General features: G+C 32.6%; 2 protein-coding genes across 3 annotated transcripts; one reads left to right on the top strand and one right to left on the bottom strand.

The window, feature by feature from the left end:
• The first annotated feature begins 25,720 nt into the window (after positions 1-25,720).
• Positions 25,721-28,683, top strand: LOC108450330 (protein SULFUR DEFICIENCY-INDUCED 2-like). 2 transcript variants are annotated; one of them, XM_017747895.2, is made up of 4 exons: positions 25,721-26,018; positions 26,350-26,562; positions 27,292-27,450; positions 27,588-28,683. In XM_017747895.2, exons 1-4 carry the CDS (start codon positions 25,911-25,913, stop codon positions 27,996-27,998), a joined length of 891 nt encoding a protein of 296 aa, XP_017603384.1. In that variant the 5' UTR covers positions 25,721-25,910; the 3' UTR covers positions 27,999-28,683. The 2 variants fall into 2 exon arrangements, with proteins under 2 accessions (XP_017603384.1, XP_017603385.1); XM_017747896.2 differs by having other exon boundaries at positions 25,724-26,018; positions 27,295-27,450.
• Positions 28,684-53,184: 24,501 nt separating this feature from the next.
• LOC108489978 (putative vesicle-associated membrane protein 726) lies at positions 53,185-56,205 on the bottom strand. Its single transcript, XM_017794754.2, has 6 exons — positions 56,083-56,205; positions 55,536-55,742; positions 54,264-54,405; positions 54,066-54,186; positions 53,847-53,909; positions 53,185-53,657 (listed from the first exon to the last, which is right to left on the bottom strand). The coding sequence occupies exons 2-6, from the start codon at positions 55,723-55,725 to the stop codon at positions 53,514-53,516; spliced, it is 660 nt and encodes a 219-aa protein (XP_017650243.1). The 5' UTR covers positions 55,726-55,742; positions 56,083-56,205; the 3' UTR covers positions 53,185-53,513.
• Positions 56,206-72,089: the final 15,884 nt, after the last annotated feature.

Below are 72,089 nucleotides of genomic sequence, written 5' to 3'. Positions count from 1 at the left end.
GTCGGAGGCATCGATCACACTATCATTTGAAGCACTTGGTATAATTAGTTCTTAAATTTTGATTATGGCATGTATAGGACTCTTTGATTTTGTTTTAGTGTCACATTGTTTTGGGGCCAAATGTGTTGGTTGCTTCAATATTTGACTCATTTTTGTATAAGGCCATGAAAAATGGCTAACGTTGAAAGTTATTATATGAATGCAAAGTAGTCTTTCATGAATGTGAAATTATTGGTATGGTTGAGTACATGAATTGTATATAGGCCTTAGCTATGTTGTTTGGTTGTGAAATCATATTAATATAGACTTGGATGTGTTGGTTGGTGTTAAATTGTGTCTCAGTGTGGCAAAGGCTTGGTAGATAGCCTTATATTGTCCACATGGGTAGATACACGAGCATGTGTCTAGGCCGTGTGATACACACAGCCAGCCCCATGGGCATATTGTCCAGCTGTTTATCCCCTGCACATAAAAATTACAAGTCAGTATGCATGGTAGTAAACACACGGGCAGAGACACGGCCGTCTGTCTCAACCGTGTGGAGGACACGGCCTCTGGCCACGAGCGTGTGCCTTGGCCTTGTGCCCCTTATTGGATGCTAATGTCAAAAACAGAATGTCAAGGCTTTTAAACACAGGCTAGGACACGGGCATGTCATGGCTGTGTGAGGGACACGGGCGTGTGTCAGGCCATGTGAAAACCCCTGTAGATTCAAATTTGGAATTTAATTCACACGAGTATGGGACACGAGCGTGTCTCTAGATGCTTAAGTTGTAACACCCCGTACCCGAGACCGTTTCCGGAGTCGAACACGAGGTGCTAACCGACTTAATTCATTTACTCTCACAGTCTATTTAAAAATTTTCCAGACGACTGGCTGACTGCATCACTGTCACCTTAAAAATCATAACTTGAGTTCCACAACTCAAAAATCAGTTTCGAAATTTTTTCCCGAAACTTGACTCATATATCCATCTACAGATTTTTTTCTAAAATTTTTGGTCGGGCCAATTAGTACAGTTTATTAGTTAAAGCCTCCCCTATTACAGGGTGCGACTACACTGACCTTCATGCATTACAATTTGGATATCTCCCTGTACAGGGCTTCAATACTGATGCCGTTTGTTTCTATAGAAACTAGACTCAAAAAGGAATCTATACATATATGGCATGACTTCTAAATGTCTCTGGTTAATTTATAATGAATTTCCAAAGTCAGATCAGGGGATCTAGAAACCGTTCTGGCCCTATCTCACGAAAACTTTAACATCTCATAATATACTGTTCATATGAATGTTTCGTTACTTTCCTATGAAAATAGATTCATCAAGGTTCGATTACATAATTTATTCGCTATTTAATTCCATTCCTACTATTTTTAGAGATTTTTCACATCCACATTACTGCTGCTGCCAGCATCTATTTTTAAGGTAAACTTTACCTATTTCATGATCCTCCATGGATCAACTAGAGTTTGTCATACATATACCAAAAGTGATCATGAATAACCATTCCCATGACTAACCGTTACCAACATTTCCATACCTCTCGACGGACGACATACAAAACGATTATAATGCTATGATCAAAGTATACTTAAGCCATTTTCGCATGGCTATCCAAATTTACACAAAACCGAAAGGTACATGACCTACAACAAAAGGGTAGTCCTATACATTAACCAAAATATCCTCTCACTACTAGTCTATTCTATACATGCCATAAGATATTCCAAAACGTAGCAGTACCAAACGGTGGATGGTGATAATGTGACTAGTTGCTGACGATCCCCGAGCCTGCAGCTTCCAAATGAGATCTATAAAGTAGAGGAAACAAAGTACACAGAGTAAGCATTACAATGCTTAGTAAGTTTTAAGCAGTGTCAACAGATAACAATCAAATTATAACATAGTTGTTCGTATTTTTATTTCACTCTTCCTTCGGGCATACCATCCCCTTTTCCGAATATGCACGTCTCATCATATGTAATAAGCAGATAAATTCTCACTTGATGGTGACCTCTTATGATCATAGGTACATTACATATTTTTACCTAACTTTCCACATTGACCAAATGCACAATAATAATAGAGCAGTCTTATTGCTTTACTCACATGTGCATCACATAATGACCTTGTGATTTAGTCTAAATCAAACTTAAATATAATCTCAAAATACATACCTGACCAACTTAACGCATTGAACGTATTTATTACTAATTGTCACTGTGAAGTCGCATAATCTTACGCTTTACTTGAATCTTCAGCAAAACCTTTAGTTCGGGGCTTACCCGGACAAAATCTCCACACGTAGTCATCGGGTCATTAGAGCTCGGATATAGTACGAGCACGAAGCCTCGGTCATTAATCGATGATAATATTCTCGCATAAAGCTGCGGGGTTTTAACCGGATATAATCTTGACACAAATGCCCTTCGGGACTTATCACATTTATACACTTCCACATCCATCACGTTGGCCACTCGGCCTTATCACATATATACACTTTCACATTCATCACATTGGCCATTAGGCCTTATCACATATATATACACCTTCACATTCATCACATCGGCCATTAGGCCTTATCACATATATACACTTTCACATTCATCACATCGGCCATTAGGCCTTATCACATATATATATACACCTTCACATTCATCACATCGGCCATTAGGCCTTATCACATATATACACTTTCACGTTCATCACATCGGCCATTAGGCCTTATCACGTATATATACACTTTCACAAATTTTAATAGCAAAGATCCATCTAACACTCATATATCATTTTACAATATCACGAATTAGAATTCAAGTATGGGTTTAATCAATAGCTTATGAGCAACTAAAACAAGTTTTATCCATGTTTACAACAAAATCACATATTCACTACGAGCTGTTTTTCCTGAGCAATTGTCACTAAATTATTTATAACCGGAGCTACAAGGCTCCGAATCACTTGCCGTTAATTTTCCCTGAATATAGACTTGTATATCTTCCATCCATAAATTTTTCAGAATTTTAGGTTTGGCCAATCAATACCAGATTTTTCTTAAAGTTTCCCCTGTTTCACTGTTTGACTAACCTGACCAGTCTTCACTACGAATCAAAATTCTCATTGTACAGAATTCAAAGTATGTTCTATTTGATTTCATTTGAAACTAGACTCATTAAGGAGTCTAAGCATATAAATTTTATCTTGTAACCATTTTTGTACAAATTATAGTGATTTTCTTAAAACAGAACAGGGGATTTCAGAGTCATTCTGACCCTGTCCCACACAACTTTAAATATCTCTTTATAGGAAATTTCTTTGCTTCCACGGTCTCTTTTATAAGAAACTAGACCAACTAAGCTTTGATTATATATTTTATTCAGCCTATAATTCCACACCAACAATTTATAGTGATTTTCTAAAATCACATTACTGCTGCTGTCCAAGCAAATTATTACAATTTGCTCTTAAATTTCCAAGTCCAAACACTTATGAACTTACCATTTGAGTTTAAGACATATCATGGCCACATCATATCTTATTAAATCAACTCATTATGTCCTATTATGATTGAATTTACTCAACGATTAATCGCTTAAAACTTACCTCGGAAGTGGTCGACGATTAGATGTCCACGGCTATTCGTTTACTTTCTCTTTTCCCCCATCCGACTTTGATCCTCTTTGCTCTTAAGCTTAAGTAAAACAATAGATTTGCTTAAGTACTTAACTAATATTATTCACTTAACAATCACATTTGGCAATCACATATCATTTAATCTATATCTAAAACGATAGATTTAAATATGTATCATATTTATGGTCAAACATAGCAAGAAAACTAAATAGGCTTTACTAGCCATACTTAGTTCTATTATAACATAACTTCACTTACTTATATGCACATTAACTAAGCACTTAACAATTTTCGTTAGCCATTAAACTCATTCGGCACAAGCCTACGTCATTTCAATTTTGTCACTCTTGAACTTATCCATAATATCCTAAGTTCATTTAGTAGCTAGGCAACAATTATACAAAACAACAAGCATTTAACAACAATGTACTTAACCAATTCCTCAGGCATACATTCGGCAATATATATATATGTTAATGACGAAAACACTTAGGCCAATTCTAAAACATCCACGAATCATACTTCCAAAATGAGCTACTTCCATGGCCGATTATATTTCATCATTAACATACCTCATTTTTGAATCATATAATCAACATCACAACACATCTCCAAAACACAAATCATACCTATCATATTTCCTCATATGGCCAAATATACACACCCCCATATAATATCATTTTCATTTCATTTAACACTTAATTTCCACCACATAAACACTTGGCCGAATAATCCTAAACTAGCAAAACTCCACATTTGTTCGTACCATCTTTTAAAATCACATATATCTATTTAGGTAGCTCATATTTTCCCCTTTCTAATATTTCTATCCAAAACATCAAAACACTATCCTTTTTGCATTTACCCCATAATACCGTATGCACAATTTGTCACGAAAACTAAAGAGAAATCAACATATGGGTTGCAATAAGAGCTTGACTACTAGCTAGATTCTCATAAAAATCAATAGAAATAACATGAACTCCTACCTTATTTAACCTCCAAGATAGCCGAATGCCCTAGACAAGTTCCTTCCTCTTTCTTTTTTGTTTCGGCTGTGCAAGAAGGTAAGGAAGATGAACACACTCTTACCTTTATTTCCTTAAAGGTGACCAAATGCCTTAACTTCAATTTCTTCTCTTTTTTTTCTCTTTAGGTGCGGCAATGGGGAAAAGAAGGATGGACATACCTTGTTTCTATCACTCTTCCATTCTTTTAATTATTCTTTCTTCCATACTATAAAGCCATTAACTATTATCATGCTAAAATAAAATGCATATAATATCTATCAACCATCATTATGGTAGGCCACTAAATTAAAAGTGGTCCATTTGACATGCAAGTCCCTCATGTCAATAACTCATGCATTATTTGGCCACTTTAAATTTCACCTATCACATTTTCAAGTCCTATCACATGGGTCCTTTCTTATAAATTAGCACCTAATTGATAAAATCAAGGCACGAAATATTCACACATACAAATTCCACATACAATAAGCAGAGAATATAACATCTAATTATTTTTGTGACTCAGTTTTGTGGTCCCGAAACCACTTTCCGACTAGGGTCACATTAGGGGTGTCACATAAGTCGTATGTGTCACACAGGCCATTAGCACGGCCATGTCATAAAGACCATACGAGCGTGTTACCCTTCCACACGGGCGTGTGCCCTGTTTTCAAAGGTTAATTTTCTAAAGTTGGTTAAGGAGCCAAACTGGTCCCGAATGGTTTCGAATGGACGTTTGAGGCCTCGTAGGTCCGTGTTAAGGATTTTAAACAAAGTTTGAAAAAGTTTTAAGTTTGATCAAGTCTTAATGATTCGAAAACGTTGGAAAGCATGTGTTTAAGTAAGGTAACACCTCGCATCCTATCCCGGTATAGGACTCGGGTGTGGGGTGTTACACCAAGATTGTATTAATATGAGCATCACTTATTGTTAAATGAGAAAAATATTTTTTCTCTTTGAGTATCGTATGGGTTGTAGCACTATCAACAAGACATATGTCACCATTGATTTTGGATCCAACAAAATTTTGTTGATCATTCATATTCTTCATAAAATTAAATTAAATATAACATTAGAAACGTTGCAGATATTTATTAAATATGTATAACTTGAAAAATAAATAAACATACTTTTTGGTCATCTTAAATAAATAAATAAATATGTCAAAATAACACCAACCTATTCTTCATGCAACAAAATGAAACATACTTAAAAATAACATAAAATGCTAAAATAACACCAACTTTTATAATGATTCTCAAAGAAATCTGTCACATTAAGGTAAGTTATATCATTGAGGCCATGAATTACATCACCCTCCTCTTTTGCCTCCATTTCATCATTTTTGGATATAAAATTTGTCTCAATATTATTTTTCTTCCCTTTAATATATGCTTGATAAAGTTTCACTAAATGTTCAGGAGTAAGACAGGTATGTGCCCAATGCCCCCTGATGCCACATCAGTAACATAAATTCTCAATAACCTTTGAAGGATTAGTTTGACCACATATTTTTTATCCTTTATTGCTAATCTTTTTCTCATGGTTAGAAATGTCACTATTATGAACACCATGATAACGGTTTCTAGTATGTCCTCGACCACGTCCCCCACTACGTCTATGACCATGACCACGATTGCGACCTTTATGTTTTTCATTTTCATATTTATTGTGTACTGCAACATTCACTTTAGGGAGTGGTGCAGTACTAGTGGGACAAATTCCATGGTTTTTCATTAACAACTCATTATTTTGTTCAACCACTAAAAGACATGAAATCAATTCAGAATATTTTTTAAAACCTGTTTCACAATATTGCTGTTGCAGGAGCACATTAGTAGCATGAAAGTTTTATTAATTATGTTCTCTCCACATAATTTCAGTTGAGAACTAATTTTGAAAAGTTCTGAATTATATTCACTTACAGTCTTAAAATCTTGCAACCGTAAGTGCATCCAATCATAACGAGCTTTAGGGAGGATCACTATTTTTTGATGGTCAAATCGTTCTTTCAAATTTTTCCAAAACTCAAGAAGGTCTTTCACAATGAGATTCCACTTTTAATCCTTCATGTACATGATGACGGATGAAAATCATTGCTTTTGCCTTGTCTTGGTAAGATGCTTCTGTATTTGCTACTATAGTATTCCCTAGACCTTTAGCATCTAGGTGAATTTCATCATCTAACACCCATGACAAATAATTTTTTTCCCTGAGATGTCTAGGGTGGCAAATTCAAGTTTGGCAAGATTTGACATTACAATCACTAAAAACACTAAAAAATATATTAAGTAAAATAATAGGTAATCATATTATTTGTCAAATTTAATTATAATAATTTATTTAAGAAAAAAATAGGAAATAACATAAAATAATTTGTAATATAAAATTTAAGATTACCTTAAGTCGATAGTGAAATTAAATTTGATTCTTCCCAAGAACTTTAAGCAAATCGTTGCACAAGTTTGAACCCCTCTTTTTCGTCAATTTTGGGTAGCCAAGCAACCAATTTGAATGCTAGGTTAGAAAAATAATGAAAGTAATTCAACGGGGGATTAGAAAAGGATGGAAAGCAATTGAGGTATGGGTTTCAAAATTTTTTAGGGGGTATCAAATGAAAAATAAGAACAAGGTGGGTTTAGAAAAAAATTTGAGAATCATGTTAATAACGTGTTATAAAATAAAGAGAGATTGAAAGAATAATGAACAAAAAAAATGAAAGCAATAGAGAATGTACTTTATTGATAAAAGGGATGATCACAATGCTTCATCGAGTCTCTATTTATAGGCATAAGAAGTATAAAAGAAGTAGAGATCTAATTCTAATAACTATTAGAATTTAAAGTACATCAAAACTTTATTTTTATCATGATGGACATCTACTTAATAATTTATTCATAACAGTTCTTATCATTTTCACTTTTACAAGATATTTTTAGTGAAAACAATAAAAATATTTTTCATTATTTTCTAATTTTTACATATTTTCTTTTTAATTTTATTTTTTAAAATCATTTTAAAATTTTCAACCAAACATGTTCTCTTTAGTGTATTCCATTTTCTAAGAAAATAAAATGGTCTATATTTTTGAAATCAAGTAGAACTTATGCTCATTTGGTTTTGAAAATATTTTCATTTTAGAAAACAAATTTCACTCTTTATCCTTTTAAAAAATTGAGAAACAAATTTGATCAATAAAAATAAAAATTAGTTTCAATAATGAAAACATGTTTGGTAAATATTTTCTATAATATAAACATGATAAATAAAATATTTTGTAACACTTCATCCCTGACCCGAGCACCAGGTCTGAACTATAAGGTGTCACATTTGTTGTTAGAGCAACTACAAACAATTTATAATCCGATTCACATCATTAAACATTCAATCGCAAGCAAATTAAGTATATAAAATGATTTATATTCATTTTTTGGGTCATATACGACCTTACGAAATCTCTAATGCTAACATGAGATCGAATTAGGACTAAACTGTAATATTTACAAAACTTCAAGTTGACGTAGCGATGTCAGGGGCTCCTCATCGTGACACAACATACTGACTTAGCCTCATTGCAGCAAACCAATACTCAATGTCACATATGGCATGGTAACTTGATCTCGTCGCGACGTGACAAACTGTTTTTGCAAATTTCTAAATGAAAGATCAACATGAAACTTCCAATCAACTAATATACACATTCATACCATACTTTCAGCCAAATCATGAAATCCTTATAATTCAAACATGAACAAAAAAACACCTTGATCAATGGTGTACCAAGGCTACATTACCTAGTTCCAATCAATCAAACCTTTAAACTATATACTTAATCATTTAAGCTATGAGCATAACAACATTATACATTTCAACCATATATTAAACTCAATTATCTATCACATTCATATGTCCAATTATATATATAAAAGTTTCTTGTTCAAAATTTCACCAAAACATATTATTATACCAAAACTTACTCTAATTAGGTACATGCCACTCTTAAAATAAAAAAGAAATTATACAAACTTAGTTGAGTCAGGGATTGCTTCTGAGATGCTAGAACTGTTCGAAAAAATAGATTTTTGGAAGCTTTGAGGCATCGATTAGTAAAGGTGGATATTTGAATCATAAAATTATGGTTTTATATTCTACCCCATAAGACCTTTACAACAGTATATCATATGCTCAAAATGGTTGAGTGATGAATGAGAAATTGATGCTCAAAGTAAGCCACTTGTGAATTATGTTGAGGAAAATGGAAAGCTTAGTCTCACATTGGTTAGATCAAGTGTGGAATATGTTTATATATATGAACCAATTTGGTGATTATTGAACGACTAAACTAATGCTCTCCCTCGCACGCAGAGGGGTGCAAATCCAAACCCGTCGGGGTTGAGAGCGCGCCCGTATGACGTGATCGACACGAAATGTCTAGACCGGTGGGCCTTTCTAGGCCTACAGATATTTTAGCCCAATACAAAATTTTATTTTTCCTCAATAGAGTTTATCTGCTTGGAATTAAAATGAAAAATATTAAAGGTTAATGGCTCCTTTAATTCAGACGGTATTGGCTCCATTAGTCAAAATTTCCAAAATTTCTTTCATTTTGAATTTTATTTAAAATCAAAATAATTTGCAAGAAAGAGATACAATAATTTTTTCTCTGTTTTTCCGTCAACAATTTTTAGAACCCCATTTTCGGTGATAGAGGAAAGCAAGTCTACAGTTATTTGATCACTACAGTCGTGCTACTGTCATACTCATCTTGTTAATGTATCCTGGGAGACAGTCGAACAACGTTTCTCTAGCACCAAAGGAGTAGCCGAATCTATCTTAAGGAAACTGTGAAAACAGGCCTCAACTTCCAATTGATTTTTTCTGCATACCTTCGAGTATAAAATTTCGATCTAGTTTTTATTTTCAATTTCTATTTTTTAGATTATATATATGTACATTGTTATGATTCGATATTGTAATTTAAATAAATATTTTACATTACTGTTCATTACTCTAACTTGTGTGCAACAATCTTAAGACAGATTTCTTTAACACTTTCTAATACGAGGCAAATAGGACATTGACTTGAAATTGTATTTTGTTTGTAAACAGAAATCAATTGAACAATTATGTTTTAGGATTTTATTCCTGCCGTTTAACAGGGTTTGTTTGATTTTTTTGTTTCAAACAGAAATCAATTGAATAATCCTTTTCAGGATTCTTTTCCTACCATTCAATAGAATTTATTCGATTTCTGTTGTTAATGGTAATCGTTTGAGAGTAACAATTCTGTTAATAGAAATTGGTTATTTATTTTGTTTTAGAATTTTTAGTTCCTAACTAAATTTCTTCGTTTAGTATAAACTGAAAATTATTTTTTTTGTTTATTATTATTACTAATTCTGGTTCTTTTTCTGAAATCTTAACAGAAAAAATAAAAACTCCCACCAATTCACCCAATTCACAATCTGGAGTGTTGGTTCCAACTCAGGCTTCGAATCAAAACTCAATATTGTCGGTGGCTGTAAGCTACAACGAAAAGCCTGCAAAATTCTCTGGATAGAATTTTAAGACATGGCAACAAAAGATGTTTTTCTAGTTGACCATGTTGAACTTGGTCAAATTTTTGAAATATGACCCTCCTACTATTAAAGAGGGTGAAGTAGATGATGTTACTGCCTTCACTGTTGTTGAAGCTTGGGAGCATTCTAATTTCTTTTACCAAAATTAAATATTGAATAGTTTGCCAGATGTATTGTACAAAGTATACTGTGTCAAGAAGACTACTAAAGAATTATGTACGCCATTGGACCATAAATACAAAACTAAATATGTTGGAGCTAAAAAGTTTTTAGTTGCCAAATTCTTGAATTTTGTAATGGTTGATATTAAACTAGTTGTGAATCAAGTGCAAGAACTTTAACTGATCATTCATGGAATTCTTATTGAAGGGATGGTCATAAGTGAATCCTTTCAGGTGGCAACCATTATTAAGAATTTACCCCCTGGTTGGAATGACTTTAAGAACTACCTAAAGCATAAAAGAAAGGAAATGTTAGTGGAGGACCTGATTGTCAGACTTCAAATTGAATAAGATAATAGAGGTATTGGCAAAAACCTCAAGAAAGCAGCAAATTTCAATTGTGCTAAGGTAAATGTGGTAGAATTCAAGAAGAACTTCAAGAAGGGAAACCAACCTTAGAATGAGTCTAAATTGGGACCAAAAGGTGGCGTTTTAAAGAAGTAAAGGGAAATGCTTCAATTGCAACAAGATGGGGTACAAGTCATTTGAATTTAGGCTTCCAAAGAAAGTTAGAGCTAATCAGGCTAATGTTGTGGAAGAAATTTCCAAAGAAGTTTATGATATGGACTTATGTGCTGTGATTTCTGAAGTCAACATGGTTTACTTAAATCCAATAGAATGGTGGCTTGATACTGGTGCCACAAGTCATATCTGTTGCAAAAAAAACTCCTTTTCTGAGTTGGTGCCTTGTGACAAAGGAGAGAAGCTCTATATAGGCAATGTTACGACTTCCAAGATCAAGGGGAAGGGTACTGTGGTCTTAAAGATGACTTCTGGAAAAGAACTCAAGCTTTAAAATGTGTTGTATGCGCCTGAAATACACAAGGATGGTGTTTGAATCCCAAAAGCTAATTTTGTCTAAAGAGAGTTTGTGGGAATGAGATATGTATTAAATGATATGTAGAATATCCAATCTCTGTAAAAGTAAAACCAATGAATAAGAATGTTACTTCTTCTTCTATTTATATGCTTGAGTCATTTAATTTATGGCATGGTAGGATCGAACATGTTAATTATGATACTTTACGTAGATTAATTAATTTATAGCATATTCCTTTATTGTAATCACAAACGTGAAACTTGTGTTGTGGCAAATTAACAAGATCTTCAATTCAAACTATTGAAAGAGGTACAGAACCATTTCATCTAATACATAGCGATGTTTGTCACTTAAAGTTTGTTCAAACTAGAGGATGGAATAAATATTTTATTACCCTCATTGATGATAGCACAAAATATTGCTATGCATATTTGCTTAAGAGCAAAGACAAAGCTATAGAGAAATTTATTCTCTATAAACAGAAAGTTGAAACGCAACTTAATAAAAAGATTAAGATGGTGAGAAGTGATCGTGGTGGTGAATATGCTGAACCATTTGGTTAATACTATGCACAGCATGGTATTATTCATGAAGTGACACCACCATACTCTCCTCAATCAAATAGAGTAGTTAAGCGAAAAAATTGGACTCTAAAGGAAATGATGAACACATTGCTAGGAATCTTTAGGTTATCACAGAACATGTGGCGAAAGTTAATCTATCAGCTAATTATCTTCTAAATAAGGTTCCCCGCAAGAAAATAGGTAAGACACTATATGAGTTATGAAAATGTAGAAAAACTTACTTGAATTACTTAAAAGTGGAGGGGTGTCTTACAAAGGTAATGACTCCGTTACCAAAGCAAATGAAGGTAGGTCCTAAAATGATGGATTGTATTTTCATTGGCTATGCAGATCATAGCAATGCATATCAATTTCTTATATATGAATCAAAGAATCCTAACATTCACAAGAATACTATATTGGAATCAAAGAATGTCTCATTCTTTGAAAATATCTTCCCTTGTAAAACTAGGAAAGTTGATCCAAGTTTAACGAAATGAACTTCAGAGACTATAGATGGAAATAGTCAAGACATTTAACAAGAGGTTGAAACTGAGATAGAGCCAAGAAGGAGTAAACGAGCAAGGGTGGAAAAATATTTTGGATCGAATTTTCTAACCTTTATGCTAGAGCCGAACCGTAAACGTATAATGATGTTATACAGCCATCCGAAAGCACTTTATGGGAAGATGCTATTAAAAGTGAAATTGACTCCACCGTGCAAAATCATACATGGGAATTAGTGGATCTTCTTCCAAGAATTAAACCATTAAATTTTAAATGGATTTTCAAATGAAAAATGAAAGTAGATGGAACAATTTATAAGTACAAGGCTAGATTGGTTATAAAAGGTTATAGACAAAAGGAAGGCCTTGACTATTTTGATACTTTTTCTCTAGTATCCAAGATAATTTCTATAATGATGATTATGTCAATTGTCGCCTTACGAAATTTAGAAGTACATCAAATGGATGTTAAAACAAATTTCCTAAATAGAGATCTTGATGAAAAGATTTACATGGAACAACTTGAGGGTTATATAGTTCCAGGACAAGAAAGGAAAGTTTGTAAATTGGTGAAGCCTTTGTATAGACTTAAGCAAGCACCAAAGCAATGGCATGAAAAGTTTGATAATGTCATGATCAAAAATGGCTTTAAAATTAATTAGTGTGACAAATATGTGTATGTCTAAACTACCGACATTGGATATATAATCCTATGATTATATGTTATGACGTACTCATTGTTGGAATTAACAATGAAATGGTAAAACGTACCAAAAACATGTTAAATTCAAATTTTGACATGAAAGATATGAGACTAGCTGATGTGATTTTAGGCATCCAAATCAAGAGGTCGTCTGAAGTTCTCATATTGACTCAGTCACATTATGTGAACAAGATTCTTGGGAGATTTAGTAAGGATGATTATGGTATAGCCAGAACTTTAATAGATACGAGCTAATATCTGTCCAAAAACAAAGGTGAAAGTGTTGACCAAGTTGAATATGCAAGGGTCATGGACAGTCTAGTGTACCTTTTGAGATGTACTAGACTAGATATTGTTTTCACTGTGAGCAGTTTAAGCAAATTCACAAGGAATCTAGAGGAAAACAACTGGAAAGCAATTGTGAAGGTACTATGATATCTCAGATATACTCGGGACTACGGACTGTATTATTCCAGAGATCCTGCTATTTTATAAGGATTCTCCAATGCTAGTTGGATATCTAGTATTCAAGATACCAAAGGCACAAATGGATATGTTTTTACATTAGGAGGAGGAGATGTGCCATGGAAATCCTCAAGACAAACAATTATAACCAGATCCACAATAGAATCTGAGTTTGTAGCTCTAGGCAAATCTGGAGAAGAGACTGAATGGCTTAGAAACTTCTTAAAAGATATTCCTGACTAGCCAAAGCTTGTGCCCACAATATGCATATATTGTGATAACCAAGCAATAATAGGTAGAGCACAAAATGTAATGTATAATGGTAAGTCGAGACATACGCGTCGTCGACACAATACTGTTAGACAATTGATCTCAAATGGAGTTATCTCTATTGATTTTGTAAAATCAAAAGATAAAATTGCGGATCCACTAACTAAAGGCTTAAATCGAGACCAGGTTGATAAAACATCAAAAGGAATGGGACTAAAGCCCATGAAAATTAAAAGCATTATGTGAAGGAAAACAAAACCTAGTTGTTTGGAGATCCCAATATCTAGGTTTAAAGGGACAACCTACTTGCATAGACCTTGTGAGGTCATTGTGAGTGTTCTTATCCCAAGTTCATTCGTATGAAATAAATAGTGATTAAAAGTGGGATAGGTTAAGTAATGCTTTTAATGATCGTTATGTGTTTCGATAAGTCGAGCAACATAAGTCACCTATGTGAGAGTGACGTGGGGTCTCTTCGAGAAGTCTATTGGGGCATAGTTATCTCAAACTCTTATAGAACCAAGAGTGTTCATGGCCATCTGAACATACCCATGAAAACTAAAACATTCCCAGGAAGGTAGTTGTGTGAGGTATATCATTGTTTACACAAACAGCAAAATAGTTCAAGGACATCGCGTCTACTTGTTCGCTAGTAAAATAAATATACTTTCACAAGGGAAGGCTCAAGGGTTGATGCCTACCTATCCTATGAAACTATCGATTTTAGATTCTATCACCACATCAAGTTAATGTTTTTGATTAAAACTATCAATTTTCATTCATGTGGGGGATTGTTGGAAAACAAAATAGATTTTTGGAAGCTTTGAATCATATTCTCAATTAGTAAATATAGAGAATTGAATCATAAAATTATGGTTTTATATTCTACCCTATGAGACCTTTACAACGGTATATTATATGCTCAAAATGGTTGAGTGATGAATGAGAAATTGATGCTTAAAGTAAGCCACTTATGAATTATGTTGAGGAAAATGGAAAGCTTAGTCCCACATTGGTTAGATATCAAGTGTGGAATATGTTTATATATATGAACCAACTTGGTGATTATTGAATGACTAAACTAATGCTTTCCCTTGCGTGCAAAGGAGATGCAAATCCAAACCCGCTGGAGTTAGGGGCGTACCCACACGATGTAGGTGATACAAAATGTCTGGACCAGTTGGCCCTTCTAGGCCTACGAATATTTTAGCCCAATACATAATTTTATTTTTCCTCAGCAGAGTTTATCTATTTGGAATTAAAAGGATAAATATTAAAGATTAATGGCTCCTTAATTCACGGACTTTATTGGATCTATTAGTCAAAATTTCCAAGAGTTCTTTCATTTTGAATTTTATTTAAAATTGAAATAGTCTGCATGAAAGAGATACAATAAATTTTTCTCTATTTTTCCTGCAATAATTTTGAGAACCCTATTTTCAGTGATAGAGGAAGGCAAGACTACAATTATTTGATCACTGTAGTAGTGCTACTACCGTGCTCATCTCGTTTTTGTATCCTAAGAGACAGTTGGCCAACATTTTTCCAACACTAAAGGAGCGGCCGAATCTATCATAAGGAAATTGTGAAAACAGGCCTCAACTACCAGTCGATTTTTTCTACATACCTTCGAGTATAAAATTTTGATCTAGTTTTTATTTCCAATTTCTAATTTTTTAGATTATATATATATATATATATATTTTTCTGGTTCTATCTTTTGATTTAAATAAATATTTTACATCACTGTTTATTACTTTAACGTCTGTGCAACAAGAACTATTGCTCGAACTTCTGAGAATCTACTATACCTGCACATGGAGAAAACAAACATACGTTGAGAAAATACATTCAGTGGTATTTCAATGATTCAAGCCAAATAACACAAGCTTATACATATGCACATATTCTATTCAAAACCTAATCTCATGCCATTCAAGTCAAATCCTTTCATTACATATAGTCATGGATATAGCCAATCTTACACACCAATTCATATACCAATTCATGTCAAAGCTACCATTATCACATAACGGTCTTCTATTCATTTTATACTTCAATTTATCACATAAGTAACAAAACATACCATTCATGCTATTCAACAATAAGATACCATTTCTTTTCTAAATAACCCATCAAATAATAGTATAACCTCATCATTTGCATACACATAGTCAAATTTGTACATGTTTTTCAACTATTTCCGAGCTTATTAGATCTTTTATTCTCATTCGACCCTTAGGACTCGTTTTTTACACTTTTGCATTCCGTCGCATATCGCATTTCAATTTCATTTACCATTTCACATACTATTTAGTCCATTCATAAGTTTATAACCCTATTAACCAGACACAGACTCAAAACGAATACGCTGATTCGTCACCCCTTGTCTGACAATAATGATGCTATACATGTACATACTACCACCACGGGTTGCCCAGAATTGATGGTTTTCACATTCTGATTATCTTGTCACCCAAGTTTGCCAGCAACAATGGTTTTCAATCAATAATATGACCTTATGGCATACCAACTATATCCGACTGTCTGAACAACTACTAAGGAAACCAAAATTTTGACTCATCATGTGTGGTTCAATTCATAATTTATCATATTCATTCAACCATAAATTCATCATATAATACAACATATTTCAACTCAATTTGATACCAATTATCATATATCAACTAATTCATAAAATTTTCTATTCTATTCAATTTAGTCATTGTCTCGATATTCAGCAATTCAATTCAAAAATCAAATAACAACTCACCTCAATATTATATAATTAAAAATATCATGATTGTATAGTAATTAAATTGGTCTCAAATCATATAAATAAAAACCAAATTTTCAAGCTACTTGTCGACGACTTTTAATTTTTCTTTCCCTTTTGATGGTTCTGTGTTAACGTTAGCTAAATAAATTCACAAAACATATAATATTATCAAATTCCTATAAATCAAAATCAATCACAATATCAAGCATATTTTACAAATTATTAAATTTATTCCCTAAACTCAAGATAACATAACTTTCAATCTAAAGCTTTGGATTGAAATCCGATTTCACAATTACTCATTAGGGACCTCCTATTTTCTATTCCTACTAAAATTTATGACAATTTTACAATTTAGTTCCTGATGTACGAAACTAGATATTAGGCTTTACAATTTAGTCATGAGCTAATTCTCAACAATGGTAACTTTCTAAAGCTTTAACAGTTTTACAAATTAGTACATAGGCTAGCTAAATCAAGTTTCCATGATTCAATTTCTATAAAAATCAAAGAAAAATGGCTAGGGACTTACTTGAATTAAAGGTCGAATAGTATGAACCTTAAAATGACATCTTCCATCACTAATTTTTTTTTTTTTGGTTAGTTGGAGAAGATGATATATCATCTCTCCATTCACCAATTTTACTTTTATACTAGGATTAATAATTGATTTGTTTAATTAATCATGTTTTCACCTTAATTAATCATAATTTCCCTAATTAATCAACTAATATCATTATCGTCCACTAATTCTTACTTATGCATGGTCTAATTGTTGTTTTGAACCTTTAGCTAATTGCAATTTAAGTCCCCAAAACCATTTTCTAATTAAAAATCTATAGCGATTGGACTTTTACAATTTAGTTCCTAGATCGTAATTAACCACAATTTTTGCTAAATTCACCAACCAAATTTTAATTCACCTATATAATAACTTCATAAATATCCATATTTAATATGTACAGACTCAATTTATGGAAATGAGATCCCAAAATCGCAATTTCTAATACCACTGGAAAATTGATCGTTACATTTTTTTACATTATCTGGATTCGAATTAGGGTATCAAATTTAATATTTGAAAAAATGTATAAAAAATATTTTTGTTTTTATATTGGCTTGAATTTGTAACGCCCCAAAAATTTGAGTGTTGTTTGTTAAATTTTGATATAATTAAATCTCTATATCTATGGCTAAGTGCTCTATTTGTGTGTTGGAGATTAGGGGTTCAAACTTCACTTTTGGAAATTTTGTTATTTTGTTTGACTTGAACTTTATCCTTGAACTTTTTACTTAAATTTATTTCTATGTTAATCTGTGTCAAGAATGAACCTGTTGGTTTGATGGTTAAGTTTCTAATACTTCCTGGTCTTGTATTCGAGTCTCTGCATAAGCGACATGGGGATATGTTTTTGCTATTCTGCATAATTAGTTTGTTTTAAAAAAGAAAATTGGTTTCCTAAACCTTAGCTTTTCTTCTTTTACGTTAGTTTTTTTTTCTTTTATTTTATTTTCTCCTTCTTCTTTCCTTTCATTTTTCTTTCTTTTTTTTTTTTTTTTGGTTTTCTTAATTGCTAAAGTTGCTATTAATTTTTGCTGTTGTGAGGTTGGTCAAGTGCACGCTTCATTGTTTGTTGATTGAAAAGTTAATTGTGTGATTTTTATTGTAGAATTCCCATTAAACATATGTTTTCATTCGTTTCTATCGAAGTTGGTTTCAGCTTGATTTGTTTGAATTCTCTATTAAGCTATCGTTTGGCTTTCTTTTTAGGCGTAGATATCGACGGTAGCAATCTCCAACGGACTAATTCGAGTAGTTATTGTTGATTTATCGATAAGCATTTGTTTTGTTTACAGGTTTTGCGTCGAAGTTTTTGACATAGTTAGTTCAGCATTAAATTGTGTGAAATTGGTTGATTAAGATGTTAATTAGTTATTGGTTGGTTGTTTTAGGTTCTGAGATTCTTCTACATTGTTTCTATTGTAACACCTCTCACCCTTATTCAACGCTGGAATAGACTTACGGAGCATTACCGGACTTATAAAACAATTAAACATTCACTTTGCATACATTTTCACATTTCATACAATTATCAATCAATCTTAATCAAAAAGTCCCTAATACAAGCCTACGATGCCCTAAACATGCATTGGAAATGGTTCGGGACTAAACTGATAACTTTAGAAAATCTTAAACCACTTACGAAATTTTTCTTAAAATAGGGGACACACGCCCGTATAGCCCAGCCGTATGTCTGACATGGCCAACAGACACGCCTGTCTCACTGGCCGTGTGGACATTCGAAATGGGATCACATGGTTGTGTCCCAGCCTATGTCCAACCTCGTGTAACTCTCTGACTTAGGTCACACGGCCAACACACACCCCCATGTGCCTTAAAAATAGCCATACATGCCCGTGTTCCAGGCCGTGTGGAGCACACTGACTTGTTTTCAATTTCAACACCAAGGGACACAAGGTCGTGTACATGACCGTATATTGCACATGGCTGAGACACACACCCATGTCTCTACTCGTGTGGACAAAAATAGGCTATTTATCAAGCCATTTTGCCACCCTATCTTACATGTACCTACACTACATCATTTGGCACCAACACAAGACATAAATATTCATTCAAGCCAACCATATACAAGTCCAAAATAATGCTATTTCATTATCATCAACCACAAAGCTTATAAACACCAATTGACCATTTTGAATATATACCAAAATCACAACTAAAGCCATCTAAATAATTCACTTAACGTATGCAATATTTTACCTATACATAACATGCTAATATATCCTCAGTATCGATCCATTATCACCTTTCAATACTAAATCTCAATAAGCTATTCATAAGACAATTATAAACCACACATCAAAGGCCATTTGCACATATATATACATCATCAAAATCATCCGTATAAACCAACTTACATGGCTATATATATACAAACCTAAACATAGACATTTACAAGTCATTTCAAATGGCGGAACACATTACCAAATATATCAAAATGACTAAAATCCCTATACATGCCATATATTCCAAAACATAGATTCAAAAGTACCAAATTGATAGATTAATAATGTGATGAAGTCTCCGAAGGTTTCCGAATCTGAGCTAGCTTTGAAATCACTATAAAACATGGAAAAATAAATAAAGTAATTTTTATAGCTCAGTAAGCTCATATAAAATAAATTCAATCTTAACATGAATATACAAATCATCAATTTGAACATTTCAACATGTAATTCATGTACCTAACAAAACTTTCACATTTTCAATCATAATATTATATATGAACTTCACAACTTCTTTGATTTAAGCTTTTACGGTTCATGTACATACCTGTACCATCTCGTATCAATCTCATACACAATCACGTCTTTCATTTACTCGTTGAACCATTCGGAATACTATCGGATACTCGAGAATCTCGCACCTGAAGTGCCAATATCATGGCCCAAAGCCAAATCAATGTATCTCACACCCGAAGTGATAATATCGTGGCCCGAAGCCAACTCAATGTATCACATATACTGCTCACACTAGAGCTATCAACGGGCTTGCTTACACAAGCTTTCAGTCAAGACGTAGCTACACGGTGCTGCTCATACAAGCTGTCAAGTATCCGCAACACATTACGGTATACGCAACCATTGGTAGGACATATAGGATGCACCCGGATCACATAATCACAATAATCCCTAATGACATGTCACTAGTATCCAAATCTATTCCTAAGGTTCAATCGGGATTACAAATGTCAAATCATCATCAAATCATTTTTGAATGTTTCTGTAGTCTCATATTCACAGTTTATTCAATATCAAAGCATTTAAAACATAATTATAACAATGCTTTTAACATACGAACTTACCTTGGATGCTAAAACGGCGAAACGAGTCAACTATTCTGTAGCTTTGTTCTTTCCCCGATCTAAGTCCGTATTTCCTCTTTCTTAATCTAAATATAATCAAAATTAACTTATTTAATCATCTCTCTACTCAATTTAGTCCAAAATTCACTTTCAGGCATTTTTACACAATTGCCCCTCGTATTTCACATATTTTACAATTTAGTTCTTATTTCATAAAAACACAAATTAATGCAATTCAACCATAACCCATGCTAGCCAAATTATTATTATGTCCCTACCAGCCCATATTTTTCATTTATTTCATATTTTAACCACAAATTTTCCACAGTTCACAATTTAATCCCTAATTTGCATTTTCACTAAAAATCACTTTATAAAAATTGTATAATTCAAAAGCAACATTCATAATCTATCATAAAACATCAAAACACACATGTATTCACCAATGGAATCATTCAAAATATTTAACAATTTTGCAAAATAGTCCCTGGGCTAGCTAGACTTAGTGCAACGATCTTAAAAACATAGAAATCATTAAAAACGAGACAAAAACGAACTTACATGCTCAATGAGAAGTGACCGAATGTTCAAAGCCCTAAAATGGTTTTTTCGTTCTTGAATTTTCGGCAATAGCAAGAAGATGAACAAAAATTTTGGTTTTATTTTAATTATTATAACTTTAATTACCATTTTATTAAAATAACCTCTATAAAATTTAATAATTACACAAATACCAAACCACTATCACCCACTATCTCTAAAAATGGGTTAATAATCACATAAGGACCTTTTCTTTAAGATTTCATAGCTATTAGATACCTTTAGCTAATAGAACACTACTTTTGCACTTTACGCGATTTAGTCCTTTTTACCAAATTGACTAATCAAACGATAAAATTTCTAAATGAAACTTTCACACAATCATTCAATCATGTTTTAAACATTAAAATAATAATAAAATAAATATTTTGACTTCGTATTTGTGGTCCCGAAACCACTGTTCGTATTTGACTAAAAACGAGCTGTTACATTCTACTTCGAAAATATAATAGGTATGTAATGAAAACTTGAATTTCCGTAAATTTTGAACACCAGGAAACATGGCTCTCAATGCCACACGATTGTGATGCTGTGTGGCAGGCCATGTAACTCATTATTTTCGAATTTGAAGTACACAGGCTAGGGACACGGGCGTGTGTCCAGGCTGTGTAACCCACTGTTTGGATTTTTAGGTCACACGGGCTAGGGCACGGGTATGTTTCTAGGCTTTTTAACTCACTATTTTGGCTTTAGGACCATACAAGCCAGGGACACGGGCGTATGCCCAGGCCATGTGAGGGCTTGTGAGTCACACGAGTGTGTGACAGGCCGTGTGAGGGCTTGCAAGTCACACAAGTGTGTGACAGGCCGTGTAAGGGCTTGTGAGTCACACGAGTGTGTGTCAGGCCGTGTGCCAGACCATGTAACTCACTGTTTTGAGTCACACGGTCGTGTAGACCACACGGGCCAATCATCCAAGCCGTGTGAATCTATACGAGTGTATGACTTAAAAATCGAAAATTTCTCCAATGGTCATAATCGTCGTTCAAATCAAATGTAAGCCTACCGTAGGGCTTGTATAATCTGAATTAGACATTGAAATTGTTATATGACAATCTGTTACTGACTAATCTATTATTCTGATATATATATATATATATATATATATATATACACATTGTTATGAGATCTGGTAATTAGTGTGATCAATATACGAGTATTATATGAAATTGTATTACTGTATACTTATATATGATATCTGTCAAATTGCATCTACATCGAGATTGAGACTGTAAAAAGAAGAAAGTGTGAGCGATTTAATAATCTATCAAATCTGGTGGTTAATTTACATATATTTTTAATTTTGGTGATTTATCGCAATTCGATCTGGCAGCTAGGCTGCAATTATTCTGAAACGTGACATACAGTCACTACACCATGTGTAGGGATGGATGGGTACTTGATGCCCTATATGGTATGTCAGGATGGACGGAGATGATGTGTACTGGTTGGGGGTAGGAATATGCATATGTATCTGATATGTTCTACATTTGTATATGATATTCTTTGTTTCTGCTTATGTATCTGACTCTGAGAAATGACTGATCTCTGGAAAGTGAAATTACATTTCTATATTACTGAGTATTATTGAATGTAAGTTACACATACTGAGTTGTAAGCTCATTTGCTTGTTTGTCTGGATTTCAGGTAACCCACAAATTTAGGTGTGTAGGCGTGGCAAGAGCTCAGTTATCTCTTTATTTCTTATTTAATGTTTTATTTGGACTTATACTATTAAGCGCATTTCGGATTTCAGATTACGGTTTGGGTTTTTATGTTGATTTAATTATATAAATGATTTCGACTATTAAACTTTAAATAATTAAGCTTGGTTTTTCAGTTGATGGTTTGATGAAACCTCTAAATTTGGTCTTAACATCTAGGTTAGGTATTGAGTTGTTAAGTATGACTCCTATTTCAGTCAAATTTGAGAAATAATCTTCCAGATAAACTTTGTTTATTTATTTCAATTAAATTCTGATTAGTCTAGATTATTTTATTATTATTTGAGTTATGAATTTAACCTATAAACAAGCTCTTTTACAACCTTAGAAAATACACCCATTAGAGATTAGAACTCATAACACTTTTAGAGAATTTTGTGTTTATATTTTGAGGGTTTTTTATTTTCGGGTTTTTGAGGTTTAGTTTTTATCTTTATCTTTTGTACTTTTCATTCTTTTGCCATTATAATAAAATAATCTTTGCCCGTGGCTTTTTATATCCTCTTTGGAGGGGTTTTTCCATGTTAAATTTGTGTGTTCAATTTCTAAATTTCTTCCGCTGATTTCTACTTGTTCGTTGCTTAATCGGATCAATCCCCAACAGAGGTGTTACAGAATCGGTCAATCCATTTGAAGTTAAAACCATTATTTTCATCATTTTCACTTTTACAAAGCATTTTTAATTAAAACAATGAAAACAATTTTTTTTTATTTTCTATTTTCATATAATTTCATTTTCATTTTCATTTTCCAAAACTTATTTTTAAAATTTTCAATTAATAGTATTTTCTATTTCCTAATAGAGCAAAAATGAAAATAACATCTCTTTCTTGAAACCAAACGGAGCATAAGTTTTTAGACATAACAACAATAGATTCATATTATTTATAACGTAAAATTATTATTATTATTATTATTATTATTGTTATTATTATTATTATATTCACTAATGTTGAGCTTAGGTTAATATTTTGTCATCATCACGAAATGATTGAACAAAATTTTACATATATTATTTAATAAAGGGATAAATATCAAAAGTATACATAAGGTTTGATTAAATGTGCAATTTAGTACATGAATTTTGATTTTGTACAATTATGCACATTAAACTTTGACGTGGTTCAATTGGATACATTTAAAAAGAATAAATCGTCAATTTATTTTTATATTGGATAAATATATTTCTTTGTGTATGTAATAAATAAACGTAAAATGGTCTTATGTGGATAATGATGTTAATTGTTTATAAAAATTGAACCAAATCAAAATTTCACATGTAAACTTTGTACAAAATCAAAACAAAGTTCATGAGTGATTTTGAAATTTATCTCCTTTTTGAAAAACTCAACAACATGAATACAAAGGTTTTGGATATACCTAAACAAGTCGGGTAAACAACAAAAATAATCACCCAACTGTGTCTTTAGTTCTATCCTGGTCACTAAACTATTAATTTTAGTAAATTTAATCACTCAACTTTTTGAAATCAAATATTTTAGTTATTCTCTCGTTAGTTATCGTTAGATAAGTGATGAAAATATTACATAAGCTTTTTTTTATTAGCCTAATAAAAATTTAGCCCTCAATATTTACAAATTCTATCAATTTGATCCTAAACCTAAAAAATTCAACAAATTTATCCCCTAATGTTTACAAAACTTGTTATTTTAGTTCAAATTCTAAAATTCAATCAATTTCACTCTAAACATTTACAAAATTTTCAATTTAGTACTAATTCTAAAAATTAAAAAATATATATATATTTAAAAATTCTATTTTTGATATTCCTTAACACTATTTGTATTCTGCTCATTTTAAATTAATGTCACCTTCATGAATATTGTAAAAATCAAATTGGCTTAAATCCAACTAAGTGTCATATTTCAAATTAATATCGTATTATTTAATTAAATATGTCTAAAAATAACAATTTTTAGACTATTACAAAACAATTATTTTAAATTTTTCTTATTTTTAAAATATATATAGACCTAATATTTGAGTAGAAAACAACACAATGTGAGATCTTTCAAGAAATAAAAAAACCTTGAAAAGTTTTTTTTCGCGTTATTTTTTCCAACCTGAACATGTTATCAATAACTTCTAAACTTGAATAGTGTAATTATTCAGTTAAACGACTAAAGTCTTAAAAAATCTAGTCCAAAAATTGAAAACACGAGTTGAACTAAATCAATGGAGATAACCTTATTGATTTTATGTCTCATGGGGATATTCAACTTCATCTATTTCTAATACTCATCAATCTAATTTGTGTTAATTTCTTTTTGAATTATTTGATATATATATATATTGTATTTTTTTATTTTTAATGCCTATGTTTTGATTTTTGATTTATAATTTATTTATACTTTTAGATTTTTAAATTATTTTTACAGTTTTATCCAAAAATAAATATTTTTAAAAATATTTTCCTTTTTTAAACATTTAGAATTAGAATTAAATTGAAAAATTTTGTAAATATTGAAGATTAAATTTATTTTAAAAAATAAAATTAGAACTAAAATAAAAAAATTAAAAACAATGAGGGTTAAATTTTTGAATTTTTAGGTTTAGGATAAATTTGATAAAATACATAAAATTTAGAGAGTTAAATTTGTTATTAAGTCAATTAAAAAGTGCTCATATCAGTTTTCATCACACATCTAGTAGTAATTAATGTAAGAGTGACTAAAATATTTGATATTAAAAGGTTGAGTGACTAAACCAAAAAATTAATAGTTAAATAATCAAAATAAAATTAAAAACATAATTAAGTATTTTATTAATTTACTCAAAATATTTGGATACACCTAAAATAGGAAATAATATTTTATTTGTTACATTAAAAAAAACCATGGTCTAAGTAATCTTCTATTAATAAAATATTAAAACAAAACCCACAGCATAGGGCAAACCCTGTTTGGAAAAAGTTAAAAGAAATAAATAAAAAATGCCAAGTGTCGAAACAAATAAGATTGAACCTGGATGGATATACGTACAGGTTCATCTCATCTTCCCCACACCATAACAGGTATTTAGGATCTCATTCATTCCTCTTTTGTTCTTCTGCCATTGAAAGAAGAAAACTTCTCTAAAATCTTCCCTTTCTTTTTGTTTCCTCAAATTCAAAGAAGAAGAAATGAAGGAGAGAAACCAGATAGAAGCCCATCTGCATCCATCTCATTTCCATGTCTTTCACAAGCTTCCTCCTGGGGACTCTCCTTACGTTCGAGCTAAACATGTTCAGGTATTATTATACATGTATCTTCCTATATTTACACGTATATGTCCCTCTTTCTTCAGTTACTCTTTCGTTTTTGCAATTACTAAAAAACCCTTGGGTGCAATACTAAATTACTATGCAGGGGGTACCGCAATTAGATTAAATAAGGATTCTTATTATTATCATAGATTACTTGCTTATTAATGAATGGTCTTTATCCATTTAATTGAGATTGACTTATTCAGTTGTCCTTCCTAATTCGCATATGTTGCATTTAATTTCTGATAAATGTTAAGGAAAGTGAATGATTTGTTTGGATGAATTTGGTGTCATATCTAATCCCAATCTACTGCAGTTAGTAGATAAAGATCCAGAAGGCGCCATAGTATTGTTTTGGAAGGCGATAAATGCAGGAGATAGAGTGGACAGCGCACTGAAGGACATGGCAGTGGTTATGAAACAGCAGGATAGAGCTGAAGAAGCCATTGAAGCCATTAAGTCTTTCAGGGACCGCTGCTCCAAGCAAGCTCAAGAATCACTTGACAATGTCCTCATTGACTTGTATAAGGTCAGTCTAGTATATTACTTGACAATGTCTGTCTATATGGCAGTATTCATGATATTTTATGCTAAAGTACCATTAGGCTCCTGTAGCAAATCGGTTTTTTTGTCAACTATTTAACTAACAGTAGTTTATGTTTATGTTGAAGCATAAGTATCAGTTTTTAACTATAGAAATAGATGAAAATTTCAATAACAAGGACTAATTTGTTCCTCCATAATTCGTGGGCATTTAAGCATTTGCCCTTAATACTTGCACAATGAGTCCCAAAATCACATTGAAGAATCAATAAAGTTAAAAAGCTGAAGTTGATGAGAAGTGAGGCCTAAAGAACAAAGTTCAACAAACTATAGTTATGTTGAGTCTTCTCATAGTGATAGTTTTATTTTTTGATACAACAAATAGGAGAAAGGATTGTAGATACTGGGACTCAAACCAACCAGGTAAATCTTGGGTTGTTTTCAAGTTTAATAATTTTAATGAGCTAAATTAATAAGATAATACTAGGTAACAAATCCTGAAACAATTTTTGCTAATACTGTTTGTTTGCCAAGGTGAAATGCAAAATCCAGTTCAACTGCGTGGTTTAGTTGTGTCATTCTCTTTCTCTCATAATGAAATCAAGAAATGTTTTAGTTAACTGTTCTTAACAAATTTAGATGTAGGGATTATCTCCTTGCTTTCATTGTCTTCATATATATACTTATTATAAATTCCTCATACTGAGTACAAAAGCAGAAATGTGGAAGAATTGAAGAGCAGATACAATTATTGAAACAGAAGCTTAGAATGATTTACCAGGGTGAGGCTTTCAATGGAAAGCCTACTAAGACAGCACGGTCCCATGGGAAGAAGTTCCAAGTTACTGTCAAGCAAGAGACCTCTAGAATATTGGTACTTAAAATCTTCTCATCAGTTATTTCTCCATTTGTATCTTCTTCAGCAATTCTCTAATTTTTCCAAGATTGTCTTCAGTTTCTCTGCTTCATCATTATCAAAAAATAAAATAAAATGGTAAATGTGTAATGCAGGGAAACTTGGGTTGGGCATACATGCAGCAAGAGAACTATTTAGCAGCAGAAGTGGTTTATCGTAAAGCTCAGATAATCGACCCTGATGCAAACAAGGCTTGCAACCTCTGCCAGTGTCTGATCAAGCAAGCACGTTACATTGAAGCACAATCCGTTCTCAAGGAAGTAATACATGGTAAACTTCCAGGATCTGGGGATCCCAAATCAAGAAACCGTGTGAAGGAGCTGCTACAGGAATTGGAGTCAGAACAGCTCATATCAATAGCTTCTACTGCAATAGGGTTGAATTCAGAAGATACTTTCCTAGCAGAAGGTATTGACCAGTTGATGAGCCAATGGACTTCATACAGATCAAGGAGGCTTCCTATATTCGAAGAAATCTCTTCGTTCAGAGATCAGTTAGCCTGTTGATTTTATGGATTGTTTATGCTTCCGCCAGAACCGTTTGTATATTGACGAGTGTGCTAGAGACAGTTACTTTCTTCAGGAGTGCCTTTGTAACAAGGCGCCATGTATGTAGCCTAGTGGAACTAGGAGCAGTAACTGCTAAATAAGCAAAACCATATGAAGATTTGGACCTTAGTTGGCCTGTTTGAGTTAGTTTGGCGACTTCTGCAAGAAGATGATGCTCTTTAGCATGTAGTTCTAAATAATGAAACAAGTTTGTTGGCAGGTAAGTAGTGTGGGAAGAGCGTGGTGCATGTGGGATACTGCTGGCGTATAAGAATACGAGTTGAACACTGGTTGGTATGGAGAGCTGTGCCTGTTGTTGATCCTCCTTTTGCACCATTATTAGTTCACCGATGGCAGCAAAGCTGTATGATTTGGGATTGCAATGGAGAAAATAATGGCATGACTGAATTGATTTTTGCAAGTGAGTATGATATTCATGGTTAATTTGCAGCTCCCTAGAAAGCAAGGCATTTATGTTGAAGATGCCGAGACAATAAAGAATGAGCTAAAATAGAGAATGTATTGTGTTTGGAGTAGGAAAGGGGATGGAGGTCCTTTTGGCTTTTAACTCTTACCCTATCATATCATTCAACACGGGAATGTATAATTGTATACCTAATGCCACAAGAAGAAAATTTTAACATTTGTTTTTGATGCGATACTTGAAAAATTACAACTATTAAAATTCTATTTAATAAATTAATTAATACTGACTTCACTTTATTAACAAAATTATGAAAATTCAAATTCAATAATATTTTTATCAAATCATTGTTAAATTTGGTTGTCAGATATTAAATGTATTATATATAATTTTAAAATTATTAAATTTAGATATTAAAAAAGTTTATACAACAAACAATGCAATGCTTGGCCAACAAAACCAAAAAAACTTATTTAATAAATAATCTAATGCTTGGCCAAAATTATTATTTAATAACATTGCAAATAAAATCATAATTGTAGTTGAAAGGTTGTTAAAACCGGTATTAAAGTTAAAAGATTTTTCACTTTTAACGGGCGAAGATATTATTGAATACCAAAAAATTGAGATTGAAATTCTGTTTAATTAAAATAGAAAACAGATATCTTCAACTTTGTCTTGAATATCAACTTACACTGATTTTAGCATAATCTAATAAATCAAATCTTTTTCCTTTTTTTCTCCAAGTACTTTGCTTCTTTTGTTTTGTTCAACGATGGTGTCTGCCTTTTTCCTCTCTATCAATCCTTTCTTTCTTTCTTTTTTTCATTTATTACACATGTCTTATCTCTTTTTAATTTGTAGATCTATTTTATGAGTATTTTTGTTGTCTTCACAAGTTGTGATGGACAAATGACGGTGCCTATCGTTCGCTAAAACTCCACCGACCACTAGTAGTTTTTCTTGAAAAGTGGGTGGCTCTTCGTCAACTTCTTAATCTGTCTATATTTTGAGAATATTTCAGAATTAAATAATTTCACGTGTCAATTTAGATCTGTTTTGTCTTAAGTTTTATATATTTTTTGTTTTCTTTTTCTATTGTTTAATAAGTCTTCAGTTTTAAAAGTTTTTATCTACTCTTTTACCATATTTTTTAGTCTTGCTTATGCGTGTAATTTTAGTTTTATAAGTGATTTTAGAGATGATTTTGTTGTCGTTCTCTCTAGTTCGGTTAATGCTCGATTCTTTTGTCGATTTTTGCTCGCCACTTTGGACCATCCAAGGCTAAATTCTTTATCTTATTAACTGATTGCAATCACTCCAGATATGTCGTGCTTGAGTTGTGACAAAGCCAATTGTCAACGTATCATAATATTCTATTGATGCTAAGGCTTTAGCGTTTGTTGTGTTGATGGAGCTTGTCTTTCACTATCTACAATGAATGTTTATTATTTTTTCTCTGAATTATATGATTCCGTTCATTAAATAAATTAATAAATTTACCTTTAAAAAAATAAATCAAACGTTAATTTATAAAGTTTACTTCAAATATGATGATGATGATCGAATGAATAGCGTGAATTCAGATATTTAGGGATATTTAGCCTTTTTTTTTACAATTTTAGATGTTGCTTCATACAATATTTAGATTTTATTATTTTAATTATTTTTCGCAACAAATGCAAATACCATTAAATATTCATTATTCAGATTTATTTTATTTTATTTTTGCAAATAATGAATACGTCAATTATCCAAATTTATTTTACTTATATTTAAAATATATATTTTATAATTTTTTTACTTATTAAATTAGTCTTTTTATAAGAAGAATATTTAGTGGATTGAAATATCGACTCATAATTTATTTTTATTTATATTTTGTTGAAAAAAAGCTAAGCCTAAAAGGCCTTATCGAAGAAACCATGGGAACTTGACCAAGTCCCATATCTTCCAACAACAATTTCCAGCAGCCTGCAAGTGGTGTCTCCAACAATCTCAACTCATTCGATCGCTCTATGAAATGCTTGGCAACAAAATCTGCAACCCTATTCGCCTCTCTACGCACATGCTGAGGTTTAACTCTCTATTGCTTGCTTAATAAACCATGGATTCTACTGACGGGGTCCCTCAACCTCTTCTCCTCAGGTTCACGATTCTGTAAAAGATTTATAACCCCCCACTTACCACTTTCAAGCTCTACAAATCTATAACCTTGTTCCCAAATCACGTAAGTCCTTCAGCAATTGTCGCTATCTCTGCCTACAAAACCGAGTTAAGACCAATATTTCGACCAAAATTCAATTTCCCCATTGGTCTCGAGCAACTCCATTACAGGACACTCACTTGACAGATTCATACTCCCATCCATATTTAGGCTCTATTTGTTTTATTGAAAATGACTTTCGGAAAATAATTTCTGGAAAGTAACTTACTTTCCTGTAAAAAAATTAATTTTCTTTGTGTTTGGATGAATGTGTAAAATATTTTTTTGTTTGACAAATTTTCTGAAAATATTTCATAAAATTGTTTTCAATAAAATAAAATACATTTGAAATTTATGATACAGAATTTATATGTAGTGAATTGATTACAAAGTTATGTTAAGGTAAAATTATAGTAAATAATGAATCTTCATTATGTTAAGGATTAAATTGTAAACTTTGTGAAATTTATAATTGAAACAAGAGAAGTGATATGAATGAAAATTTGTTATGTGAAATAAGATATTATAATGAATTATCGATTGAAGTGCTTATATGGTGACAAATAAATTACATGGTAATAGGGACTAAATTGAAAATTGTACAAAAGTTTAAGTGGAAAACAATTTAATATGTGAATAAGGAAATTATCATAAAATTTTAATAAATGTGTTATGAGATGATGAAATATGCATAAAGTATTGTAAAAATGAAATTGTAGAAAAATATAAAATTTTTAGGATGACAAGGACTAAATTGTTAAACTTGAGAAAATATGTCGATGAAATGATAGAAATGAAATATATAGAATTTTGATATGTGAAATGAGATATTGAGATAAATTATGTGATTAAAGTGTAACAAGAAAGAAAATTAATTTAATATGATTAATTAGTGAATATTAAACTTTTATGACAAAAAAGGGACTTAATTTGAAAAGTTATTAAAGTTTATAAGAAAATATTTGATAAGTGAAGAATGTAACAGAGAATGCAACATCTCGGTGCTTTGACTTGATATTTGGGTCGGGTATGGGGGTGTTACAGTGAACAGAGCCTTATTGATTTGGAAAATATCTTACGGAAAAAAAATTGGAAAGACATTTTAGGGGAATAAGGGGGTAATTTTACATTAACTGGAAAATCTTACGCTGATCATGCTATTTTACATGAAAGAAACATCGCAGAAGGTTGAAAATATTTTTCGTAAAAACTTTTACGTTGAAACAAACATAGCCTTAGTTTAATCCAACCAGATTTGGATAGGTATGTCACACTATGAACGTCACAAGTGAATAAATTCATAAATGGATTCAAAATCTATTCTTCTTGGGTCCTGTCTAATGTACTGTCAATCCAGTCAGCTACATCTATGTCTTTATCTTCTGGGAGACATCCGCTCTAGTATCCAAGATGAAGCATCTCCCCAATTGGACTTGCTAGATTGCATATTAGTCTTTCAGTCGATTTGTTCATTCCTAATTAGACTAAGTATAACCTCTTAAACACAACCTTAACCTTATGATCGCATTCTAAAGGCTACATTAGCCATTGAAATGACCATGTAAATCCGTTCAGTTTACAAAAAAAAACACTACTTTGATCAGTTTGGAAAACTTGGCGCGGTTGCCTTGGGTTTATCAGAAACATTGGATTGTTAGGTCGTCTATGATTTAAGTCCAATTTATTAGAAAGTCGTGTCGCTTAAAAAAAAACCTTAATTGGTTTCGTCAATAAACCTTTAAAAATCATGTTTCATCACTACACAGGGAAAATTGAGATGCCTTTAATTTTTGTAAGAAAATCAGTATTTTAAGTCATATTAAGTCGGGTTTTAAATTTGCTCGATTTTCATCCAAACTTTCATGCATGCAAAAACCAAATAAAATCAACCCATGCCAGAGTCCATATTAACAAAATTTATAGTCCAAAAATAAAAACCAAACTAAATAAAGTAAAATTAAAAATACTTTATTAACTTAAAATCTGAGATGAGACCTCCGTATACCAAATTCGATCTTAACCTTGAGGGTTATCTATAAGAAGTAAACTAGCAGGTGAGTTTAAAAAGCTCAGTGTGAGTCTAAGTTTCATGGGGCTAGATCTTTCGTCTCGCGATCCGTGCTGTCTTAGGCGATCCATTTCTTCCAAACTTGTCTAAATCAACCTTTACTCCCAAAAGTAAGGATTCCTTTAGAATTCCTTTAAGGCACCAATTTGTATAGAAGAAGCGATTGTGCCAAAAGAAGCTACAAATGAACAACAGAAAGCCAAAGAAGGAATGCACACAAAGTGTTTGAGTAAATGCTCAAAGAATTCTATTACTCTTAAGAATTCAACATACAATGGATGATTTACAAGTGAGGGGGCCCCTCTATTTATAGTTGAGTTCCCCCAAAACCGACGGTCAAGATCCAATTACATCGAGGGACGAGATTAGCCTATCCTTTAATTTTGGAGATTTACAAGATTACATCATATCATATCAAATCTACAAAATATGATTCCCCTATTTACTAAAAATAGCCTATGTTTTCATATCTTCATTATCGAGACAACTAAGCTTCAATTTGACACGCTTCTCCAACAGTTCTTGGAATTGGGCCAGTTCTCGTGGGCTAAATGATCTCTATCTAATCGATCGACCTCCATAGGGTGCATCTTGTGCCATGGTCACGGGCTTTGTACTTTGGCTAGTGACATTTTCCCCCACCATTCTCGCAACGCCCTCGTTATGGCTTCCGAATGGCACTAACTTGATTCATCTTGGAACTCTCTCGTTACCTTGGCCTCTTGCCAACTTGTCTTGTGATCAGGTTGTCCCTTCCTTCGGAACCTCTGTGTTGCCTTTCGTCTCCTCTTAACTTGAACCGTTGCACTCGTTGGTACATCTCATTGGCAAGAAGTCTCTGTTCTAACTTGCTTCAATTTTGACTTGTTCCCATTGGATTCCCTTTGATTCTCACCTCTTGGCTTCGTACCACCCATAGCCTATCGGCGTCCCTGCTTAAGAACTTTGAAAACACTATCAAAATTTAAAATACTATCAAATTATTTGCAATGTACCTTACTCGCAGCATTTACTCGTTTCGACTGCTTTTGCATCGCTACTTTCCCCTCGAAGTCCGATACACAACCCACCTTTCCCAAAAATGGCAACTCCACAGTTGACTTCACAGGCTTCATATCGATCTCATGCTCTACTAGCTTTTTCGAATGGGCTTTCGTAGCATTTCGTTCTATCGAGTTAATGTTTCTCCCATACGAAACATCTTCGACTAGTTGGATTAACTACAACACTTTGGTCTCAACCTTCATATCCCGATCCACCGGCACAACAATCTTCGATAATGGACTAATGACAATATGAATTTGATTGGCCCATAGATACAGAACTGTTTGAATCCTATCAAGGAATTTTAAGCCAAGTACATAATCATAATAATCTAATTGGGTTACCTTAAAGTCTTCGTTGCCCTTTCATTCGCTGATTTGCAACTCCACATTACGAACTACTTTCACAGTTGGGGCCTCCTCAAAATTTACCGTCTCGATCTTTCTATTTGATTTCTTAATTAAAAGACTAAGTTTCTCTGCAGCCTTTTTCGATATGAATAAGTCTGATGCTCCTGTATTGATAAGACCACTCCTCTTTTGACCTGTAATGTTGATGTCTACAAACATCAACCCTTCTCCACCAGTCCTTTTCTTTGGAATGAGCACCACCGAATTGACTGTAACACCCCGAACCCGAGACCATCGCCGGTGTCAGACACGAGGGGTTAACGAGACAAATCCTCTTAAAGTACCGACCAATTTGGCATTTCCAGACAGGCTAAAAAACTGCGTCACTGTCGTATTAAAAATCATATCTTGAGTTTCAAAACTCGGAAACTGATTCCGTAAATTTTCCCTGAATTTAGACTCATATATCCATCCATGGATTTATTTCTAGAAATTTTGGTTGGGCCGATTGGTACAGTTTATTAGTTAAAGTCACCCATGTTACAGGGGTCGACTACACTGACCTTCACACGTTACAACTTGAATATCTCTCTGTACAGGGCTTTAATACTGGTACCGTTTGTTTCTAATGAAACTAGACTCAAAATGGAATCTGAAAATATAAGGCATGACTTCTAATTCTTTCTGGATAATTTATAGTAAATTTTCAAATTCGCGTCAGGGGACCCAGAAACCATTCTGGCCCTGTCTCACGAGAACTTTAATATCTCTCGGTATACTGTTCATATGATCGTTTCGTTACTTTCATATGAAAATAGACTCGTCAAGGTTCGTTTGCATAACTTATTCACAATTTAATACCCTTCCTACAAATTTTGGTGATTTTTCACATCCACGTCACTGCAACTGGCAGCATCTGTTTTTAAGGTAGGCCTTACCTATTTTGTAGTTTCCATGGACCAACTATAGTCTAGTCATACATAGGTCCACCTATGATCATGTTAGCCATTCAAATGGCTGATCATGTGACCAACACTCCCATTCAATCCATAATAACATCATGAAACCATATAAAATTACAAACCACAAATGGTCTAATTCCAGTACTCCACTTTTACGAACCATTTTCGCATGGCCGTACACATATACATCACAAAAGCACTTGAAAACAACCGAGGGTAGTCCTATACATGCCATATCCAAAGTTCAACTAAAAGAGTACCAAAGGGGGTTTGATAGTGTGGATGACTTCACTTCAATGATCCCGAATCCGATCGCTAGCGAGCAAAATCTATAAAACAGAGAGCCAAAGCAGCGGGGTAAGCATGTTTATGCTTAGTAAATCTCAAGCAATGAAATCGGCTTTAACTAAAGCATTACATTCACATAGCCAAATGAATCATTTCATTTATACACATTCACATAATCATACTTACTTCACACTTCATCAACATATACATTCACAAGATATCAACCAATTCAAGAGCTGAAAATTCGTTAGTCGATTGACGAATATTATTCAAACGTATCGACTTTTCCATTGCACATGTAAACATACCTTATCCTTTGGGCTTTTCGAGCGTACTAATTAAATGTATTACAGCAACCAACGCTCACCTTCAACCCAAGCTTCTTGAATACAACGGATATAACCACATGCACGAATGCCTTGGTCTTAGCCGGATATAACGACTCGCACAAATGCCTTGGGTATTAGCCGGATATAACAACTTGCACGAATGCCTTGGGTATTAGCCGGATAAAGTCACTAGCACAATTGCCTTGGTCTTAACCGGATATCATTCAATTGCTCATGCACACATACATCCATAATCATTACACATTCATGTTTCATTTTAGTTACTAAGGCTCAAACACAAATATAATCACTAGCATAATTGCCTTGGGACTTAGCCGGTACCATTCAAATACTCATACACACGTATATTAGTAATCATTACACATCCATAATTTCATTTCACATAATTCAAGTAGGGTCATTACTTGAAGACTTACCTCGGATGTTGTCGAGCGGCTTCAACGGCTATTCGATCACTTTTCCTTCCCTTATCCAATTGTGGCCCTCTAAGCTCTTGAGCTAATTCAAACAAATTCAATTTATTAAAGTCTCGCTTGCTATCCTTGGCGAATACACACATCATTGACTCAACATCACATAACTAAGCACTTTAGTCAATTTTCTTTAATTACGCACACATTCGCCTTAGCTCACAACAAGGTAGCCGATTACCTAAGTCAAGAATAGGCACCATTAAGCTTGCCTCTAACCGAATGCATGCACAATAATTCCCCTCATGTGGCCGATTATACTTAGTCATACTTGCACAAAATCAACAATAAATTGCAAGATTTTCACATCATATGTGTACTAGGCGAATGTACTTGCAATTTCACAAACATTCTTCAACACTTTCTTCTTTAAACAAACATATTTATCACTTACTTCATAACCAAAACATCATGTGCAAACATATATACACATATAGGTGCAAGGCGAATTTCAAGGTGTCCATAACCATCCAAAACACAAATTTTAACTAACATGCAAGAAGCATAAACCATGCTCATGAGCATACCATGGCGAATACATCACACACCTTACCCTTTTAATTTTTTTGGTCATGGTTAAACAAAGGATTCAATGTCTTACTCAAGAATGCTAAAAGAAATTTCAAGAGTAGTCAATCCATCATTGCATGCATCATCAACAAGCTTCACATTTAGCATGCAATGGCTTTAACACAATATCAAACTTGGCCAAATACCATTTCCATGGCACAACAAGGATTTGGACCATGGGCTAACATGAACATCAAGTTAGCAACTAAAACATGCATGAATCTCATGACACAACCTCAAACATACCTTAATCTTGATGCAAGTATAGCCAAATATCCTTCTAGATCTCTTCTAAACCAAAAATGGAGCAAAAATCCCTCCTTCTTCCTTAGTTTTGGCTCAAAGAAAGGATGAACAAATTTTTTTTTCTTTCTTTCTCTACAACTCACGGCAATAGGGGGAATACCACACTCACACACATTTTTTTTTCATTCTTTTCTTACCCATACTCCTTTGTTTATTATTTCTCCCTAATGCACCAACAAAACATGTTTATGACATGTTTTGCCCATCCTCTCTTGCCATGGCGGCCACCACCTATAAAAGGGGTATTTGACATGCAAGTCCATTGTTTTGCATGCATGCTTTAATTAGTCATCACACATTTCCCTATCATACTTTCAAAGTTTACTACTAGGCCCTTTCTAGTGAAATTCACATTTATAACACTAAATCAAATCATCAAAAATGTCACACACAATTTAACACATATCATAGGCATCAAAATAAATTTTAAATTATTTTTATGCCTCGGTTTTGTGGTCCCGAAACCACATCCCGACTAGGGTCAATTTTGGGCTGTCACATTGACCCTCGATGTCTTTTCTCAATAGGCTTTTCCTTTTCCTTCGACTCATCTTTCTTTTTGATAACCGAAATCTTCGATTTCTTCAGACATTTTTGCACCATGTGTAGTCCTTGACAAAGGAAGCATTTTATCCACTTCCCCTTATCCCTTGGATTGTTGGATTCCCGCTTCGCATCTCGTGGTTTCCCGTTGCCACTTGTGCTATCAGTACTGTTGCCATCATCGCTATGTCCCTCTTCACCTTCCTCATGGTTTCTCTCACCATTTCCCTTTTCATTGAAATTAGACAACTCGAACTTGTCTTTCGTTAGACCAAGCTCAACAAAGGACATTACTTCGACTATGGCTACAGTAAGTTTGGTGATTCCTTACCTATGCAACTCATGTTTTGCCCACGAATTTAACCCATCCTCGAACCAATAGAATGTTTCTTTCCCACTCAAGTCGGCGATTTGAGACATCAATTCGCTAAATGCCCGAACATACTTCCAAATAGTGCCTTGTTGCGTAAGACAGCGCAACTTAGCTCGAGCCTCCTTTTCGACATACTGTGGATAAAACTACTTCTTCAAATCTCTTTGGAACTCTTCCCAAGTCCCAATTACGTTCCCACGACGTTTCTCATCCGTGGACCTACGATGCCACCACAAGAAAGCTACATCAGTAAAATAGATTGAAGCAGTGTTTACCTTAATGACATCATCTTCGATGCCCATCACTCAGAAGTATTGCTCCATTTCCCACAAAAAGTTGTCCACATCCCTTGTTGACCTTGCACCATTAAACTTCTCCAGTTTGGGAACATCCATTGCTTATTGTTTCGGCCTTGAAGACAACATCCCATTACTCAAAGTAATTTTGTAAATCATGAGCTCCCCCTTAAGCTATTCGATTTCCTTCTTCATCGCTAGCACCTTATCCTCGAAAGTCTTGTCCCTCTCTGCCAGCTTTTTCATAGTGGAATTGACTAATTCATTCATCTTTTCTACATTGACATCGAGAGAATCCAACATAAATTCTTTGAGTTGCTCTTCTATTGGGTCAAACCCGTCTATGTATCCTTCGACCAACTCAAACATCTTCTTTATGTTGCTTACGAACTCCTCGAGATTACCCACTCGATTTTCCAAAACTGTCAGCATGTCCTTTAAGCGACTTACCTTTCTAGACCTCCCACGGGTTTGCATTGGTTTATTCTGATCAACAACTTCTTTCAACATCCCAAAGGTGCCTTCGAACCAATAGCTCGGATACCACTTGTCACGGGGCTAGATCTTTCGTCTCATGATCCGTGCGGTCTTAGGTGATCCATTTGCTCCAAACTCGCCTAAATCAACCTTTACTCCCAAAAGTAAGGATTCCTTTAGAATTCCTCTAAGGCACCAATTTGTATAGTAGAAGCGATTATGCCAAAAGAAGCTACAAATGAACAACAGAAAGCCAAAGAATGAATGCACACAAAGTGTTTGAGTAAGTGCTCAAAGAATTCTATTACTTTTAAGAATTCAGCATACAGTAGATGATTTACAAGTGAGGAGGCCCTCTATTTATAGTTGACCTCTCCCAAAATCAACGATCAAGATCCAATTACATCAACGAACGAGATTAGTTTATCCCTTAATTTTGGGGATTTACAAGATTATATCATATCGTATCAAATCTACAAGATATGATTCCTCTACTTACTAAAAATAGCCTATGTTGCCATATCTTCATTATTGGGCCAACCAAGCTTCAATTTGATAGGCTTCTCTAACAGTTCTTGGAATTGGGTCAGTTCTTGTGGGCTAAATGATCCCATCTAATCAATCGACCTTCATGGGGCACATCTTGTGCCATGGTCACGAGCTTTGTACTTTGGCCCGTGACATAAACATACATATACATAGTGTAGGCATACAATCAATCAATAAAGCCTATAACCATTATAACAGAACATACAGTAAATCATGGCATTACAAAATTTTGTACATGACATGCTCATATGAAACAGTGCAAATGCTCTATCCATCCATCCTCTACACATCACATGTTCTGCAGAACCAGACATCTGAACACCAAAGCAATAATAGTCGAAGCTCGATATGGATAAACCACTAGTAATAATTTGCAATAAAACTGCCAATAATATGCAGACAAGTTGCCAGTAAGTTGTGATAAGTCGCTAGTACTCCTACAATACTTCAGGGTTGTAGATCAACTGTCAATATAATATTACGGATAAACCGCCGTACTCCATGAAACTCCTTCGTCATCCATCAAACCTAGACCCCATACAATGCAGTATGTTAATCCATTAATATAATATATCATGCTAAACATTAACAATATCAATAACAGTGGCATGCTTAACATGCTTTCAGTTTATCAGTTTCAGTGGCATGCTTTACATGCAATTGATATATATAGTAAGATTTAGTACCATGCTTTTTTGTGCAATCAATAATCAATAACATATCACACAATCCATAATCACTTTCGGCACTCACACATTCAATTAAACACATATTAACACGTAAAATTAACAATATTCATATTACATAATTTGTAATAATCATCAAACACTCAAAGGTAAGGACCCATACTTGATTAATTGAAACCAAAATACTACACTATCCTTCAGCTCTAACGTTTATATCTAAATAAATCCCAATCAAATCTATACATGAAACATACAAAACACGATTAAACCAACCTTCAGTCACCCATAGAGGGGTTGGCCAAAGTAGGAAATAAACTAAAATTTTCAAATCTAAAGTTAGGGATCAATACTTACTCTATTTGGCTTATGATGTGATTGTGAATAGATTTTTGATATTATTGCTAATCTGAATGATTTGGATCAGAACCTTCAATCAATAGAGCACAAATAAATAGGAACATCAAGACTCACTAAGCGGTAACGGCAAGGGTGGTGGCTTTATTGGGATGGCGATAATGAGGAAGAAAAGTGGCAATAATGATGTGGTAATGGAGAAGATAAATGGAAGCTGAGGGGCGACAACAACAATAGTATAGGAAAAGAAAAGGGGCATTACAAGGTTGTAAAATAATAAGGGTTAAGGTGACATAATAAAAAAGAAAGGAGAGAAAAATTGCAAAAGAAAAGAGAGAATGGATAGGGTTGGACGACAAAGAGGCAAAACAAATGAACAAAAGGCTGAACAGAAGAGAAAAAAAAAGAGCATATTTATACTAGGGTTCTATAGGCATGGACGACACATAGCTAGGGTTTTAGGAAAAATTATTGAAAATAAAAATTATATGGGAAAGGAAAATTAAACTCGAGTCTCAAGGACAGTTTCACTATTTCTTAACTACTAGACCAATAACTCATTCTTGCTATAACCATGCAATTTTATCAATAAAAATTTGGGATGTGACACTAAGGACATGTTTAGGTTCGTCTACTAATATAAGTCATCTTTTTGTATTATGATCTGACCATGTAATACCACTTAGAATTAGTTTAAATATTAGACAACTAGTGAGCAACTTTTGCTTCTATTTTACTTTGTGTTCAAAAACAACATGAAGACAATTGTACAAAGTATATTAATGTAATCAATGAATTTGTTTTATTAACCAATCTATTTGAAAAAATTACAACTGTACATAGATGGAAATACTACACTCAGGGCACCAAATCCAATATTAATAACTCTCCCTATCAATACGCATATGGCCTTGAGAATACTTTTTTTGTACATTTGCAGAATGAGTCTTGAAAGATGAATTGATGCAAAAATGGAATTAGGAAACATATTTGAAGTAGAAAATAAAGATAGCCAAGGTTGAACCATGAGATACTTATCAAACACCACCCATGGCCTTTCCACAAAAACCTGCACATAATCATCCTCAAGCATAAACCTTCTATATAATAATTGTTTTCAAGGTCCATTGAGTAAAATGACTGTGATGGATTTGAAAATGAATGAATCTTATTCGTTAAAGCATGAAATCTAATCTTCTTTCCCAAGAGCTTTAGGATCACAGTCTTCGATATACCCTCCTCCAAAAAATTATGGACCCTATCCAAAAATTGGATTGATGGTATCCTATCTACTATTCCTCTTTCCACGTTATCCCCGCGAAGATCAATATCATCATTTGTGTAAACCTCACTCTGATGAGTATATAACCAGTTGTCATTAATTGGCATATCCTTAAGGACATTCATGCATTATTTGAACTATTTGATTCCTTATCCTCATTATCAGGAGGTCCTCCTCCCATAAGTTCACCATCTTGGTGGCACAACCACCACCTTGTAGAGATCGAGACTGATTAAGACTACCAATGTCATCCATCGTAAGGAAAAACATGAATGATACAAGTTGTAATTTATTTATTTCATATTCAAAAGGTAATAAAAAAATAAAGTGAAATAGATTTTAAAATTTGTTTTTTGGATTTAGATTTAAATATTGCAAAAAATTACATATTTTTTCAACTTATTGTCATCACTATTAGACCCGATCATAGTCAGACCACCGCCCAGGTTCGAAGGCCCTTCAAAAAAGTGAGTTTGGGCAAAAATAAAAACCCGAACAATGGGCTTGGAAAAAAAAATAAGACCCATTTTCTAAGTGGGTCAGGCTTTGGGTAATATTATTTTAGCTCGGGCCCAGCCCGAATTTGCCTATTTTTTTTACTATTGTTTTTGTTGTTTATTTTTATTTTGATGTTGTTTTGCTGTCAATTTGATATTATATTACTACTATTTTATTTTTATTGTTTTGATATTATATAAATCTTGTTTTATTATTAATCTTGTTACTATTTTAGAGGTATTTGTTTGCTAAGTTGCAACTATTTTAGAGTTATTTAAGTATATACTTTTTTAATGTATTTTTCATTTGTTGGGAAACATTTATTTTAATATTTTTAGTGTATTTGATTTATTATATTTTTAATTTTTATATAAAAAAAAGTTAATTGGGTGGCTGAGCTTAGATTTAGCATTTGTTATATGAGTTGGGCTTAGGTAAAATTTTAGGCCCAGTTTTCGACTCAGACCAAGCCCGAGCCTAAAATTTTACATTGACTTGATTCGACCCGACCCATGATCAAGTCTAATCCCTATTAAAATCCAAAAAAAAAAATTCTACATATTAATTACCTTATTTGGCTGCTTAAGGAAACATTCAAAATAAAAATAAATTTTAATAATTTTACAAAATAAACAAATTGTAATTGGTAAAAGGGATTATCAATATATGGAGGAAAAAAGAATGAACAGAATTACAAATATGAGATGGCAGTTTTGGAAAGGTAATATTATATGAGAGCGAAAAACTTTAATAATACATAAAACTCACCTAAATTGAGCTAAATTTCATTCCTTGACTATGGTAATATCAATCACGCAATTTAAAGTCTAATAACCATTATTCTTTTAAATAATCTCATCATACCTTTTTATTATATCTAATTTTTTTTATACAATGCTTAAAATTACTCATAGTTCTAGAGGTGAATACAGGGGTTGGCAGGGCCCTGATCCCCCTCTAAAATAGAAAATTTCAATGTAGGCCCTTGAATTTTTTTAAAAAAAATTTTAAATTACTAAAAGTAAAATTGCACTTTGCCCCCCTAAAATTATAAAAATTTGATTTAATCCTTTAAAAATTATAAAGATATAGACTATAAAAAATTAAAATTTTATTTGGCCCCTCTAAAAATTTGTTCTGGCTTCGCTCCTACATAGTCGCTCCCCAACCCATAAATAGGAAGATAATGTGTTTCGGCGCACTCGAACCCATGTCCTCCTACATTGATAACAATGTCCATGCCAATCAAATTAAGACTCAATCGACATAATAACTATTATTTTACAATCAAACAATTGATTATTATAAATATTGCTTAAATTTTAATAAGATATATCAAAGGTAATTATTCTTGAATCGAGTATTTAGAATCGTATTTAAAATTGAACTTTTTTATTAATTATATACTACATTTTTATCAATGCTTTACTACTATTTTTATTCATTGTGCATTATTTTTTATAAATATTAATATTTAATTATGAATTTTATTATATTTTTTCTCAAATGCTAATTACCAAAAATTGAATTAATAAATTTATTTTAAAAGGTTTGATAGTTTAGAAACATACAATTTAATTATCCATAATTGTGAGCCAAGTTATAAATTAAAATCTAAAATTGACGTTATAATAATGATGACATATTTAAATGTATACTTTTTTAATCTTATTAACAGCTTAAACAAATTTTGAAATTTTAATAATGAAATTTATAATTATTGTCTTATCTATAATAAGTTACTACTTTATTATGAATTAACTATTATGTTTTTTATTCACTAAAATATTATTAATATATCACTCTAACTTATTTAATTAATTTCTAATAAATTAATAACTTTTACTTAAATTTTTTATTAATTTTAAGCTTGTAGTTTAAAATTATTCAATGTGTTGACTAAATTATGAAATAACATGCAAATTAAAATAATTAAAATATTTATTAAAATTTTAAAATATAATGCTTCAAAAATTTTAATATTTGTAAATGTAAACATTATTTTTTATTAATAGATTATATAATTTCTACAGTTGTAATTATGAAGTTGACTATTATGTTATCAATTATTTAATATTTCTTGTACAGTATTTTAAAAATATTATAGTATTATTTTGTACAATATATTTTTAAAATATTATGGTAGTTATCTCAATTTCAAACTTAAATGATTAATTATAATTTTCTTTTTAGAAATAATTTTATCCTTGCTATAAATATCTTATTAAGTGGATGTCCATTATGATCAAGATAAAGTTTTGATGTACTTTAAATTCTAATAGTTATTAGAATTAAATCTCTACTTCTTTTATACTTTTTATGCTTAAAAATAGAGACTCGATGAAGCATTGTAATCATCCCTTTGATTAATAAAGTACATTCTTCATTACTTTTATATTTTCTTTGTTTTTTATTCTCCCCATCTCTTTTTATTTTATAACACGTTACCAGCACAATCTTACTTAAAGTGATAGTTCCTTTTATCGACGATCAAATTTATCCTCTACGATTTTCAATTTCTTTGACGGCAAGATGTAAAGTTTTTTTACAGGAAGTTTCTTTTATTTAATGTTTCATATCTGATTATTATTTTTCATTCTTCTTTCATTATATTTTATCATTATTTTGATTAACTTATTTTACTTTTTGTTCTTAAGGATGGTGGAAGATTTGATACAGTTATCTATATGAAATTGAGAAGTAAGATTCAATCTCAGAATGGATTATGGTTCTTATTCCCGATCTTTGATTTATTGTACAAGCATGGGTAAAGTATAGATTTGGTAAGAAACTTTTATATTTTGACTATATTGTAACGCCCCAATTTTTGGGAATTCTGTGAATGTTGGCAAAATTTCATGCTTTGATTTTGTCATTTGTGAGTGAAATTATGAAATAGGACCTATGTGAAAATGTTTGAAAATGCTATAGGCTAAATTGAAGTGGCCAAATAAATAGGAGTGCAAAATAGGAGGATTTGCATGACAAACCTCCCATTTTACATGAAGTGGCCAGCCATCATGTTGTTGTAGACAATATGAGCACTTGATATCCATAATTTATGGTACAAATTGATACAAATTGATAATGGGTTAGGTAAATGTTCCATGATAATGGATTAGGTAAATATTACATGATAATGAGTTAGGTAAATGTTCCATGATAATGGTTTAGGTAAATGTTCCATAATGGGCATTTTATGTCTTTTGTATTAAAGAATTAAATGGATGAAATATGAAATTTTATTAAAAGAAAAAGGGGTGAAAAGAACAAAGTTTTGTCCATCTTTGTTCATCATAGCCTAAATTTAGAGAAGAGAAAGGAGAGGAGAAAGCTCTTGAATGTTCGGTCACTTGGGGAAGAAAATTGAAGGTAAGTTCATGGTAGTTTGCTTCTATCTTGATGTTCATGAGTTCTTCTTGATTCTACCTTAGCTCTTAAAGCATATTTTGGTTTTTGGTTGTGTTGTGAGCATTTGGTCATGAATTAAAATGAAGGAAATGGTTGTTGTTTCATGTTCTTTTGATGAAAAATGGAAGATAGGTGAAGTTGAGCCAAACAAATGAGCATGCATGTGCCTTAGATGCTAAGGGGAAAAATCGGCTAATATGTTGTGCTTTAAAATGATGAAATGGAGATTATACTTAAGTAAAATCATAGATATGTGATGATTGATTGGTGATATACATGTTTAAAAAAAAACATGCATGCAAGTTAGGTGTGAAAGAGTGATTTGGTAATAAATCTGCTTGGGACAGCAGCAGTAACGTGACTTTGGAAAATCACCATAAATTGTGGGAGATGAGTTAGAAGTTGCATAAATTATGTAATTAAAGCTTAATGAGTCTAGTTTCAAATAAAATAAACGAGAACATATTTCGAATTCTTTACAATGAGAAATTTGATTCGTAATGAAGAGTGGTCAGATTAGTCAAACAGTGAAACATGGGAAACTTTAAGAAAAATTCGGTATTGATTGGCCATACCAAAAATTCTGAAAATTTTATGGATAGAAGATATATGAGTCTATTTTCAGGGAAAATTAACGGCACTTGATTTGGAGTTTCGTAGCTCCAGTTATAAATGATTTAGTGACTATTGCTTAGGAAGACAGGTTGCAGTGAAATTATGATTATGTGGTAAACATTGACAAAAAATTGTTAATGAGTTGCTTATTGATTTCTTATAAGCTTACTATGATCTGTAGGTGTGGTTGGCCGAATATTGTAAGGGGTTAATATGTAGTTCGTATTTGAATAGTTAGATTAACGTGTTAGTAATCCAATTGTAGGCAGTTCGTGTGTGGATCTCGTCAGCATATCGTCGCAAACAGGTGTGTAACTAACACCCTCTTTCTTAGTCTGGATCGGCAAAAGTCGAAAAGCCGAAATGCCAAAAACCGGTATTTTGTAGATTTGCGAGTGTGCGAATGCTCGTGAGGTAAATCGATTAATGTTTTTGGTAAGCTGCAAAATTTGGACTGCAAAGTGCATGATTTTTGTGCCCTCGATATTTTTGGGCTTAATGGGCCAAAATTGGAATGATGGGCCAACGGCCCAATTCAAGAAGAACCCTCGATGACGTGATTACGTTAGTACGTGAAAAGTAGAAATATGCATGAAAAACCCTAAAATAGATAAATTACTGAAATACCTTTAAAAGTGGAAAATTTACAATTTTACCCCTAGTAGATAAATTACCGAAATACCCCTAGGGTTAAATTGACCTAAATGCATGTTTGACTATTGTTATTGACTGCATGCCATGTTGTTATTATCTGATGCATGGGATTGGGATATTGACGGAGGAAGTCTTGAAAGTGGCTTGTCCACGTCTTGGAGGCTTTGCCTCAATTTATGATAAGCTGAGCGACAAGGTCAGAATCTGTGGAGTGTTAAATGGGTGGGTTGAGTTATTCCCACATGGAGTGTATGGCTGGTACGGTGGAGTGTAGTGGTTGGTGGGTTGAGTAGTCTCCCAAATGGGCTTGCATATGTTTATTGATGTTGCATGTATTTTGAAATGGGCCTATGGGCCATATCATTATCTGAATAAGGGCTAAGGCCCGGTTTATTATAATCTGAAAAGGCTCGGCCCAATATCAACATTACTGAATGGGCTTAGGCCCAATGGGCTTGAGCTGACTTGGGCTTTGAATGGGTTTTCCTTACACACTAAGTTTCCCAAACTCACCCTTTTATTTTCATCCACGCAGAAATCCCAAACCATAGTGGGCTTGGAGTCGTGAGGGAATTTGAGTGGCCACCGCTCGAAAGTTTGATTTTCTTCGGTGAATTGGACATCCTTTTAATTACGTTTGAGGTTTTGGGCTTTTAAATGTAATAAGGCCTCTTATTTATTTTTGATGGTTTTTATATGTTTTATTAAGATAGGTAATATTTATATTTTAAATGTTGAAATTAGATAGCTTTAGGGCGCGTTTTCAAAAACAGTAATTAATTTTAAAATAACACGAAAACAAGCAAAGCTTCCGCAATGAAGATATTTTCCAAAATTAATCACTTTTCCTAAAAAGGACTTAATCAAATCGGTTTCCTAGAAATATACATGATGTTAAGGTATGGCAATAGCGGTTTGCATGTCTAGGATTGGATCCGAAGGGAGTTTGGTACTTAAGCAGTCCGATGGACTCACTTCCTCTTTCCCGGTTTCCTACCTGGTACACAGCTTCCATTCACTTTAACCTATAATGAAATCATCTTTTAAAACACTCAGTAAGTTTTCTTTCTGGATCAGAAATGTTTTGAATGCTTCGATGTGGCATGTCGGATCCGGCCATAACGTCTGGGCCGGGTTTGGGGTGCTACATTTTCTTTTTCAATTAAGTTATGGCTACTATTAATTTTTATTTGACATAAATTTCACGTTTTGATGGTTTTTGATTTTTGCCTTTCTAAGTTATTTTTTTTATGTAAGACAGAATTGTTGATTAGATATGTTTGCTATTAATATGGTATGTTTTCTACATTATTTTTTGGTAAATCGTTCTTTTTGAAGTTTTTTAATTAAGTTATATTATGCATAATATTTAGATTTTGATTATTAAATTCTTGTTATTAAATATTCTTGAAATTTTAATAATGGTGGAAAGTGTTATTAACCTACCATTCTTGATTAAAAGGAAATTTGATAGGATCTATTGAGTCTTATTAACTCGCTAATGTTGAATGATTGTATGATATCTTTTAAATTGAACTTATAAATATTTTATTAGCGCAAGATAAGATTTTATAATATATATATATGGTATTAAAATTTGATACAATGCATATCGGATAATTTTCAAGTATCGTACATGAAAATTTTGATTATTTATTAAATAATTTTTACTATTAGATTATAAATGTTATTACGAAAACAAAGTTATTTTACTACTTTTAATAGTGCTTGTGATAATAGTCAAGGTGATGATGATGATGTTAGAGATCTCTAGGTATATTTTACTATTATTTATTTATTATATCATATTTATTATAATTGGAGACTAATCATGACAACATGAATAGATAGATTATGATTTAAAATCCACGCATGTTTGCGATGGTGATTATAAAATAAAGAATCTAATGGGACGTTTATGAGTTTGTCTTACTAGAATTGTTGCATTCCTCGAAGTGAATGTAAACATGAAGAAAATAAAAGATATACTCATGGACCACTAAAGTGGGAACATAATAATAAATAAGAGAACAATTAGAGCTCTCAAGATAACTCTTCAAAGGATAAAGATAACTTATATTATCAATGTGATATGAAATATTATTAGCCACATATGATATTTTGTTTTGTTAATATTTTTGAGGAAGGATATAAGAATATAGTAATAAATTCTATCATAATAGATAGAAAGTATTTATCTTATTTAGTACTAAAACAAATAAATATTATTCCAATATTTGATAATACAAAATTAGTTGAAAGCTCAGGAAGAGCTAATATATCACTATCTAAAAAGCACAAAATTTGTTATGATTAATGCATTACTTTTAAAAGTTATTTGTAATAGATCTCATATTGAGATTGTAAATGAGGAAAATATTATATTTCATATGAATAAAAAAGAGGATTGAGTTATTAATTTACAATCTTTATGATATTCTTTTGTATCATCCCTATTAAAGGGTTGAAAGCAAAATATTTGACTGTGAAAGATCTACTCATGAGCAATAGAATATGATAATTCTATCTAAAGCTTATTATGGTTGGATCCATCTAAAGTTACAAATATTTTTTAAAAACTGTGAGTACAACTCTACAGTATTCAGAATAAGTTCTCAATTAAAATTACATGGTAAAATATTACTGATGAGAACTTGTAAGAGAGAAAACTTATGTATGAAAAGTCGTTGGTTATGTACCTGTTGTACACTTAGAAAATAAGATCGACTCTCAAAGTTTTCTATTAATAGATTTTTTGACATTTGAAGATTTTGGCATATTCCCTGAAACGAATATTGCATATAATTATTTGAAAATTATTTTTATTGACTTGATGGCGTTATAAACTTCACATTGATTTAGACATTTCCAATAGTAAATGTCACAATAGTACTTATATGTAGATACAAATTAAAAGGAATGATAATAAAATTATCAATTTGTTACAATTTAGTACAATTGAAACACATGTTAAAGTAAACCAGAAGTTTACTAATACAAATGCGTTACTACTTGGTGTGACCAGTTAGACCATCCTGGATCGTATATGATACGAAAATTAATTGAGATATCATATGGGCATCCATTAAAGAACTAGAAGATTCTTTAATTTAAAAGAATTCTCATATATTGCTTGTTCTTAATGAAAATTGATTATTAGAAACTCACTAGCTAAAGTTGAGATTTAATGTCTTGTATTTCTAAAATGAATACAGGCTCATTCATCCACCATGTGAATGGTTTTGATATTATATGATTTTGGTAGATGCATTTACAAAATAATCACATGCGTTATCAACTCGCAACTTGTCATTTGCGAGATTGCCTGTTTAAATGATTAATTTCAGATTATGCAATTAAAAAAATTTATCTTGCTAATGTTGGTGAGTTTACATCCCAAGTTTTCAATGATTATTGCATGTCAATTGGGATAAAAGTTGAACATCTTGTAGCTCATGTTCACACACAAAATGATTTAGCTGAATTGTTTATCAAATGCCTCCAACTAATAGCTAAATCATTACTTATAAGAACAAAACTTTCTATTTCAACATGAGATTGTATTGACTTATATGTTGTACGCCTCAGGCCAATAAATTATAAATACTCCCCATTACAATTTTTTTTGGTCAAGAGCCAAATATTTCTTATCTTAAAATTTTTGGATGTGCGGTATATGTTCCAACTGCTCCACCACAATGCACAAAGATGGTTCATAATAAGATATTGGGAATGTATATTTATATGAGTCTCTTTATAATATTTTTGAGCTATTAATTCAAGATTTAATTATGACATGAGTTGTCAGTTTTCCCAACATTAGGAGGAGAGAAATAATAACTTATAATGAGTTAGGGGGAGAGTAATTTGAACCAGAAGTTCAATAAGGATAACTCATTACAAGTTAACTATTAGATGTATTCACAAACTTAATAAAAATAACCAAGTGTTATATAGATTGATCGGTTCCAAAGATGGAAAATTCTTCTAGATGGTCATATAGTGGAGGCGGGTGCTCTAGAAGAGACCCAAGACATAACTAATAAGTAAAACTTCAAAAGAGATTCAGATACCTAAAACTAAATTTTAGAATAATTAAAATAAGAGATCTCAATAAGTTATGTCAATTAGAGAAAATGTGAAATCGAATAATAAAAGTGGTCGACAATGATTTTGCATGCAATATTATTATTCAAATAATGAAATAAAAGGAGGATCTTGAATAAATCTATTGAGAAATATAGATATGGAATAAATTGATCAAATAGAAAGACGCAACTCAAGTACAATTAAATTCGTAGAGTTTTTGGACCAGTAATCCAAATATCTAAAGGTATAAAACCAGTGAGGGTGCAATTGAAGTAGTTTTGCAAAAGCGGAATAAAAATATGAAGTTTTCCGCTAAGTCTTAGCATTGATTATGGAAAGATATAATATTCTTTTGTGGTGGATGCAATAATCTTTAGATATATTATTAAATTGACAATTCATAAAAGACTTAACTTGCGTTTAATAGTTTGCGTTTAAAGGTTATTGTTATAACCTTTTATGAATCACTATATAGTAAATTTGACTTAATGAATAGTAGTTGAAGGAGAATTATAAAATGATCCAAATACCTATTTGTGTTTTTATAAAAGAATCATGATTAAAGTTTGTTATGATTATTGTTGAATTTCCTTAAGAGATCAAAATATATTTTCCCGAATTTCCCTCACTCGTAACTTTTAAAAAAAAATGGTAATATAAATGCTAAGTAATTCAAATAGTCATTTGAAAAACTAGTATTCAAGATTGAATACGTAGAATATAATAAAATATGTGATGTTTTCATGAGGGAGAGTAAATACGCATTGTACTCTTTTTCCCTTAACCGAGGTTTTGTCCCATTGGGTTTTCCTGGTAAGGTTTTTTATGAGGCAGAATATTATGCATATTATAGATTGTGTACTCTTTTTCCTTCATTAGGTTTTTATCCCACAGGGTTTTTCCTAATAAGGTTTTAACGAGGCACATTATCTACCAATGGACAATCAAGGGGGAGTGTTATGAATATCTTATTAAGTGGATGTCCATTATTATCAAGATAAAGTTTTGATGTACTTTAAATTCTAATAGCTATTAGAATTAGATCTCTACTTCTTTTATACTTCTTATGCTTATAAATAGAGACTCTAATGAAGTATTGTAATGATCTCTTTGATTAATAAAATACATTCTCTATTGCTTTCATATTTTCTTTGTTATTTATTCTCCTATCTTTCTTTATTTTATAACAATCCTTAAATTATTAAATCTTAAAATTTTCTTCTAATGATTTTATAAAAATTTAAAGGATAAATCTCAAAATTATATATGAATTTTGATTTAATGTGCAATTGTATACATTAACTTTAATTTGGTGCAATTATACACGTCAAACTCTAATTGTGGTTCAAATGTATACTTAAAAATTTAATTTTAATTTAATCATACACATTTAAAAAATAAATACATCAATTTATTTTTATATTAGATAAATATAATTATTTATATATACAATATATAAATATAAAATGATGTTATATGAACAATGATGTTAATAATGTATAGGAATTGGATCAAATCAAAATTTCATATGTAAAATTGCACAAAATCAAAGTTCATGTATAATTTTGATATTTATCCCAAATTTTAATTCAAAACTTTAGAACTTAATTGCTTAATCGTTGGTTAACAAACTATATATTAATTAAATTAAGTTATTTTGTTTTTGAAATAAATAAATAGAAAAACTATTAATTTGAAATTTAAACAAGCTAATTAAAATTTTATATACAAATTTATTAAATTTAAAGTAGATTACTATTATGAGAATTCCATTTTAAATATTAATTAATAGCAGTTTAAATAAAACAAAGAAATCAAATATTTAGATAGCATGACTCCGTTAATTTTAGAAATTTTAAAGGTAAATTATGGTAGAGGTCACCCAACTATTTTTTTTTCTTTTTGATCACCCAATTATGAAAAGTTATAAAATAGTCATCTAACAATTTAATTTTATCTTTTTGGTTACCAACTAACTAATGTAAACATGGAAACACTAAAAATCCATTATAATTGAGTGACAAAAAAAAAGCAAAATTGAATAACTAAGTGAATTTATTATAATAATAAAATTAATAATTGAGTGACCAAAAAGAAAAAAAAAGGCCATAATTGAGTGACTACTGATGTAAAAAATATATTAAAAGTTAATTTGATATATACACTTGCAAACATAAATGATAGATATAAATGTTATATAACCACTTCAAGGTGACGGATGAAGGCAGCACAAGCAGCGGCTCCCAACCAAGCATAAGCTTTAAAAGGAAAACAGAAAATTGATAACAGAAAGAAGAATGATTTTTTATAATATTTGGAAGGGGCAAATAGGATAAGCAGGCATCTGAGTATTTCTCCTTACACAACACATAAAGAAGAAAATAAATGATAGAAACATTTATCTACCGTGATAAGTTCCCAACTAAATCCTATACACACAGACAACCGAGATGCAGAAGCCTCTCCCTGTCCTAAACGGCTAGCAAAGGGAGAAATATATGTGAACTAAACAAATAAATGAATTTATATAGACCCATCGTCTATCAAGACAACCCAGTTGGCATCATCGCAACAACAGCTGTACCAGGGATGGCTATCCTCACAGTTTTTAACATTTGAAGCCAGGGCAGACTGACAGCACAATTATAAGAACCAAGGCAAGAACGATCCCGAACACAATCAATTTCATCTTCATGTTCTCAATCCACATCTTTCTTTTTATCTTAGTTCCCTGCTGCCTAAAATCTTGTGCCTGGAATGCAGCATCATTGTACATCCACTTAAAATGCATCATACAGTGCAACAGCATAAGAGGTATAATTGGAATTTTACATTGAGGAAAATTAAATCATTTTGAAAAAGAAAAAAAAGAAACCAAGTTTGGTAAGGAAACAATTTCCCCGAAATGCAACCTATGAAATGCAGTTTGAATAAGAGTAACCTGTGAACGAAGGTTTTCAGTTTTATCCACCAGCAACTCAATCTTCTCACCACGGTCAAGTACCTGCCAAAATTCAAATCGTATTACTAAATGAAAACAACAATCATTCTATTTTATAACCCATGCTTGCTAATTATGACAACTAGTTATGCATATCTAGCCATATCTTAGTGTCAAACTACATATACAACATCTACAGAGTCAGAAGGCGCTTATTACCTTCTCAATATTTTCCATCATAACACCCTTGACTTCAGAAACTTGGGCCTTCACTTTGGCAAGTTTGCTGATCTCTTCAGGATGTTCCACACAATACTTCATATGCTCCTTCAGTTTGGACCTATCATGTACAATGAACTAAGCACACCACCATGCAAAAGGATATAATTCTAGAAGAAACTTAAGAGTGAGATATACTTAAATTCTCTATTCAGGCTCTTGGCAGTAGCAGTTGCAGCCTTCCCTCCACCGTATCTTCTGCTGAAGTCTTCTTTAATTCTTTCCAGAAATGCAATTGGAATTTGCCTACCAGCAGATTCAACTGCAACCACACAGTAGGCTGCAACAGCCAATGTATTTGAACAAAACAAGTATGAAAATAAGCAATCATTTCTTTATTAATTTCCCATTCAAACCAGAAGTCAGCATCCAAATCTATGATTAAAATGACTATGTTTAGAAAAGGATAACTATATCTCCCTTTTTTTCTCTGAAGGCACAAACCAACAGCTTTAAAACTAGAAAACAATATGCACGAATTTGCATCAATATGCAACCACGAAGAAAGCTAAAAAACTGCAGGCCGCTACAATTGTAAATGAGACTGTGACCTGGATATGATTGTCGATGGAAAAGATGAACATGACAAAACATGTAATGAACAATGTATAAAAAAGGCTTCCTTTTGCTTCCCAACATCAATTTTACTTTCTGCATATGAAGAATCCATTTGGTACTACAATTATTACCAGCATAGAACTCATTTGCAAGCATTGTCATTGGTGTGAATCCAGATACGCAATGCATACACATGCTTGGTTAACATGATAATGTTTAGACTCATCCCATTAATGCAATCACACCGAATATTACCTTGCCTATCAAAAGTAGAAAAGAGGAAAAACCATCCACCAAAAGATACAGTATCATATCCCGCATTAACAAAGCTAATCAGATTATAATATACATCCATATGATACATCATTGTCTATTGAAACAGGACGGAAAAAGAAAACATTTATCGCAATTGCCTAATTGTGGTCAGTTGCAGTTTATAATCAAAACCACAAAATAGCGGTCATAACATCCCGCTGCTATCTATATTTAAATCCCAGAAAACTTTCTTTCTTTATAAGGAACATTACTGAACATGTTCAATGATTTGAACAATCTTGGCGTTTTTTTATTGATTCATTCCACCAAAGAGAGAACAACCAACGCAAATCTTACACGAATAAGCAAAATCAAGAGGACTAAAAACCAAGGAAATCAACAAAACTAAACAATAAAAAGGACCGCATGTCGTTATTCATATTAAAATCATTAAATAATCAATCCAGAAAGAAAAGAGTCCGGAAACCACTCCAATTTGGAAAATAAAAGGCCAAACCAATCAGATAACACGAAGATACCGATCGCAAATCGTAACCAAAAGATGAAAAGGAAAAAAAAAAAAAAGGACATTCATACTGAATCCATTCTCAACGAGATAATTGAAGGTGTGGCCATCGCAATTGTAGGTAAATTTGTTGTTGGAAGAAGGGAGCTTCTGGAGACATTGACCGGCAATGGTTGTGAAGTTACCGGTGAACTCGGTATACTCAGCGAGGATCACCATGCCACGAGCCACAAAGCTGTAGATCAACGTCTGTTGCCCCATCTCTCAAAACCCTAAACCTAGAACTCAAGAACCAAAAATTCAATTTGCAAATGACAGAAAATGAAAACAGATTAAAGGAAAGAGAGCGAAGAGTGTGGATGGGATGGGATCGGACAAGAAAATAGGATTAACGACGAAATGCTGAGATTGCGGTAAATGTAGCTAATTTTGTGAGTACTAATTCTTTTCTGCAATTAAAATTAAAATTAAAATTAAAAAGTTACATATTTAGAAATAAAATGGGAGAGGAGAGGAGTGGAGGTGGAGGTAATATTTCAAAGCTGAAGAAGTTGTAGACTCTGAGATTTTGGTTCTTCATTTTGGAAGGGATTTTCAAAACTAACGATTAGGCCTCACCTTGGCCCATTACTGAAGCTCTCTTAAACCACCTTTGGATTAGGAAAAACTATTAAGCAACTTGCCCAAAAAGTTTGCTCCATCCAGCCTCCAGTTTCAATATTGATACGAATTGTTCTGTTTTCAAGTTTATATTAAATTGCTTTTATATATTATACGAAAATTAAATATATTATGTAAGTAGTACATTAATTAAATAAAAAGAGTAAATTACACCAACAGTCACTAAACTTTGGGGTAAATAATAAAACAGTCACCTAGGTTTCATTTCAGTCACTTAACTTTCAAAAAGTAACAAAATGGTCCTTTTTGCCGTTTTCCGTCACAGACGTTAAAGAAAGTGATGTGGCGGTGATTGAGTCCTTCTTGTCAACCTTAAGTCTATTTGGTGGGTTACATTAACACTTTAATAATAGTACCAAGACCATTTTAGGGTTTGAAAAAAGAAAAGAAGAAGAAGAGAAGCGAGAAGAGAAGAAGAAGAAGGAGAAGAGGAAAATGGATATGCTCAAGTGATTCCGTGTGCTATTGTGGAAACCCACCAAATTAAGCATGTCTTGGTCCAATGACAACCTGTAGGAGGTTTTTGGGTGTAACAAATTTGGCAATGATTTGAAAACCATTTCGATTTTTCACTAGTTTGATCCACCATTGACGCCCCGTTCAAGAATGGTGTTGTTGGGTCTTCTGAAAAAACTGAGGACATTGGAGGATGCAAGGAAGAGGGAGAGAATAACCTAGTTTTTGGTGCTTGTAATTGTTACTGTTTTGCTGTTTTCAAAACTTTAAAAATCATTTTATGTTAATTGAAAACCAGCTTATGTTTTGTAATTTTGTTTCTGGTAAATTGTTGCTTATGTTGGTATAGATGGCTGCTGTTATACATGGCTAACCATCTCATGTTGTTTACAAACACTTGAATGAAATGGAATTTTTTTTTTTATTACAAATTGTGTTGGAATATTTTTATTGCTTAACATGTGTTAAAAATGGTTGCTGGTATACATAGCTAACCAACTCATGTTGTTGTTTACAAATTGCTTAACACTTGGTATACATGGCTGCTGGTTAGAAAAGATAACAATTGATATAGAAATTGTTTAACAGTTGGTATACATGGCTGCTAGTTAGAAAAGATAACAGTTGGTATACAAATTGCTTAACATTTGGATAACAAATAGCATGATAAATTGCTCATATATTAAGGCCAATATGTCAAACTGTTTACAAAAGGAATGAGGGGAAAAATATTGCCAAATTTTCCTACAATTCATTACAATTGAACATATGTGAATTGTAGGGAAATTTACAAAAAAAATTCAGTGACTATGCCTAAGTTTATCAACAGTAGCAATCATAGGCAAATTTCCCAAAAAATTATCTGCCTAAGTTAATAATTAGTAGCAGGCAAATTTACACAGTTTTAAAATGTTAACAAAATGCAGTCTGTTCACATCATCATCAATGGTCTGTCATGGATGACTCTTGAGTAGAAGGCATCCATCTAACAGTGGTTGTGGTTGATTTTCTCTTTAATGGGAGCTTTTGTCTTGGGGCAGCTTCTTGATGAGTTAGGGCAGTAGGTATATGAGTTGGGGCAGTAAGTAACTGAGTTGGGGCACCTTATTGAGTTGGGGTACCCTCTTGCTGACTTAGGGTAGCCTGTTGCTGGGTTTGGTCACCAACTTGATGTCTTTTAACCTACAAGAATAAAAGAAATGTGAAAAACAAACAAATTCATAGATAGAAGTATACTATAAGTTAAGGCAAATTACTTACTGGAATGTTTTGGCCAACTTCCCCTTTGCAACTTCTCTTATTGTGGCCTATTATTTTGCATTTACTGTACCTCATCTCCACCCCTCTCTTGCTCAACCTTTCTGTTGTTTGTGGTTCATCAAGTTCTTTTCTTCTCACTTTAGTAGGTCTGCCAGGTGGCCTTCTTAGTGGAGGAGGTAGTATTGGTAGCATGTTTGACAAAGAGGCCTATTGTTTAGGACCCCTTACTGGACTTACAAAGTTGGAGTAAATTTGAATCTAGGTTTGCTTGGTGTGCCAGGTTTGTACATAGGTCTCTGGGAACTTATTTTTTACATCAATGACAGCTAATGCATACATGCAAGGGATGCTAGTGAGATCCCAATTCCTGCAGGAGCAGGAATTCTGAACTAAGTCCACCACATGCTGGCTGCCTGGATTACATTCAACTTGATACTTGTCCCCACCAGCATGTGATGGAACACACCTAAAAAACAGTGAACATGCTTGGTTAAAACATACAATGACACACACCCTCCCTAAAAAAGCAGTCACTACATGCATATTATAAAAAAAAACTCATTGCATGTATATTAAAAAATAGGCAACAGACCAACAATCATTGCATGCATATTAAAAAATAGTCAATAGCTTTCCAACAATCATTGCATGCATATTAAAAAATAGTCAACAACTTTCCAATAATCATTACATATATATTAAAAAAAGTCAATAGCTTTCCAATAATCACTGCATGTGATCAGCAACGTTAAGTCATAATATAGGCATTAGAAAGAATCTTTACCTTAATAAATCTTTTATATTTATATCTAGCTTTTTCTTGATCTTTGGACACAAAGTTCCTTTCCATTTGTTAGCTTCTTCTTTCTTCTAGACAATAAGTAACATAATATTGGTCCTTACTGTTTCCATCATGGTTAGAATAGGTTTACCTCTTGCTTCCAGTATCATCTGTCCATAAACCACATAAATGATTAGTGAATTGCTAATGATCAGTAAGAAACATAAAACATAAGGATTTACCTTGTTAAATGATTCAGATAGATTATTCACCAACATGTCAGAATGGCTCCTAATTGAGAAGTGAAACCTTGACCAGTGAGCAGGGTTTTTTTTCTTCAACCAGTCATAAGCATGGTGATTGGTTTTTCTTAGTTCATCCATGGCATCATCGAACTCTCTTGTAGTGCTTGCTCTGGCAGCTTTCCAAAGCAAATCTTTCAACTCCTTTGTTCGGAAACCAGCATTCTTGAAATTAGAATGTAGGTGTCTAACACAGTGTCTTGTTTCTGCATTAGGAAACAACAGACATATTGCTTCCAAAAGTCCCTGCAATTAGGAAAAAAATAATTTAATTCTTTGACAAACCTTAAATAGAAACAACATAAAAATATATATATAAATAGAGTTCTACCTTTTGTTTGTCAGACATGAAAGATATGTGGTACGAGCTCACAATTTCCAAGTCCATTGCAAGCAACTCCAAGAACCAAAGCCATGATGCTTGGTTTTCATTTTTGACAGCAACATATGCAAGTGGATAAATGCCATTATTTGCATCTATCCCAACAGCTGCAAGCAAGTAGCCACCATAGTAGCCCTTGAAGAAACATCCATCTAAACCTACTGTCCTCCTACAACTAGCCCTATAACCATCTTTACATGCCTGCAAACAGACATACATCCTTTGAATCAATCTGTTATCCAAATAACAGATTGTTGTTGTTCCCTCATTTTGGGTCTAACCTCTAATAAGTACTCATAAATCTTCTCATATTGAGCCTTATGAGCTCCTTCAATTAATTCCAATTCCTTACGTTTAGCCCTCCTACATTTGGTTAATGAGACCAAGCAACAAAAATCTCTTTTGACATCTTACTATAATGATTTCAAAGAATAATCAGAATCGACAATGAATTTTTCTTTATACTGTTCACCTATCCAAGCTGAGGTTACATTCCTATTTTTATAGACTTTAGAACAAGTATAGTTAAAGTTTGAGCTCCTAATTTGCCAAGTCTGGTCAGTAGGGTCATTAGGGTTTAGCCTAGAAGCCCATATGAACCAAGAACATTTTTCATTGCAGACTGCCTTTAACCTTCTTAAATCATTTTTGGGAAACTTAATAAAATAACTATTCAACATACCATACTGCTTGGCAGCTTCTTTTAGACTGTGTTTAGACTTAAATAACATTCCAACCTTAAGTCTAGGATTACTCATGTCATTCTCTAGGTTGAACTCAGGCCAATTTTGACCATCTGAGTCAAATCCATGTGCACTATCTAACCTCCCAGAATCATCACTATCAGACAGTTCATCTACTTCTATACCATCCATGTTTAAACCATCTAAAGTAACTCTTTCAGATGCATCACTATCACTACCAGACACTTCACTACCAGACACGTTTTCTCCATTCTCATTAAAATTGTCATAAATTAAACCTGCCAAACAAAGTACTCATCAATAAAGGCAGACAACATAGGCAAACACTTTAACCATTTTTGTCAGACAATAACTAATACAAAATACCCAATAGTTTAATACAAACACTTCTGTCATGCACATGGCAGACAACAACCAATACAAAAATTAATTTAATCAAACACAATCATTTTTCTCATGCACATGGCAGACAATAATAGGCAATAACCAGTACAATAAAGAAGGTAAATAACATTAGGAGCTTGGATACAAACAATGACAGATATACACAATAAACATCAGTTTAATAATGTATAATTTAATGGCAGATATACACAATAAACATCAGTTTGATAATGTATAATTTAATGGCAGATACAAACAATGGCAGATATACACAATAAACATCAATTTGAAAATGACATTCATACAATGGCAGATATACACAATAAAGATCAATTTGCTAATGACATTCACACAATGGCAGATATACACAATAAAGATCAGTTTGATAATGGCATTCATACAATGACAGAGCCAAACAATGGCAGATATACACAATAAAGATCAGTTTGATAATGGTGTTCATACAATGGCAGATACAAACAATAAACATCAAAATCAAAATTGAAATAACCCTAAACAATGGTAGACACAACAGTACACATTATATGTCATAAACTTTAAAAACCAAACCCTAATCTGTCATGCACATTAATAACAAATAAAATCAAATTCGAAATAACCCTAAATTGAAATCTAAATCGAAATCTAAATCAAATTCTAATCCTAAATTGAGATTGAAATCGAAATTGAAATCAAAATCTAAATCAGAATTAGTGAGTGTTTCAAAATTGTAATCAAAATCGAAATCAAAATCAAAATCAAAATCGAAATTAAATTTGAAATCGAAATATCCCTAATTAACCCTAAATCAAAATAGCAGCATTGAATTCTAAAAAATTTAAAACTAAATGCAAGAACTAACCCGTTAAAATGGATGTAACAACACTAGTAGCTTCCTTTCTATTGCCCATTGTCTCTGACAATCAAAAACTTCTGGTTCGTCTTCTTTTCTCCCTAAACAAAATAAACCACCCTAAACCCTAAAACTTATACCCTGTTAATCGATTATTGAACCAATTTCTAACCCTAAACCCTTCTTAATCAATTCCCAATTTAGTTTAAAGCCTAAAAAACCCCAAATCACGATCAAAATTTCTCAAATCGATTTTCCTTTCCCCCCCCAAATCCCTCTAAAGCTATCTATTTCTAACCCTAAAACATTAACCCATTAACCCTTCAATTTTTTCCCTAAACCCGTCCCGAACCCATCAGCCGTCGCCAACGTGGCAAGTTAACTTGCCACATCAGCTATTAATTTGCCACGTCAATAATCCCGTTAATACCCTAACGGTAACTATTAGTTAGTGACTGTTTTGTCACTTTTTTATAATGTTAGTGACCGTTTTGTTACTTTTTGAAAGTTAAGTGACTGAAATGAAACCTAGGTGACTGTTTTGTCATTTACCCCAAAGTTTGGTGACTGTTGGTGTAATTTACCCAAATAAAAAAAGTGACCGAGGATGGGAAAAATGTAAACACTCTAAAGGAACCTACTCGCCTTAGACTAAGAAAGCTCAGTTTCTTCTATGGTTGGTTCTTTCACTCCGAAAGTGGCGAAGGCTGGCGACCAACCCCATTGTGAGCGATGAAGATATTAGGTTGAAACTGTCAAGGGTTTAGGAACCCTTAAGTAATTCATGCTTTGGTTGCCTCTAAAGATCTCAATATTATTTTCTTAAGCCAAACTCTCTCAACATTATATAAACAAACTCTTAAAGAAAACCATTTAAATCTAAATTTATTAATTGTACCATACTTATTATATTTATTAAATAATTTATATATACGAAAATAAATATAAAAACTTAAACCATCAAAAAGTTAATTGTTTGGTTTTATATTTTAGATTTAATTGAAAATAAACTTCTCAAAGCTCAACTATTTCTATTTTTATGTTGCATAAACTAAAAATATCATGATGAATTAATTTAATTTTAAATTTATTATTACACTTTTATTTTCTTTCAACTTTATTCTTTTAGAAGCAATTAGTTGTTTAATAATTAAATTTCATTAAATTATTTTAAATTTTATTATAATTTTTATGAATGATATAAAAATAATTTAAAGTACATTATTTTATAAAAATGTTAAAATTAATAAATCATATAAAAGGATGCAATTATTTTATTTTATTTTATAAATAGATACTTCAAAAAGTGATATAATACAATTCAACAAATTTGCACTGCTTTGAGTATTGTTCTTTTGTAAAAGATTAAATAAATCTTTATTTATGTCATTAGTGAATTTTTATTCAAATTTGTAATATTATTATAATTTTAAAACTATATTATGATTAAAAAATTTAAATTTTATATAAAATTTGAAATATATTTTTATTTTATGTTGTATAGTTTAAAAATACCATGATGAGTTAATTTATTTTTAAAACTATTATTACAATTTTATTTTCTTTCAATTTTAAATGTAATATATAATATAAAAAGAATAGGAAAGAGCACTATAACACCCCTTACTCGTACCCGAGACTGGAACCAGGTACGAGGCATTACCAAACATGTACTCGAACATTTTCAGGTAATACGGGTTATAAAATTTTGTTCCAATTTGAAACCATTCAAACAACATCTTAGTGTCCCTATTATGGGCCTACAAGGCCCAAATCATACATTGAAAAGGGTCTAGGACTGGACCAAGAACTTGAAAAAGTTCTTAGAAAATTTTCTAGGTTAAGCCTCACACGCCCGTGTGTTTTGGGACACGCCCGTGTTGAATTTCTAAAAATTATTTTCCATTTCGAACCTACAAGGGTTTTCACACGGTCAAGCATATACCCGTGTCCATTTCTCGTGTCCTTCACAAGGCCTAGACAGGCCCGTGTGGTCGCCCGTGTCCAAAAACTCGAGCATTCTGTTTATAACGTCAACATGAATTTAGGGGCACATGGCCAAGACACACGCCCGTGTGCTAGGCCGTGCCTTCCACATAGTTGAGACACATGACCGTGTCTTTACGTGTGTGTTTACTACCATGCATTCTGACTTAAAATTTTTAGGTGTAGGGGACATACGGCCATACCACACGCCCATGGGGCGATCCGTGTGTCACACATGGCCTAGACACACGCCCGTGTGACTACCTGTGTAGACCTTGTTAGACTATTTTCCAAGCCTTTGGTCACCCTCTAGCAACCCCATACTCTTATAGGTTCCCATAATACATAACAAGGCCTAATTATACATCTTGAATGACCTTGATAAACCTCATTGCATGTAAACCTCATCTCATCAGTTTTACACATGCTAGGTTATTCCCTTTGTATTAAGGATTTCTGTGCCTTAAAATACTTTTAAGATTGGCTCATTATTATTACTCATTGTCAATTATGACCTAGTCATCCCATGTGATTTGGTCACATTACATGTATGGAAATGTGGTAGGCCATATTTCATTCTCACTAGCACAATTGAACATAAACATGCACAAATTTGTAGGTCATAACCTACATCAAAATGAGCCAATTCCCATGGCCATATACAAGTGAACATGTATACCATTACAAGCTTTCATATTGGCAAATCAAATGACACATATAACAAAATAAACAAAAGCCCTATACATGCTAGTGATCAAAATAAAAGTATATATATACCAAAGCGGGACAAGATGATAGTTGTTAAATCTTTGTCCGTTATCCAATCTTTACGAGTCCTCGACCTTTGTAAGACAGGGAAAAGAGAGGGGTAAACATTTACATGCTTAGTAAGCCCGAATAACTGAAAAGTAAACTTACCGATTAATTAGCAAGCAACCATAATAGGCAATAAGACCAACAAGCACAGAATGGTTTCCCTATCACATGCACTCAATCAATAAGATAGTCACATAACAATACACCATGTAACTTGTATAAGATGAGCTCATCATTCAACGTTTTCATTCTTATATATCATGTTAATCTCGTTAAGTTTCCTGGAAATCTCGATGGATTACCCATTTACCGTCAAGTCATAAGAGCGATCATCTCATGTATGTACTCCTGCAAACCTTGCACCGTACGACGGGATTACCAGTCCAGGATAAGTCTCCCGTAATATCAACTCATAAGGTGATGTCGGGATTACCAGTCCAGGCTTAATCCCTTATAGCGACAAACACCCTTAATGACCTCAGATTTAAATTACTAGTCCAGGCTAAATTCAGACCCTAATCGGATTACCTGCCCGGGCTAAATCCACAATGCACACATATTCTTGGAGAGGCTCGATCACTCAAGAAACACCCGTCTGGGCTAGATCCTTTCTATATTTGAGATCAACGGATTACTCGTCCGGGCTAAATCCTTTCTACAACACATGCAGGATCTCAAGTCACATGTAAATCATGGTTACCCATCGGGCTTCCTTTTTAACCTCAACCGAGACATTTATCATAATGTCATTATTAATAACACATTTCATGGATTTTCATGGCATCATCAAATACAATATTCATACATTCATAAAACATGCAATTAGGTATATTATGAGTTTACTTTAAGTTATTCGAACTTACTTGGTATTCGTCTCGATTTCGCGTTTTGATTATTTCGAAACCTTTCGTTTTCCTCGATCGACCTCTCGAATTTGTTCCTCGGGGTCTATAACAATAAAAATGAATCATTAAAACCTCACATTATTCTTTTCGAGTTTAAATTTCACCTCGGAGAAAATGACCGTTTTGTCCCTAACCTTTCACATTTTTACGATTTAGTCCCTAGGCTCGTATACTAAAACCCATGCAATTTCTACCTTTCCCAAACCTAGCCGAATGTTTTTCCCTCTTATGGCAGCCCACATTTTTCCATTATTTCACATTTGTACCACATATTTTACATCTTTTGCAAAAAGGTCTTTTTAGGGGTTTTTCTTAAAAATCACATAGGAAAAGATGTTTAACACACATCCAAATTTTATATTCCTCCATAAAACATCAAAGAATAAACATGTCACACATGGGCCACTTTGAAAACATGAACCCTAACTTAAAATATGGGTAGAAATGGAGAGAGAAAGCTACTGGGATTTTAAAAATACAAAGAACATTAAAAAAGAGGCTTGGGAACACTTACTTTTGAGCTTAAAAATGTTGAAAACCCTAGCTATGGAGGGCTTGAGAATTTTGGCTGGATGAGGGAGAAAAATGGCTGATTTTTTCCTTCATTTTCCCATTTTATTTCATTAATTAGCCAAATGACCAAAATACCCTTAAGCCCTTTCTTTAAAATTTAATCCATATATGCCCATTTTTGTCCGAAAGCTTAGAAATTAGGAAAATTGCTCTTTAAGACCTTCTAATTAATAATCTAATGCAATTTCATACAAATTGCTTCTAGAATCCAAGTTTTACAATTTATTCGATTTGGTCCTTATTTTCCAATTGGACAACTTACTCATAAAATTTCTTCATGAAACTTTAACATATGCATATTATCATTTTCTAGACCTCATAATAATCATAAAATAAATATTTCAACGTCGAATTTGTGGTCCCGAAACCATTTTTCCGACTAGGCCCTCTTCAGGATGTTACATTTCTTCCCCCATAGGGACTTTCGTCCTCGAAAGTCTTACCAGTAAATAGGTTCGGATATTGGCTTCTCATGGTTTCTTCCAACTCCCATGTAGCCTCTTCCATACCATCTCGATGCCATAAGACTTTTACCAAAGCTACATCTTTATTTCTCAGCTGTTTAACCTCACGAGCCAAAATCTTGACCGGTTTTTCACCATAAGTCATGCTGGTCTAATTTCAATCTCTGCCAGTGAAATCACATGAGAGGGGTCTGATCGATATTGTCTTAACATAAATACATGAAACACATCGTGAATCTTTTCTAGTTCAGGTGGCAATGACAAACGATAGGCTAATGGTCTAACTCTTTCAGTAATCTCATACGGTCCGATAAATCGCAGACTTAGTTTGCCCTTCCGGCCAAATTTCAGCACATTTTTCCATGGAGATACTTTCAAGAATACACTATTTCCAACTTGGAACTCAATCTTTTTTTTTCAAATCAGCATATGACTTTTGCCTATCCGATGTCACTTTGAGACAGTTATGTATCACTTTAAGCTTTTCTTCAGTTTCCTTAATTAGATCAACTCTATGAATCTGACTCTCCTTGAGTTCTGTCCAATACAATAGAGTTCGACACTTCCTTCCATACAAGGCCTCATAAGGCGCCATCTTCAAACTCGTTTGAAAACTGTTGTTGTAGGTGAATTCTACCAATGGCAAGTATTTTTCCCAACTACCCTGAAATTCGAGGATGCAACATCGCAACATATCCTCAAGAATCTGAATTATCCGCTCAGACTGGCCGTCGATCTGCAGGTGAAAAGCGGTACTAAAGTTTAACTTTGTACCCAAGGCTTCTTGTAACTTTTTCTAAAATCTCGAAGTGAATCTCAGGTCTCTGTCTGAAATAATCGATAACTGTACCCCGTGTAATCTCACAATCTCAGATATATACAAGTCGACCAACTTATCAAGTGAATAATCTATCCTTACCATAATAAAATGAGCCGGCTTTGCGAACTTATCCACCACAACCCATATAGCATCTTTCTTTTTCTGGGTCAATGGTAATCCTGTCACAAAGTCCATAGTAACTCTATCCCACTTCCATTCGGGGACCATTACAGGTTGTAACAAACCTGAACGTACTTGATGCTCAGCTTTGACTTGCTGACATATCAAGCATTTCGATACAAATTCGAAGATGTCCCTCTTCATTCCGTCCCACTAGTATATTTTCTTCAAATCATTGTACATCTTGGTACTTCCTGGATGAATAGATAAACGGCTATCATGTGCTTCTTGCAAAATTCTCTGAATAATTTCATCGTTTCTCGGTACACAAACTCCGTCTTTAAACATTAAACATCCATCAGGACCAATCTAAAAGTCTGATTCAATGCCCGACTCACATTGAGTTCTTTTAGCTTGCAGGTCACTATCATTAGTTTGAGCATCATAAATTTCCTGAAGAAATGTCAGCCTAGCCCTTGGCTCTGCCAAGACTGAACCATCATCAAACAATGCCAATCAAGTGCCCATGGCCATCAATGCAAGCAAGGATTTTCTATTTAATGCGTCGGTGACCACATTCACCTTTCCAAGGTGGTAATTGATGATCAGCTCATATAGTCTTTAATTAATTCTAACCATCTCTGCTGTCTCAGATTCAATTCTTTTTAAGTCAGCAAATACTTCAAACTCTTGTGGTCTGTAAATATAAGACAAGTCGCACCATATAAGTAATGCCTCTAGATTTTTAAGGCAAAAATAATGGCGGCAAGCTCTAAGTCGTGCATCGAATAATTCTTCTCATGTGGCTCCAACTGCCGTGAAACATATGCTATCGCCTTGTCATCTTGCATAAGTACACAACCCAGTCCATTTAAGGATGCATCATTTTAGACCACAAATTCTTTTCTTGACTCGAGTAAGACTAGAACAGGGGCTTTAGTCAGCAATGTCTTCAACTTCTCGCAACTCTACTGACATTTTTTTGTCCATTCAAACTTAACGTCTTTCTATAGCAAGCTCGTCATTGGAGTCACTATCATGGAGAATCCTTTCACAAATCTTCGGTAGTAACCAGCTAAGCCTAAAAAGCTTCTAACCTCGGTTACATTTTTAGGTGGTTTCCATTCAACGATAGCAGAGATCTTACTTGAATCATCTCGGATAACTTCGCCCGAAATAATATGACCCAAAAACCCTACCTCTTGTAACCAAAACTCACTCTTGCTAAACTTAACATATAATTGCTTTTCCCGTAAGGTCTGCAACACAGTTCTCAGATGCTTCGCATGCTCTGTCTCATCCTTGGAATAAATCAAAATGTCATCAATGAACACAACAACGAACTTGTCCAAGTATGACCGAAATATCATGTTCATAAGGTCCATGAATACGGTCGGTGCATTCGTTAACCCAAACGGCATGACAAGAAATTTATAGTGACCATATCTCGTTCTGAAAGTTGTCTTAGGCATGTCCGATTCCTTGACTTGCAACTAATAGTAGTAGGATATCAGGTCTATCTTAGAGAATACAGTGGCTTTGTAATACCCCAAAATTTTTTACAGTAGGATATTATCCTTGATATAGTAAAATAAGGAAATAAAGTGACAAAAAGGGAAATTTTGAGTTATGTCAATATTGGGAAGTATATTATGATATATTAATTCAAGAAAGAACTAAATTGTAAAAGTGAGAAAAGTTTTGTTGTACAAGAGTAAATACTCAAAAATTAAAGGGTTAAAATATAAATATAAAAAAGTTGAAGGACCAATAGTGTAAATATTTTAAGGGTGGAATGATCTAAAAACTAAGGAAAATTGATGAATTAGGACCAACTTGAATAGGTGAAGAACTATGAGGGACTAAATTGTAATTTTGTCAAATTAAATGATGACTCAAGGATGGAATTTTAAAAGATAATAAAGGGAAAAATTGTCAATTGGAAGAGAGAGAAATCTAGAAAGTAATGATGATGTTAATGATATTTTATAATTATTTAATTAGATAAATATTATTTTAATGAGATATTTTATTATTTTATTATTATTTATTTAGTATAAAAATAAAGGAAAGATGAAAAATTTTCATCATCTTTCTCATGCACTAACGTGAGAGGAAGAGAGAAAGAAAAAAAGTTTTGCTTTCTTTATAATTTGGTCCTTCTACCAAAAATTCACCATTTTCACCCAAAAATCAAAAGAATTTCCATAGCTACCAAGAGAGAAAAATGTTAAGGAGACTATGGGAAGTTAGAATATTAAGTTGGATTCAAGAAATGGAAGCTGAAGGAGAGAGAAAATCAAGATGAAGATTGAAATCAATAGAACAAGGTAAGAACATCATGATTTCAATATATTTTTAAGTTTGATATTATTGAAAAAGCATGGGATTGATGTTAATGTAGAGTTTCCTTACATATGATCCTATGTTCTTGATATGTTAGTGAAGAGAATATAAGAGAATGTGATGAGAAATAATGTAGAAAAAGAAAATAAGGATGTTATAAACATGGTAATTAATATCTTGTACTAAAACAGTTTTAGATAGCAGCAATGGTCTAACTTTGAAAAATCACCAAAAATTTTGGAAACCGAATTATAAGTTTAATAGAATATGAAATTAAATTTTATTGAGTCTAGTTTTTCATAGAAAAAACAGTGTAAGCAATTAAATTGTAAATTATGAGATATAACAAATTTAGCTAGACAAGGTTAGAATGATTTTGGGTTCCCCTATTCTAGCTTCGGAAAATCATAAAAAATTGGATAAAAATAATCAAGTTCTTAAAGTTATATGTTTAAAATCTTAAATGAGTCTATTTTCAATAGAAATAAATTAGAACATCATCTAACTCATGTACAATAAGATAATTAATTTTAGTAAGGAAGGGCCGGAATTGTCAGATAGTAGATAAGGGTGACTTTAAAGAATAAATTGAACTTATTGGCTAAACCAGAAATTCTAAAAACTTTATGGTAAGAATATATATAAGTCTAGTTTCATGGAAAATTAGCAGATCTTAATTTAGATTTCTTTAGCTCAAGATATAAATAATTTAGTGACTATGACGCAAATGGATAGTTTTGAATATACATATAAGTAAATAGTGAAATTATTGATAATGTTACTGGTAGCATGTTATATAAATCAAGGATGTGGAATGGAAGGGAGGAAAATAAATATATGAATTTTCAGTTAGCAAAGGTTTTGTTGGGTTTTTCACACAGGAAGAAAAACAGAACCAAGTTATCCGGATGAAATATGAAGCTCTTGTTGAAGCTAGAGCAACAAAGCAATACTTCCGGATAAAGTATGAAGTAATTTTGAGATTCAAGGACTTGAGAGTGGCAACCAAACAAATAGAAGCAAAAGGGATGAGAAATTGAGAGAAGCATTTCATCTGGGTAACACACATACTGTTGTTTGTTGCCACCTTTAACATGTTTACATTTAAAATGGATAATTTGTATGTTTTAAACTCAGAGACTAAATTGAATAAAAGAAGAACTATAGAGGCAATTTTGTAAAATGTCAAAAATGACCAAAATGAAGGAAATGAATTATTTTATTGATTAAATAAAAAATTGAATGAAGTTATTAATTTGGATCAATATTGGGTGATAATCGGGGAAAATGAAAAAAAATTACCAAAATGCCCCTAAATCTTGATATTTTTACAATTTCGCCAGGTAAGTTCGTGTAACTTGAATTATATTCTTAAATATTTGAAATGTATGTTATTGATGTGAATATAATTTAAATATTCCTTGTATGAAAATTGATGAAACATTGATATATTTGATAAAGAGGGGAAGAAATACCGGTTGAGCGAAAATGAATTGACGGTAAAAAGGATCTAGCCCGGACGGGTGATCCTATCTTGATATAGCCCTCCCAAAGAATACGAGTAAAATGGATTTAGCCCGGACAGGTAATTCGAATTAGGGTCTGAATTTAGCCTGGACTGGTAATTCAGATCCAAGCTCATTAGAGTAATTGTCGTTGCAGGGGATTTAGCCTGGACTGGTAATCCCGCTGTAAGGATGAGGTTCGTGGGAGTGCGCTTTCTGAAATGAAATGTGTAAGAACATGGTTGAAAGATATCATGGAAACATGATATGAAATGTATAAGACCATGGTTGAAAGATACCATGGCAACGTGACATGAAATGAACAAGACCATGGTTGAAAGATATCATGGAAACGTGACATGAAATGAACAAGACCATGGTTGAAAGATACCATGGCAACATAATGGGAAATGAACAAGACCATGGTTGAAAGATACCATGGCAACATAATGGGAAATGAATAAGACCATGGTTGAAAGATACCATGGCAACGTGACATGAAATGAACAAGATCATGGTTGAAAGATACCATGGCAAGATGACAGGAAATGAGTAAGACCGTAGTTGAAAGACACTATGACATCATGTCAAAGATAAAAAAGACCGTGGATGGGAGACGCTATAACATCTGTTGAACAATTGATATTCAAGTAATATGTATCAGATGACGAATGGTTATATGAAATGGTTGTGTGAAATGTTTACAAGAACTGGTCATATGGAAATATATGTACAAAATAGTTGTATGAAATAATTATGAAGATAGATAAACGAAATAAGTATAGGTACATGGAATATAATTTATGTTAAGTTTGATATAAACTAGTACCGAATAAATATATACAAAATATATGGAAATGATGGAGCATGAAATATTGATATAATGAAATGAATGATATATATTTATGAAGAAACGGTGAGAGAATGATATGTTTCATGACATGTACATATAGGATTATCTTTGATATGTTGATACAAGGAAATCATGTAAGTTGAGACAATTATTAAACTCAAGTGTGACATGTAGAGAAAATAAGTATATCAATATTGAATTTAGATGAAATACGTACTAGTATACTAACAATGTTGTTGTTTGATGCTTAGACAAGTGCCAAGCTATTGATTGAACGGTAATATATTTATTTATATGATGCATTGAATCGATAAGTATTTAATTGAAATTTTTTTAAGTGATCTGCAAATTCTAATAATGCTTCGAAACCCTATTTTAACGGTAGATACGGGTTAAGGGTGTTATAGGCTCCCCTCAACTGGTCGAACAAATCA

Source organism: Gossypium arboreum, chromosome 10 (assembly GCF_025698485.1).
Source record: "Gossypium arboreum isolate Shixiya-1 chromosome 10, ASM2569848v2, whole genome shotgun sequence".
In the NCBI taxonomy this organism is placed as follows: domain Eukaryota; kingdom Viridiplantae; phylum Streptophyta; class Magnoliopsida; order Malvales; family Malvaceae; genus Gossypium; species Gossypium arboreum.
This window is presented reverse-complemented; position numbering and strand designations above follow the sequence as displayed.

Bases quoted from the DNA above. Each gene is read 5' to 3' on its own strand.
- LOC108450330 (XM_017747895.2), top strand. From the start codon at position 25,911: ATGAAGGAGAGAAACCAGATAGAAGCCCATCTGCATCCATCTCATTTC. The intron at 26,563-27,291 runs GTCAGTCTAGTA...TGAGTACAAAAG, and splicing joins TCCTCATTGACTTGTATAAG to CAGAAATGTGGAAGAATTGA. The intron at 27,451-27,587 runs GTACTTAAAATC...TGTGTAATGCAG, and splicing joins AAGAGACCTCTAGAATATTG to GGAAACTTGGGTTGGGCATA.
- LOC108489978 (XM_017794754.2), bottom strand. From the start codon at position 55,725: ATGGGGCAACAGACGTTGATCTACAGCTTTGTGGCTCGTGGCATGGTG. The intron at 53,910-54,065 runs GTAATAAGCGCC...GAATTTTGGCAG, and splicing joins TGATGGAAAATATTGAGAAG to GTACTTGACCGTGGTGAGAA. The intron at 53,658-53,846 runs GTTACTCTTATT...GCTGCATTCCAG, and splicing joins CTGAAAACCTTCGTTCACAG to GCACAAGATTTTAGGCAGCA.